Source organism: Tenrec ecaudatus, chromosome 18, assembly GCF_050624435.1.
Source record: "Tenrec ecaudatus isolate mTenEca1 chromosome 18, mTenEca1.hap1, whole genome shotgun sequence".
Taxonomy (NCBI): domain Eukaryota; kingdom Metazoa; phylum Chordata; class Mammalia; order Afrosoricida; family Tenrecidae; genus Tenrec; species Tenrec ecaudatus.
The window spans coordinates 63,151,908-63,223,785 of NC_134547.1; the positions used below are offsets into that span (position 1 = coordinate 63,151,908).

At 46.3% G+C, this 71,878-nt stretch overlaps 2 protein-coding genes across 2 annotated transcripts; one reads left to right on the forward strand and one right to left on the reverse strand.

The window, feature by feature from the left end:
- Positions 1 to 2,757: 2,757 nt before the first annotated feature.
- TAT (tyrosine aminotransferase) lies at positions 2,758 to 11,326 on the forward strand. The gene is made up of 11 exons (XM_075537429.1): positions 2,758 to 2,992; positions 3,148 to 3,252; positions 4,776 to 4,843; positions 6,355 to 6,513; positions 6,651 to 6,789; positions 7,206 to 7,258; positions 7,708 to 7,860; positions 9,038 to 9,166; positions 9,477 to 9,560; positions 10,285 to 10,383; positions 11,189 to 11,326. Exons 1-11 carry the CDS (start codon positions 2,758 to 2,760, stop codon positions 11,324 to 11,326), a joined length of 1,362 nt encoding a protein of 453 aa, XP_075393544.1.
- Positions 11,327 to 33,126: 21,800 nt separating this feature from the next.
- On the reverse strand, positions 33,127 to 34,290 carry CHST4 (carbohydrate sulfotransferase 4). The gene has a single exon (XM_075536734.1). The coding sequence runs from the start codon at positions 34,288 to 34,290 to the stop codon at positions 33,127 to 33,129; it is 1,164 nt and encodes a 387-aa protein (XP_075392849.1).
- Between the last annotated feature and the right edge of the window lie 37,588 nt (positions 34,291 to 71,878).

Genomic DNA, 71,878 nt, shown 5'->3' on the forward strand with positions numbered 1-71,878 from the left:
TTGGTCTTTAGGAGTGCTTTCCAGTCCAGTCTGTTGGGGCACCACGCCCTGGCCCCAAAGTCCACCTTCAGCATTCCCTGGGGACCTTGCCGCTCCACTGCCTTGCTGTTCTGTTCCTCCCCCTTAGTGTTTTGCCTCAGTGTGGCGGGATCAAATCGGGTGCAATTCCCACGCTGTGTCTCCAGTGCTGTCCCCTATAGGGCTATGGGTCAGTGAGGGGCGTCGTGTCTCATAGTGGGGCCGGTCACGTGGTCCTCTCTGTGGACTGGCTGCTCTAATTGGGAACATCGTCCTCAGGGCCTGGTGGGCCAGGATGTGCTTCACTCTCTCCTACTCCCCCTTCATCTACTCCCGTTGTTTCTCTGATCCGATATGTCCCTCTCCCAGAGCTGCAGATTCAATGCCGTCCTTTGAAATAAATTCTTCTGGGGAGAGGGGCAGGTATCCACTTAGTAGTTGGGATTGGGGCCGGCCCCGCAAGGCTTGACTTTCATGTGTGGTTAAACAAAAAAACCCCTCACTGTCATCAAGTCATATACGACAAGATAGAACTGGCCCTGTGAGTTTCCAAGACAATAACTGTTTACTGTAGTTGAAAAGGCCCCCTTCTTTTTTGCATGCCCCTGCTGGTGGTTCTGAACTGCCAATTCTGCTGATCACAGTCCAATGCACAATCACAATAACCACCAGGCTAGGGCCCTTGAAAACCTTGAGTGACAGAAATCAGTCACAGTAGTCAACTAACTTTGAGAAAAATCTCACCCTTGCATGGTTTAGCTCATGGCCAGGTCCCATATCATAGAAGAGGAAAGGTAGATAAGGCAGTTATGTAAGCACTCTTGGTGTCCCAGGGAATCAACCACTAGGATCTGAACCAGGAGGCCATCGAGGGTTCCTCTTAACCCTGAGCGGGTGGGACCTTTCACAGGTTCATGGCAATGTTGAGCTCCCTGTTACGGATGGACCGTGTGCCCTGCATCGCAAAGTTATCATTGTTATTTACATCCTGTCCGACATCCCATGCTTCCAATAACTCCATAGTAGGCCAATGATGTAAAATTCACATTTTAGGGTAAAATCAATCAGACAGGTTCTGTTGTCTTGGAGACCCTTTACCATTAAGATATTTGTTCTGTCAGGAAGGTGGGTGAAGGGAGACGCCGGGCAGTGTAAGATAAGATAAAATAATAATTTATAAATTATTAAGGGTTCATGAGGGAGGGGGGAGTGGGGAGGGAGGAGGAGGGAAAAAAGGAAAATGAGCTGATTCATGGAACCCAAGTGGAAGGCGAATTTTGAGAATGACGAGGGCAACGAATTTATAAGTGTGCTTTACACAATTGGTCTATGTATGGATTGTGATGAGTTGTATGAGCCCCAATAAAATGATTTAAATTAAAAAGAAAATTCATCCACGATTCTCCAGAAATAAATAAAATGATTCTAAATGGTGAAAAAAAAAAAGATATTTGTTCTGTGGGCCCTAACCTTCTTCAACTACTCAGTTTGTACCAACGGGAATTGATCTGAATGTCTAAGGTACATGAAGTAAGAAATCAACCAGCCTAGTTGTAGAGCAAAACTCCATCTGTGTGGGTGTTTTTCTTTAATCGTTAAAATAATCTATCATATACGGTATGTAACCATCTATCATCATCACCTATCCATGCTGTGAGCAGACAGAAAAGGCCAAACCATTAATATTGTTGACTGCTGCAAAGGCGGGGGGTGGGGGGCGAAGGATACAAAGAAAATAAACTAAGGATGGGGCGGTGCAAGGAAGGAGCCTTAATTTTCACTTGATAGATTCCTGCACTGTTTCCATTTTAACGGTTTTGTTTCTCGACTTGAAGTCTATTTCATCAAAATCACCAACTGCAATCATAACTGTCCTCGACCAGGCTTCTCGAACTTTAAAAAATGTGCCCAGAAAGAGTTAACACCGAGAACTCCAGGTGTTTGATGTGAGGACATATTCCTGTTTTGGGGGTGGGGGGAGGCTAGGGATGAGAGACGGCAAAAATTGGGGAGGGAAGTAAAGAGAGCCAGGGGAGGGCTGGTTGTAGCGCTCTCATCTTCAACCAATGGCATTCCCGGTTCAGGCCCAACCCACACTTGTGGAGACTATTTTAGGAGTCAGCACTTGCTTGTCACTGGTAGCCTGTAAGAGAAGAAGTGAACTTCCAAGTTCCGATACACAGAGCCTGTTTCTCCTAAATTTGGAAGGTAAATAGTCAGCTAATTAGAGTGTTCATTTTTCTGTCTGGTGTGTTGTTAAGACTCTTGTTCACTAATGATGTTAACCGTGCATTTGGTTCTGCCTGGTTCTTCTCTACAGAGGGCAAGTCTGGTGGACTTTTAGGGAGACTCTCTTGGGTAGGTTCTACCTGGAAAGGAGGGAATCTGTATGATTTGATTGTGTAATTTGTGTGCCCTTTCTCCCTCAGTTCCATTTGGAACATTGAGACATTTTTACAGGAATTTCAATTGCACTTAGCGAATGTCATTGATGGGAAATCCGTGTTTACTACATTACAATGTTTGCTCCTAATGTTGTAGAACGGGTTCTTCTTGTCTTTTCCATCTCAGTATGACGTCTCATCCCTCTCCTCATTTATGACAAAGCGACTTTAGATGAGAATGCAATCTAATAAGAAAAGGCATTTGGAAAGAGTCATCCCGTGAAATCCAGTGTTTAGCCACAAGTGCTCTGTTCTGAAAATCACTGGACCTCATCTTTTACCCCACAGGGTAGCAATGGATGCTTATGTAATTCAGATGAATGGCAATAGCGCCCTCCCCGCAGTTCGGGATGTGCAAGTCAACATTGGTGGGAGAAGCCCCTTGCAGGGAAAAATGAAAGGCAGGAAAGCCAGGTGGTCTGTGAAGCCCTCGGATATGTCCAACAACACTTTCAACCCTATCCGGGCCATTGTGGACAACATGAAGGTGACGCCAAATCCCAGCAAAGCAGCAATTGCTCTGTCAATTGGTGAGTCGGGACAGTTGACGGGGGAGCAGTCACTATCTCCCCTGCCCCAATCCCCAAGGGCTGATTGAAAAGATGGATGAAGAGGGTGAGTCTGGTCACTGGGCAGAGAAAAATAACCACTTGGTGACTTCTTTGTGTCTTTCTTCCCTGCAAAGGGGACCCAACTGTGTTTGGAAACCTGCCTACAGACCCTGAAGTGACCCAGGCGATGAAAGATGCGCTGGACTCTGGGAAGTACAACGGCTATGCCCCATCCATTGGTAAGCTCCTCCAAGACCCTTTGCCCAGGGCTTCCAAGACTTTTGGTACTCTCCTAAGAACACTCAAGGTTCAGGAGTGCTCCTTGCCTTGCTGATGCATACAGTTCTTAAGGAGGAATTAAGATCAAATGGCCTTTTGGATTTTGGAAAGGAGTCTCAGGGTCCTTAAACATAAGGCTCAAAGGTCTAACTCCTTTCCAGGCATCTTTGATAAATGTACACCTCGCTTCCAGATTCCCATTACATCCTCCCACAGTGTTTCCACCCCATCACCATTCATTAATATGAGGCTTTGGGTCTGGCTAAAGTGACTTGCTAACTGAGTCCTCTGGGTCCTGATTTCAACTTACTTATTGCCCAATGTAAGCAGCCTCTTTTGCTTTTATTTCTTGAAGGCTTATCTCAATTGTGATCCTGAGCATGCAGAAATGTAATTGTGACCATGTAAGAGGTCAAAAACCCTAGAACAACAGAGAATTGGGCTGTCATTTTGAGAGGATACAAGGTTGTTTTTGACTGAAGAACATTTTTTCCTGTTGATGTTTAAATCTTCCCTACTTAAGAAAAATCTCCACCCAGAAGTTTTTGGTAAAATAAGTGATTCCTCAGTTATGTTTCAGGGTCAAACATTCCCCCCCACCCCCACCCCTGTGCATATGTGTACATAAAAACGTATTCTATGTAGAATAATAACCGTTTCAGGCTGAAATAGACTTTAAAAACCCTTCAGAGAAGTGTCAGAGAGACAGGCTTTAGGCTTATTGGCTAAACTTTTAAAATAAACTTTCTTACAAGAATCAAAGTCAAGATCAAGAATTAGGTTATGAAGTTTACCGTGACTTTCATATCCCAAGTCTAGGCAACTGATTTCATCTGAAGAGACACCACCAAGTCTCCCTTTGAAAAAATAAATGTTCAAAGGAGGGAAATTTCATATAAAGGGAAATCTGGATAGCAAACAGAAATGCTCTTCCTTGTTAACAATTAAGTGCTAACTTACATCGCTGTAGGAGACCAGTCCATGGGTGCTTGTTAAATGAGCAAACATGTGAAACATCCCTGGCCTTGCTAAGTGAAGGCAATCCTTTTGAAGAACCATGCTATAACGATGATCATGTGTATCCAATTGCCTATACTTGACACTCGGAAACCAGTATTCCGAAATATTATATGTGAAAATAAAGAAGTAAACAACAAAAAGAACCCATATGTAGCTAAATTATAGAATTAAAAATAACTTTAAATGGATCTAACTCGTTGACTACATTGATAGCAACTTTTCAGAACGGATAGAATCAGAGGATTATTTGGAAGAGACTTAGGAATAATCTAAACCCATGCTTTTATAGAGAAAAGCACACAGTCATTAAGATAGTGTAGAGAATTTCACTGCTGGGGTGCTCTTGTGATTGTCGGCTGTGTTTGGCAGTCGGAGAGAGCTGAACCAAGTGGGCCCCTCCCTCAGGCATCACTTGAGGAAGACGGAAGCACTCAAGCACACTCTGCCTGCTCTTTTCTTTCAGGCTACCTATCCAGTCGAGAGGAGATTGCTTCTTACTACCACTGCCCTGAGGCACCCCTGGAAGCTAAGGTGTGCCTTCCACAAGGGCCCAGCTCTGAACTGCCTTTTTCCTTGTTTCTGGTCCAAAAGGAGTACAAGTTCGGGGTTGGGTGGAAGTGGAAAATAATCGCCCTTTAGTCATCGGAAGACTTCTTATGTAGTGGGAACGAGAAAGGTGGGGCTGCTTACTCTCTCAAGGTTTAATGCTTCGAAACCCACAGGAGCTGGTCTACCCTGTCCCGTAGGGTCGCCATGAATTTCATTAGCTTGGTGGCAGGGAGTTCTGAGTTTTATATAGTGGAGACCACCAGTCCGTGACTGTTGAGTCTGGATTTGACGTATGATAAGAATGTGACATACAACTTAAGTGATGTCGGTCTCCAGGGAACTTGAAGGGCTCAGAGGTTTGATTCTCTGCAGGAGACCATTGGAAAACAATTTATCTGCACTTCGTCATTGAGAAAAACATTTTTCCCCGTGAGATCTTTTAAAATGGGCAGCTTCTTTCACTCCCCTAAAGGTCACTCCGACTGGGGAGATTATGGCACCATGGCACATTGAAGTGATGGCAATGCCACGTTTAAGATGAAATGTTACCCGTCCTTCAATATTGCCTAATGTGGCAGATGCCCTTTGTCTGTATTTCAACGAAGAGCCAGGCTTCATATCTCTGGCTCAGAGTAAATAAATAACCAGGTAAAAAAGTCCAAGGCCATCATGCTGTCCTAAGGCATGTGATGAGTCATCGCCAATCTATCCTTTTAAAGCCACTGAGAGAGGGGCGGGGTGCGGAGGCCAACATTTTCAACAGCATTTAGGTATGGAAATTTGCAAAGGTATCTATTTCTCTTGGTTTGGGTGTAGTACAGCCTGCATTAGAGCTTAGATTCTGAGCACCCCCGTTTGCAAAAGGCTGTGGAGGCCAGTGACTGCTCAAAATCCACTTGCAGGGTCGCCTAAAAGATTCTGATCACTAGCCAGGGGTGTAGATAGTCTTGCCCTCAGACAGGGTGCCTTGGAGAGTGGGATAGTCCACCCCTCTCCAACGTGCCCAGCCAGGGGCAGTCTTTCGCTTAGCACTTGCCTGGGGGAATCCTTGATGGAGGGCATCATACTGGGAGCAGAACAGGGGTCGGATAGCCATGAGTCATGCCTTATCAGTCTCCCCTCACTGCCTTGGACCCATACTGGAAGCCCTTCTGTCTAACAATGTACATCTCCCAATCATGGCCCCATCCTATCTGACTGTGATGTGTTGGTCTGCCACCGAATCATGAATTTGTGGCCGTTTCCTTTGTGCTCCATGACTTGTTTAAGTAGTTGTGTGGCTGTGAATCCTTCGGTGGCATTGTGACCTTGTGCTAATGGCTTCCCACACCCGGAGTCTGTGTCTCTGTTTCTTTAAAGACTTAATCAATTCTATTTGAGATTGGGGGTCTCTTTTGTACCCTTCCCCGCTACTCTACCTAGACCTTGTAAAAGAGCCTCTATGATTGCTCCCCATCACACCCTCACCAAGTTCCACTTTTGTGCTCTCACAGGATGTCATTCTGACAAGCGGCTGCAGCCAGGCTATCGAACTCTGTTTAGCTGTGTTGGCCAATCCAGGACAAAACATCCTAATCCCCAGGCCTGGCTTCTCCCTCTACCGGACTTTGGCAGAGTCTATGGGAATTGAGGTCAAACTCTACAATCTGTTGGTAAATGACTTTGTCATTTCAGACTCAAGTGGCTGCAAGGAACTGGGTGGTCGAGGTCACAGACTGCTTGGTTATGTCCATGACCCTCTAAGTTTCTCAGAGTCATCTTCGTGCCCTCACCCTTTCTTTCTCTCCAGCCTGAAAAGTCTTGGGAGATTGACCTGAAACAGCTGGAATCTCTGATTGATGAGAAGACGGCGTGTCTCATCATTAATAATCCATCAAACCCCTGTGGGTCCGTTTTCAGCAAACAGCACCTTCAGAAAATCCTGGCAGGTAAGCCCAGCTGACGTCATAGAGGAGGATGCAGAGGGGACCCCTTTGCTTGTTTCTGGGGTGAGTAAGAAAGAGTAGTTCAGTACATTCCAAACCTAGGACAGAGGGAAGGGATTCTTGGAGGCCTTTGCTCAGCAGGTCATGGGAATACAGGATGTGGCTGAAAGAAGCAACACAATAAGAAATGTGATCCTCGTGACTACTCCCACGCTGGAAGATGGAGTTTGAAATATCTAGTTAATGACATGACCAATTGAGGCTTTATACCCAAGAAGAATTAGAAAAAAAAATCACAGTTCTTCAAGAGGGAGAAGATGAGACACGCGGATAGTGAACCGCAACGTGCACATAGACGACGTGGCTGTGAAGGGTTGAGGCAAATCCACGAAAACTCACTGCCTTGTGTTTCTTTTCAGTGGCTGCAAGACAATGTGTCCCCATCTTAGCTGACGAGATCTATGGAGACATGGTGAGTCCCGGCAGGATACGTCACCCACAGCTGTCTCCATCTCAGATATTTTGTGGGGAGCTTTGAAGGTAGTTATTGAAATGATCAGAAGCAACGCCTCCTTATTTCAGTCCTGAAAACCAGCCTCCCTGTATTCTGAACAGCACATGGGTGGGCAGGAAGGAGGCCTGGTGGCTAAGGAGTTAAGCACGAGTTTGCCAATTGGAAGGTTGGCCTTTGGAAGCCCACTCCGTGGCTCCGTGGGAGAGAGAATTGGTGACCTGCTTCTGTCAAGATGACAGCTAAGAAAAGCTTAGGGGACAGTTCTACTCTGTCACATGGGGGTCACTGTGTGTCTACAATCTGTAGGAAGAGTGAAAATACGTGTGAGATGGCAAAGATGGGGAGGCCTGGTTCACTGAGAAGATTCTGGAAAGAAGACAACGCTAATGAGCATCTCTTGTCCTCAGGTCTTTTCAGATGGCAAATATGAGCCCCTGGCCACCCTCAGCACCAAGGTTCCCATCCTGTCCTGTGGCGGACTGGCCAAACGCTGGCTGGTTCCTGGCTGGAGGCTGGGCTGGATCCTCATCCATGACCGAAAAGATATTTTTGGCAACGAGGTGAGGACGAGTTGGTAAAACCCGTGTGCCGGTCTGCCTACGGTTCCTTTTTGTGGATTTTTTCCCTTCTGCTTCTTGGCCCCACATGCCTAGGAAGTCACTAGAGGAGCCTACGTATAGAGCAGCGGTTCTCATCCTGTGGGTCACAACCCCTTTTGAGGGTCAAATGACCCTTTCACAGGGGTTACCCGATTCATAGCAGTAGCAAAATTACAGTGATGAAGTAGCAACAAAAATACTTTTATGGTTGGGGGGGGGGTCACCACAATATGAGGAACTGTATTAAAGGGTCATGGCATTAGGAAGGTTGAGAACCACTGGTCTAGAGGGTTACATTTTGGGCCACTAACTGCAAGATCAGCAGTTCAAACCCACCAACCACTCTGTAGGAACAAACTGAGGCTTTCTGCTCCCAGAGAGATTTCCAGTCTCAGAAACGTGAAGGGACGACACCTGCTCTGTTCTATAGGATCTCTATAAGTCAGAATTGACTCCATGGCAGAGAAGCTTGTTTGGCTTTGCTTTGAGCTCGAGAAACCAGTGGATAAAGAGGGTATCAATTATTTCTGCTCCAAGACCAGTTTCTCTGTATCTTGTTCTGGGAGGAAGTTGCCTCCATTTCTGAATTTAGGATTTCCCCCAAATGGAAAAAAGATAAGACATGCCTTCTAATGTTTGAGGATTTATTATGTGCTGTTCTTTATAGAGAAGCACATTGTTCATTCTGTTGTTGAGAATAGACACAGAAAAACATACACCAGTTCAGCAGCCTGTGCCTGAATCATTCTGGAACACCGGGCACATTTTCCAAGTGGTGCAACCATTCTGGTTCTCATCCTCCCCCATTGCCATAAACCCATTGCCCCGTGAGGTCTCTATCTAATCTTTGGAGTCGCTGTTGTGTCATTGCTCATACATCATTTAATCATTACCATCCCCTAGTGTTAACTCCATTTCACTGTTGAGAAAAGGGAGGCACAGAGGAATGATTTAAATTGTCAGGAGTCATACAGCAGGTGTGTGACAGAGCTGGGTTACAAACCCAGGCGGCTTGAGGTCAGACTGTCACCAGGCACCATCACTTCCCCCCTCCCAAGATTAAAAATATGATAAAAACAACGGCCAGAACAAGAACCCAGAATCAGGGCTGCTTAATTAAGGCTTTGTTTCCTTTTAGATCCGAGATGGGCTGGTGAAGCTGAGCCAGCGGATCCTGGGACCCTGCACCATTGTCCAGGGAGCCCTAAAAAGCATCCTGCATCGCACGCCTCAGGAGTTCTATGACAAGACGCTAAGCTTCCTCAAGGTAAACGAGACGAAGCCCTTCCACTTCAGGGTCAGGGAATGGCACCGGGAACCCCTGCTCTTCATTTCTGGAGCAATATGCTATTGTGGGTCCCCTATCTGTCCAGAAGATGGGATCCATATATGTCCCCCTCTCACGTTTATCCCCACCCACCACTGATAGCAGTGCCTGAAGACGACCAGGCTTTTTCAGGTGGACTCCTGCTAGGAGAGCAAACCTGGGTTCCTGATGCTCAGCGCTGGCTCTCTTCCTGGCTTGCTTTTCTCTTACCTAAACACCGATTCTTGATGTCTCTCAACTCATCTTGTAGTCTAATGCTGATCTCTGCTATGGGGCATTGGCTGCTATCCCTGGACTCCGGCCAGTCCGCCCTTCCGGGGCCATGTACCTCATGGTGAGTATATGAGTGGCAGGTACTAGATCTGTGTATGTTGTAAAGCAGAGGGCAACCACTCCACCCGGCTGCCAGAGGTGGTCCTGCAAGGCGTGTGCACCATTCATAAGGAGAGTGACTCCCAAGTCCAGCTGTCTTGTTCTGAATTGTTCCACTGTTGGGATCTCACCTGTGTTCAGAAAGCTCTACAAATGACTTCATTCCACAGTTTGGGCAAACACTTGATGTCCAGAGACAAGGAAGACATACGACACAGATAACAGATTTTTCCCACAACTATCGTTGTGACCGTGGGTGGGGTGTGTGTGTGTGCCACTGAGATTCTGTGGGACTCATTGCCACTGAGTCTGTTCTGACCCGGAGCAGTGCAGGATGCTAAATCTCCTGTAATGGGTGGAACAGAATTGCCTAGCCCACTATCATGTTAATCGTGCCTCTTTTGAGATACGCTAGCATTCTATCTCCAGCTGTCATGTACCAGCATCCTGAAAGGATGCTGTGACTATGAATATATAGTCACTATAAATATATCGTGACTATAAATAGATCTTCTCTTCCTGGTGTACAAGGTCACGAGCCCCCAGTGCTTGCGAGAGCCTGAGTTGTCTACAGAGAAGTTTCGAGAGGACTTCCAGGCAGTCCCTACCTTAACTTCTGTTATTGGGAGTTGGCCCGTCTCCCCTCCTCCTGAGAAGTTTGCCCCTTCCTTCCATGGTTGATACAGGTTGGAATCCAGATGGAACACTTCCCAGAATTTGAGAATGACGTGGAGTTCACAGAGCGGTTATTTGCCGAGCAATCTGTCCACTGCCTCCCGGCTACGGTGAGTGCTTGTGTCTCGGAGGCCTCCTCCACAATTTCTAGAGCCCCAGGAGCCGCCCTGAATGGCCTTTGGCTCCTTGTTTCTTGCCCGGGAGTTTATTCTGACTTGCGGCCACAGTTCCAGGGGAGAACTGCCCCACCGGGCTCTCTTGGCTATTTTCTTACTGAAGCAGATGGACAGGTTTTCTCTGAGGTACCACTGGGCGGGTTCCAACCACCAACCTTTAGGCTGGAGGTTGGGTGCAGCCCATTTCCACCACCCCAGGACTTCAGCCTTCCCTATCCCCTGCCCCACCTGGCTTAACCAAGACTATTCTCATTTGATCAGATTTACTTATTTAAAGTGGCTATATCTGATGGCCGCTATTTAAAATTTGCTTCTCCCCCCTCCCTATCCCACCTGTACCTGAAAGACAAGTTGTGACGCTCCCTAAGTTCAAAGAGACCCAGCTTGCCCCAAGGTTTCCTTTAAAAGATGAATGAACTCAGTTACCAAGTTGGGCCCTTGGGACAGGGATGGGCTGGACCCATGCTGTTTGGGGCTGCTCAGTCAATGCTTCCTCACAGGGTCCCTGTGCACAGCAGAGTGAGGAGGCCCTGCCCCATCCTGCCCCATCCTCTCCATCCTGCCCCATCCTCTGCATAGGGCTGGGCTCGAGCCCCTTGTGGCCTCCGTGTCTACCCATGACTGATACCCCTGAGTAAATAGCACCACTGCCTCCTGCTGATGGGGGTCCTGGCCATTTATAGGGGGTCTGGGACCAGAGCCAGCTCTCCTGGAGATGACAGGCTCTTCTTTTTTGCAGTGCTTCGAGTACCCGAATTTCTTCCGAGTGGTCATCACCGTGCCCGAGGTGATGATGCTGGAGGCCTGCAGCCGCATCCAGGAGTTCTGTGAGCGGCACTACCAGGCTGAGGGAAGCCAGGAGGAGTGTGACAAATAGGCCCTCGTCCATCCTCCTAAAGATGTGTCTCATTTGGAGGGGGCTCGGCTGGCCTGCTGCTCCCCTTGGAATGGGTGCCCCCACGGGGAGAGGGGCCTCAAAAAACACAGCACCACATCAAGAGCACAGCACCACTTCTGCTTTCCTCCAGCTAGATCTGCATATACACCGAGGCTCAGGTCTCCTCACCTCTTCTCTTGGGGAGGGACTCCCTAGCTCATTAGCAAGTCCCCCTGCCACAGGGCTTCTCCTTTTCCCTGAGAACCCCTGGAGAGCAGTGTACCAGGGAGCAGCAGAGACGAGGAAGGGAAGAAGGAAGAAAGGAGAGAGGGAGAGAGAACTTGAGCGCTTCCTCATTTCCTTGCCCTAAGAGTAAGGACGCACTTTCCCCAGTCAGGTCAGAAGCCCCACTCTGCCATCCTCGCTTCCAGAATACCTCACTGTATGCAAAGGAACCAACGCTGAAAACAAGAGGGCACACCTGTATTTAGTAACCACATCCTAAATGCATCAGGAAATTTTCCTCCTTGAAGGATTCCTGGCTGAAATCTTTTCTTTGATTTTTTTTTTTGGGGGTGGGGAAGCATTTTGTGATACAAAGAAACATCTTCTGAATTGATCAACTTTGCAAATTCACATCAGTCTGTCTCAGGCTTTCCTAAAGAGGGCACAGCAGTGCCAAGGAAAGGAGGAATCAGAGGCTCCCTCCCCAAAATGCTGCCGAGTAAGAGCCAGGAATGCCCTCCCTTGTGATGGAATCCTTCTTCCTTTTGCTGTAACATTGATGTTGATTTATTGACATGTATTATGTTATCTTTTCATATGTTTTGTAAAAAGCATTTATATTGTCAAGATTCTTTATTTTGGCAAGGGCATAAATTATTATTTTTCTTTCTTTTTTTTTTTTAAATAAAATGTACCAACGATGCTCCTCTGTGATGTGTGTGGGGTTTTTTTCCCCCCTTTAGGGGAATTTCTATCACGCAGTCTGATGGATTACCACCTGGGTCTCACTTGTTTCTTTGTAGATGTACTGATTTCTGGAGTTACTTATGACTTATTGTCCCTAAAATATTTTATCTGGGAACTCAACTTCTGCTTCTTACCTACAATGAAGACAACAAATTCTAGCCCTCTGGGCATTGCCTTCATACTTACAACTTTTTCGATTCCTTACCTCGAAAGTGCTCAACTGCTAACCAGAAGGTTGGTGTTCAAACCACCAAGTGTCTCCTCACGAGAAAGCCCTGGTTACCTGCTCCCATAGAGAGCATCGATTTGTATGCAGGCTACTCTGACTCTCTCTGAGACTCTATGGGACTGAGGAATTGCCCCCATAAGGTTTCCCAGCCTGTATATCTTTCCAGAAGCCAACTGCCACATCTTGCTCCTGCAGAGCAGCTGGTAGGTGCGAACCACTGACCTCTAGGGCTGGTAGCTGAGGCCTTTAACCACTGTCTTGCTCTAAGAAACCCCATGGGGCAGTTCTACTGGGTTACATGGGGTCACTGGGTCGAAAATCAATTTGATGGCCCCTATCAACAGCATCAGCATGTCAGGCCCCAAGTTCTTACCCTTGGCCAGATCCACTAACCGTTCACTGGGCCATGAAGTTGAACTAGTTTATCTTGACCCAGGAGATGCTTGTTATCTACATGATGTGACCTTTGGGTCTGTAAAACCTCTTAGCTATAGATGCTTGTCTAAAAATAACCTCAGCATTTCCCTTAGAGGAGGGAGCTTGAAGTTATCTTGAAAGGTCGAAGGCAGGGATGGCCCATAACCAGTCTGGAGTCCTCACTGTGAGAAGTCTTCCTTTATCTAGAAGTACACCAGATTTCAACCCTACCAGTTACACCCAATTTATTTCCATCATAAAAATTAGCATGCAATACCTTCTTTTCAGCCTACATTTGATGTCTGTGAACCTAAAAGTTCCCTTGTCATTTCTTTAGCAAACCCAAGAGAAACGATTGAGATGGTAAAGGTTCAATCCTATGTTTCCTGCATGTCTTCCCTCCCTGTTATTTTCCAAAATTGCCCGACCCTTCTCTCCCTATGCAGCCCACCCCGTAGGGATTTTTGACCAGAAATAAACAGGTATACTCAGGTTTCTCCAGGATGACTGGATTGTACACCAATGTCTAACACTTTCAAACTCCCTTGTTGTCAAGGGTTCATGAGGGAGGGGGGAGGGGAGAGGGAAGGGAAATGAGCTGATGCCAGGGGCTTAGGTGGAGAGCAAATGTTTTGAGAATGACGAGGGCAATGAATGTACAAATGTACTTTACACAATTGATGTATGTATGGATTGTGATAAGAGTTGTATGAGCCCCTAAAATACGATAAAATCACACAAAAAAACAAACCAAAAAAAGAAAGTAATGATAGCAATATATGTACAAATATGCTTGATACAATTGATGTATGGGTTGTTAAAAGAGCTGTAAGAGCCACCCATAAAATGATCTTTTAATAGTAAAAAAAGAATGAATAAAATTATTTTTAAAAATTCCCTTGTCTACCTGCTCATAAAGGATTCAAGTGGATATGAAAACATGAAAAATAATACACTAACATTGAACAAATGCCAAATGATGACCCCCCACCCCCACCCCACACCCTGCCAAGAACCAAGACTTCTCCTTCCCACCCTTAAGTTACCCAGTGTCTTCTATGTGGTAATTAAAGTTAAATTAAAAAACAAAACACTGTTGTCCAGTGAATTCCAACTCATAGAGACCCATCTGTATAGGGTTTCCAAGACTGTTTAACTCTTTACAGAGCACACAGCCTCTTCTTTCTCTGGAGGAGCTGCTGGGGGTTTAACCGATGACCTTGAGATTAGCAGCCTAATGCCTAACCCACAGCGTCCTCAGTTGCTTATTTACATTGTAGTTCCATTATTCCGAGATGTGTAAATGTATGTGTGTGGGGGGGGGGGGAAGAAGGGAATTTTCCTTTTTGCCTATCTTCAAGTACTCAAATTTGTCATTTTACTTCAAACAAGAAGGCATTTCCGAGGCCCTCAAGACCTCAGTATTTCTAAGTGAAAAAGAACTCTCCCAAGCGGGTGCACCACCAAAGAAAAGCAAAATTAACGAAAAATCAAATTCATGAGTGCAACTTGTGCTTTGCAGTTGGTGGCGGCAGGGGTGACAGTGGAACAGAAATGGGAGTCCGGATACCAGGAGGGTAGGGGGAAAGTGGGTAGAGGAGGGGAGGAATAGGCAATGATGGACATTTAACCACCTCCACCCCCACCCTGGGGGGGGGGGACGAACAGAAACCATGGGGGAAGGGAGACAGCGGTCAGTGTAAGATATGAAAATAATAACATAATTTATCAAGGGGTGATGGGGTTGGGGGATGAGGGTGGGAAAAAAGAGGAGCTGATAAGGGTTCAATAGAAAGTAAATGTTTGGAAAATAATGTTGGCACCATGTACAAAATATGCTTGATACAACCGATGTATGGATTGCTCTAAGAGCTGAAAGAGCCCTCAATAAAATGATCTTCTAATAAAAAGTAATTTTATGAACGACTTGACCTTATAAACTAGCTAATATTCAACAATAATAAATATAACCGTTTATTAATGTCATTGCTTCAGTTAGCCTTAGAGACTATATCAGCTAAAAGTATTGACTACTTGTACCCAAATAAAGAGTACTAAAAAAATTAAATTAAATGGAGAGCAAATGCTTTGAGAATGATTGGGGCAGGGAATGTGCGGATGTGCTTTATACAATTGATGTATGTATAGGTATGGATTGTGGTAAGAGTTGTATGAGCCCCTAATAAAATGTAAAAAAAGAAAAGAAGGGGAAAAAAAAGAAAATGATTAGGGAAAAGAATGTACAGATGTGCTTTATACAATTGATGTATGTGTATGTATGGACTGTGATGAGTTGTATGAGCCCCTAATAAAATGTTTAAAAAATAAAATAAAATAAAAAGAGTACTCTTGATTGAAAAAGAAAAGAAAAGAATTGAACTGTGAATTCTCTTCTTATTCCCGAGTCACTGGCTAGGAACCGCCTTATTCCCCCGCACTTCTTCCCATCGTTCTGGGAGCTCCCACTCCATGCTAAAGCGCCCACAGGGTGGGCGCATGCGCAGACGGGAAATAGCCGCGCAGCGCAAGCGCAGGCGCAGACGCGGGAAATAGCTGCGCCGCACAGCGCATGCGCAAACGCGCAGCCCGGCCCTCTTAGCACGCGGCGGCGCAGAACATGAGACCTGTCTGCCAGATTCCTTGCTCCTGAGGGAAAAGTATTCCATTTTTTTGCTCCAGCTGTCGTTCTCCCCCAAGGTAACTACTTGCTTTAGGAGTCTCTTCTCTTTCCCCCTCTGCCTCCTATTTGTGTCCTATTTCACACACACCTCCTTCCCACCCAGAGACTTCCAGAGAAGTTCACAAGTCACCTCCTCCCCAGGAGGCCTGGTGGCAGGGGTCCAATGCAGGGGGAAGCGCGAGGCTTTGTGCCCCAGAAAGGATTACCGTCCTAGGACCCCACAAGGACAGTTCTACCCTGCCCTAGAATAGCTTCACCGGGAGTCAGAATCTATTCGCTGGCAGGGAGCTTGGTTTGGGAGGATGGCTACGGTTTAAAAAGACAGCAGTGAATATTAGCAAGATGTGGCAAAATTAGAATTCTTAAACACCGCTGGTGGGATCGTGAAGTTTTGCAACCACTTTGGAAAAATGGTAGTTCTGTAAGATCGCTCTCTCCGGGCTAGAGTTACACCTTGGTCCTTGGCAAATCGTGATCCAAGTGAATTTAATGAGAGTTAAAAGAAGCTTCAGGTTTTATGCGGCACCCATAGGATTCCTTTCGACCATGCGGCCTGGCAGAGACTGCTCGGGGTCACGCAAAGATCTCTCTCCCAAGTTTTCCTCCAAAAAAGACCTGTCTCAAGTTCTTTCTCAAGCCCTCTCCCCAGTTCCTTTCCTTTCTCTCTTCTCTCCCCCTGGCTCCTGCCTTTTCAAGGATTGCAGGGGGGAGGCATGGTGGATGACCCCAGATCGACCCCATTGGCTGAATTGCAATCACCTGGCCCAGGTGGGGTGATCCAGGTTTAACGCCCATCCATGCCCACCGGCAGGAAAACCTAGGCCTTTGTTCTATGCTTGGCTCTCCTGGGCATGCGTCAATGGACATCCCATCCCTGCCTATCTGCCTAACAGTTCCTAAGAAGTTTAAATACACAGCATATACCCAGCAATTCCACTTCTCGGATTACCCATGATAGAGGAAAACATAACTTGTACATAAACATTCAAAGCATTAGTAGCACCAAAGTAGAAATAACCCAAATGTCTTATCAAGTGACATATAGATAAATAAAAGTCAATGGAATATTATCTGGCCATAAAAATGGAGTATTAGTACAAACAAATCAGGGATGGGTGTTGAAAAAAATTGTACTGAATGAAGAATACCATCACAAAGACCACAGAGTGAACAAATGGTTAGAGAAACGAAGAGATTAGTGGTTGCCTCCCAACTAAATGGGCATGGGGTTTCTTTGCGAGTTGATGAAAATATTCAAAAAGTGATTTTTGGCAATGGCACAATTCTGTGAATATATTTAAAGCCTCTGATGGGTAAATTATAATGCCTCTTGCTCTTGAGTTGATTCTGATTGATAGCATTCCTACAGGACAGAATAGGACTACCCTGTAGAATTTCCAAGTATAGTCAGAATGCCCTTGGGCATGCTGTCAGCGGCCACCAGTCCCTGGAGAAGGACACGATGCTTGATAAAGTGGAGGGGCAGCAGAAGGATGGAAGTCTTAGTGAGGATGGACACTGGCTGTGACCCTGGGCTCAGACATGGAACAATAGTGAGGACGGTGCAGGACTGAGCGGTGTTTCATTCTGTTGTGCAGAAGGTCACTATGAGTCGGAGCTGACTCGACAGCACCTAGCAGCAACATAGACTGCAAGCCTAGAGTCTTCCTGAGGCCGACTGCTGCCTCTTTCTCCTGGAGTGGCTGGTGCATTTGAACCTCTGACCTCACTAGGCAGCAACTCTGGGTGAATTACGTGCTATGTGAAGTCCATCTGAAAGGGAGCTTTTTTGAAAGGGAGTCAGACTTCTTAAGGACCCACTCATATATTTATTGATATTTAAATGATTTTTTAGATTAAATACTTTTATTGGGGGCTCTTACATCTCTTATCACAATCCATACATTCATCCATCGTGTCGAGCACATTTGTACATATGCTGCAATCATCGTTTTCAAAGCATTTTCTTTCTACTTGAGCCCTTGATAAAAGCTCATTTTCCCCCTTTTGTCCCCTCCCTCCTCCACCCGCCTTCCCTCATGAACCCTTGATAAGTTATTGATTATTATTTTCACATCTTACATTGTCCTCTGTTGCCCTTCACCCACTTTTCTGTTGTTCATCCCCCTGGGAGAGGTTAAATGAATTGTTAGAGAAACAAAAACCGGATTGCATTCATCTGTTCATGGTGGAAAAACAGTGACTTTTTCTCAAGTTCAACATATCCACAAGTATTGTAGTCTTTTTTTTCTTCAGATGTCACTATTAAAAGACAATGATACTCCTGGCTATCAAACGATAGAGCATCTGGAGTTTTAAAGCCTTGAAGGTAAACAAATGGCCACCTAGCTCAGAAGCAACAAAGCCCACATGGAAGAAGCACTCTAGCCTGGGTGATCACGAGATGTTGAAGAGATCAGGTATCAGGCATCAAAGCACAAAAAATATCAAATCATCGTGAATGAGGGGGAGTGCAGATTGGGGACCCAAGACCCATCTATAGGCAACTGGACATCTCCTTACAGAAGGGTCTCGGGGAGGAGATGAGCCAGTGAGGGTGCAGAGCAGCAAAGATGCAACATACAACTTTCCTCTAGTTCTTAAATGTTCCCCCACCCCCACTATCATGATCCCAACTCTACTTCACAAATCTGCCTAAACCAGAGGATGTGCACTGGTACAGATAGGAAGTGGAAACACAGGGAATCCAGGACAGATGATCCCTTCAGGATCAGTGGTGAGAGTGGTGATACTAGGAGGGTGAAGGGTGGGGTGGAAATGATTACAAGGATCTACATATAATCTCCTCCCTGGGGGACAACAGAAAAGTGGGTGAAGGGAGACATCGGACAGTCTAAGATATGACAAAATAATAATTTATGAATTATGGAGGGTTCATGAGAGAGGGGGTAGTGGGGAAGGAAGGGGATAGCCTGCATGTTAAAGGGCAGTTTTTGTGTGAGTCGGAGGGAGCAGAGATCTGACAAGGACAATGTATTGGAGCCTGGAGGATGGACAAGGAGCCTGGTGGCGTCCGTAGTGGTGATGCTAGTTGCAAGGTTGGCAGTTTGAAATCATCCGTGGCTCCTTGGAGGAAGATGGGGTTTTCTACTCAGAGTTATAGTCTTGGGAACTCACTAGGGCAGTTCTGCTCTGTCCTGTAGGTCATTGCGATCTCATGAGGTTGATGTGGAAAAAGCCCTCTCAGACGGGCCGTCTAACATGTGTGAAGACGGGCATGCTTCCGGTGGGGGCGTGATGCTTCTAGAAGCAGCGAGTAGGGTGCCGAGCCGCTCCTCCAGCCCACCTCTTCTCCCACAGGCTCTTCGCCCTCTTTCCACAGTTCCCTCCCAGTCCTGCGGGACCCACTGCTGCCCTCAGAGCCGGTGCATCCCAGAGGTTCCCGGGAGCTCAGCTGTCCTGGCGATTCTTCACTAGCCATCCACAAGTTGAGGATTCCGAAATGCATCTCCCTAGTCTGTATCCCTTTAAACTCATCTCTCAGCTGCTCTCAACAGCATCTAGTCCGCACCCTCCGGCTTCCCAGTTTCTGGAAAAGGACTACCCCTTACTTCCAGAGGGTTTCTTCTTCCTTCTTCTTTAAAAATCACGCCCTTAAAACATTAACGCTTTATTAAAAAAATCGTTAAATAGTCTATTTAAATTTTTTAATTGGCCTCACGATGACCTTAAAAATTCAAAGTTCACATATTACACTTTTCTTTCATTATTATTATTTTTTAATTAATCATTTTGATTGGACTGAGCTGAAGCAGGTCAGGGTCCCACTTCCCTGCAGGTCCCTGGAGGTCAGCAGCTGCTGCCCTGGAATGAGGAGATGGGAGAACAATGCCTGACTCCCAGAGAACCAGCCTGCCTGCCTGCCAGAGCTAATGCATCACAGCCTGGGCCATAAATCTTGCTGCTCCACCACAGACACACACACACCCCTCCCTGCTTTCCTGTAAAACCCCAGACCCCAGAAAAAGCCCGTGATTCCCCTGGGCTACTTGTTAGACATGGGACTTCACTCGGGAGCTCCCCCTAATAAAGCTATTTCTGTCTCTGCTCTCCCTTTGCCCTCTCAGTTAACTTTGTCCGTCTCCCAGTGCCTCAGTTTACCCCTCACTCATCGTGTGCCTCAGTTCACCTCTCACTCGTCCTGTGCTTCAGTTTACCTCTCAGTTTTATTGGGGGGGGGCTCTTACAAATCTTATGACAATCTGTCATTCAGTTGTATCCAGCACATTTGTACATATGTTGCCATCAACATATCCAAACTATTTTCTTTTTACTTGAGCCCTTGGGATCAGCTCGGCTTTTTTCCCCTCCCACCCTCGTGAATCCTCGGTCAATTATGTATTCTTGTTATTTCGTGTCTTGCGCTGTCCGTTGTCTGCCTTCCCCCAAGTTTCTGTGATTCACCCCCCACCCCGGGAGGGGGGGGGCTATATATCCAACCGTGTGATGGGTCACGTGCTGCATTTAGATGGCCTAACTGCGGGTCTGAATTGACAAGATGACTGTGGGTTTGGGGGGGGGGGTGAGGAGTTTTTTTATCTCATTGAAGACAGTTCACCTGCATTAAAAAAAAAAAAGGTTTTTGTTTTCCAAGACCCTGATGATTTTGAAGGCCAGCGTCCCGGGAGAATGGCACGCCTACGAGATTGGGTGCTGTTTGTTAGTGCGTGGTTGAAAAAGCGGTTGCGGGGAAGTCTGTTTCAATTCCCAGAGAACAGTGCGTGTGAGGGTCGAACTGTGCACCATAGGGGTTTCCAGCTGATTGTTTGGTTTTGCTTTTGAAGATCGCCAGGCCTCCCTTTCCTCCGAGAGACCTCTGGGGAGACTCAATTAGCAGCCAGACATCCCTGCCTCAGGAGTACATTCAGGTTACATGGAAGCCTTACTGAGGTGCACTTCCCAGTGCGCTCCACCAGGAGGCACACGGTACCAGTTTGTCCCATGCTTGCTGCTGCTAAATGCAGCCCTGACCTTGGTTGTCACGGGTGGATTTTGTCTCCTGGTGAGCATGTGAGTGAGTGAGTGAGTGAGTGAGTGAGTGAGTGAGTGAGTGAGTGAGTGAGTGAGTGAGTGAGTGTGTGTGTGTGTGTGTGTGTGGCGTAGAGCAGCCCCCAGGAGTTCCAAGACTGTGACCTTTCAGAAGCAGGTCACCAAGCCAGTGTTCCCAGGCACCTGGGGGCGGGAGGGGGGTGGGGGTTCGGGGGTGTTAGGGAAGGGGCTTGAACTGCGTTAGGAAAGGCAAGACCTTGGCATTTTGGACACCCATCTGATAGCTAGAAAATGTTGTAAGCCCTTTCCAGCGCTTAACATTTCTCTGCTGCTGAAGTTATGAAACCGAATGGCTGCCTCCTTGTATCTGGAAAAAGACAGCCTTGAACCAACCTGGAAAGTCAGGGTAGATTTGTCCCGCTTTCTATTGAGCCATCGGGCATCTTCAGTCTCGTTCTGTGGAGTGGAAGCCCCAGTCAGACTGCCCTCAGCCCGTGATCATTGTTTCTGCTGGCAGGTAGATGCACGGTTAAACGCACAAACAGACCAGACTGGGGAGGTGCTGTCCAGGAATCTGACAGGGGATTTTAACAAGTCCGTGTGTGCGATGGGAACCCAAGTGCCCGACGTTTAAGACTATCTACCTCAGAAGTTAGCCGTAGTCCATGGAAATGGGGAGAGTGGTTGGGGAGTCTCAAACTCACACTTTCATCTTAGATTTACCAAGTCGGTGTGGAATTTGATCAGTTGTTGAATGTGTACTGAGTGTGGTGAGGGAAAACCGAAAATAAACATGCAGACAAGACCATGTCAAGTCCTGAGAAACGCTACAAAGAACTGTCAAGAGAATTAAAACAGATCCCAGTTTTCCTAGCTCTCTGATTTTTCCTCTCCCTTTTCTCACTCACCCCCTCCCTTGAACCTTACCTGCGGCAGACATTAACAGCCCTGCAAGATTTGTGAAGATGGCTCTCAACAGTTTAAACAGCTGTTGAAATAAGATTGTGGCAGTGATCCTGGGAAAGAGGCATGAGAAACCAAACACATCCCAAACTTTTCACATGCCTTTTTTTTGCGGTCGTTAAAGATTAAAAACAGTGACAGGCTGAGCCCAAACCACCTTCGCCTGCCTTCCCCTTCAACATTCTTGTTGGTTCAGCAGGTTACCTAATCTGCGGAGCCATCTGCCGCATTTCAGCTGAATAAAGCTTTGATTTCTACCGACTTTCACTGTTTGTATTCTTTGACAGAATCTGAAAGCCCATTACAGGAGAAGGGGCTGCTGTAGCTGCAGGAATGGGGGGAAACATGCCTCTCGGGCCCAATTTGAATTGTGACCAAATTATGAGCCGAAAACTGCCTGGAGATAATTAGGGACAGTGTGTCCTAAGTAGAAACTGCACGTGCAAACCTTGGGAATTGGTAGAAAGGTGAGAGCGTGGCTGAGGCGAATGACTGAGGAGAGAAGTGCCTGGGAGGTGGAAAGCCCCTGAAGGTTCGTGCTGTGCTGTGTTTGACCAGCCTATGGAGATACACTTTCCTCACTATACATTCCACACATCTAGGCTGTACGATCAAAAACCAGAGCACTAACCTCACTGACATGGAGTTGATGTGGATGCATAGTGGGCCTACAGGACAGGGTAGCACTGCCCCTGTGGATTTCCGAGACCATCCCTCCTTGTTGACGTGAGGTGCCTTTGAGTCAGGTCCAACGCCTCGGGACCCTGCATACAAGGGAATGAAACACCACCAGGGCCAGCCCCACTTTTGTAACTGTTCTTATGTTCAAGCACATTGTTGCAATATTCGCCTGTTTTATTCTGTGGTTATTTTTTGTTGAGAACATAAAGCAGAACAAACACGAGTTCGACAGTGTCCACATGTACAATTCAATGATATTGATGACAGTCTTTGATCTGTCCAACTAGTCTCACCCTCTATTCACATAAACTCAGTGCCCCCTTAAGTTTCCTGTCTTTGGAATTGTTCTCTCTCTCTCTCTTTTTTTTCCTTCAAACGTAGGTCTTAAAACAATGCTCAGGGTATGCAGTCTTTACTAGCTAGGCCAAACAAACTATTACTCGGTTCAAAGAACACAAAAAGGGATTTTTTTTAGCTTTATGTTTTTATGTTAAAAAATCATCTCAGGACAATAGTATCATGGATTTATCCATCCTCCAGAAAGTCTGAAATCCATGAGCATTTAAAATTCTACTCCACATATTCCCCCTTTTGATCATGACTTTTCTATCTTTGATCAACATGCGTCCTAAGGGCACAATGGCACCCTCCAGCTGTCCTTGTCTCCTGGCAGAGGAGGCAGTAGTTCACTCAGGCAATTTAGCCACACATCAGTTTCCACCTGCTATTTCTCCCTCACCTTTTTCCTTGGTCGCTCCAGGCAAATAGAGACCCATTTTTGTGTGGGTGCCATCTATAAGACCCACTACGAGCTACCTATGTAGTAAGGAAGTAGAACAGAGTGCAGGGTAGTGTACTCTTGTGATAGGGGTGGAACCCTGTAAAACTCTATATAGAGTCTTGTCAATGGGAATTAAATCACGGGTGTGGGGGGGGTACCAGGTCTTAATATGCATGTGAACACCGAGCCAGTCAGGGTGCAGGGTAGCAATGATGAAACATATAACTTTCCTTTAGTTCCTAAATGCTTCCTCCCCCCCACTATCATGATCCTAATTCTACCTTACAAAGCCGGCTAGACCAGAGGATGTACACTGGTACAGATAGGAAGTGGAAACACAGGGAATCCAGGGCGGATGATCCCTTCAGGACCAGTGCTGAGAGTGGTGATACCAGGAGGGTCGGGTGGAAAGGGGGAACTGATTCCAAGTATCTACATATAATCTCCTCCCTTGTGGATGGACAACAGAAAAGTGGGTGAAAGGAGACATCACACAGTGTAAGATATGACAAAATAATAATTTATCAATTATCAAGGATTCATGATGGAGGGGGGACGGGGAGGGAGTGGGGGAAAGGAGCTGATACCAAGGACTCAAGTAGAAAGCAAATGTTTTGAGAATGATGTTGGCAGCAAATGTGAAAATGTGCTGGACACGATGGATGGATGTATGGATTGTGATAAGAGTTGTATGAGCTCCTAATAAAATGATTTTTAAAAATACGCATGTGAACAACAGTGGATTTTAAAAAATAATAATTACGTGTAATTAAGTTCAGGATGCATATGCTTGTGTTAGGGTTTCAACTGGTAAGGCCTCAACATTTGGCTGTGATACATCAGATAATCTGGGGTTCCCTCCATTCCCCTTTCCCTGCATAGAAGGACAAAAACAGCCCAAACTCACTGCCATCAAGTCAGTGTGGACGCATAGTCACGCCTTTTGTGGGTTTCTCAGGCTGTAACGGTTTAAGGGATTTTTTTTTTAATCATTGGGGGCTCGTACAACTCTTATCACAATCCATTCATCCATCCACTGTGTCAAGCACATTTCTACATTTGTTGCCATCATCCTTTTCAAAACATTTGCTTTCTACTTGAGCCTGAGGGAAATTTTTTAAAAGCCCAGTTTTTCCACTACTGCCGACCATGCGGATCACAGCCACTTGACCACCAGGACGTGGGCCTTTGTTCCTTCCCGCATGTTTACATGACCTGTAGTTAGCCATTTAAATCCACATCAGTAAGGTGGAGCAGTAGCGCACACCTTTTGACATACCCTATTCTTTATGAATGGTTTCTGTAATGTTTTATTGCTCCTGTTATGGATTACTCTGTAAACCTTTTTTTAAAATCCAATAAATCAACTTCCCTATTCTTCCATAATCGTATAGTGCCAACTTGAAAACTGTCACGAAACAAAGGGCCATCAGACAGAGAACACTGTGAAGTCCATTTAGGTTAGAGGAGCCCTGGTGGCGTGGTGGTTACAAGTTGGGCTGCAGCAAGGTCAGCAGTTCAAAACCACCAGCCGCTCCTCGGGAGAAAGAAGGGGCTTTCTACTCCTCTAGACCTTCTCAGAAACCCACAGGGGCAGTTCTGCTCTGCCCTACAGGGTCACCGTGAGTCAGCCTTGCCGCGATGGCAGTGAGTGTTGAGTTAGGTTAAATGTAACACCCTCTCACTTGATCTCTTTTGATCCATTAAAAATGGTTTCAGTTCTTAATCGTGTCCACTTTATCTTTGCTGTTTTTCTATGGTCTTTTTAGTTGTTTTATTTTGCTTTGTATGATTTTATATGACTATGTTGTGTATGATTTCCTGTATAAGAAATCCAGGATTGGACGATCTAGAGCGACAGTGACTGGAGAGGGCCTGGCAGGAGAGAATGGGGGAAATGAGGAGCGAAGGACAGTGGGTCGGAGAAGAATATGTTCTGAAATTGATTGTGGTGATGATTGCACAAAGCTTCTTAATGTGGATTGAATGATTAAATTGTATGATATGTGAAAAAAGTAGTGTGAGCTATCACTTCATAACCACTTTATTTTGTTTTAAATCCCATTATTCTTTTTTAAATCATTTTATTGGGAGCTCTGACAGATATCATAACATTCCATAGTTCAATCACTTCAAGCAGTATTGTACAATTGCTACCACAATCTGTGTCAAAACATTTTCTTTCTTCTTGAACTCCTTGATGTCAGCTCTTTTTATCACCCCCTCTTCCCCCCCTCCGACCCCCCAGGAGCCCTTTTTGCTGTATCTTACACCATCCAATATATCCATTCACATGTACTTCTATTGGCCCTCTCCAGTGGGGTTATATAATCATCCATACCATCAGCCCCCACCCCCCTTTCCCATACCTGGAGGGGACCATTACTCCTGTTACTGTGTCTGACTTCATAACCACTTTAAAGAACATAGACAATAACACGTGTTGGCAAAAACCTGGAGAAGTTGGAACCCCTTTTCACTGGGGTGTGTGTGTAAGTTTATGTAAAACTGCTTCTTGGAAACAGTTGGCAGACAACTCTTCAGAAAGTGATACTTTTCTACCGAGGTGTTTGTTTTGTTTTGTTGCTGTAAGTTTGTCTCTATATGAAATCCAGGATAGCTAGATCTATGGAGACTGTAACTGGATTAATAGTTTCTTGGAGTTGGGGTTGAATGGGACTCTAGTAACAATGAGGACAAGAGGGAAAGAAAATGTTCTCAAGTTGATTGTTGGGATGATTGCACAACTCCCTGCAGTATGCTCAAACTGCTGTGTGATATGTGAATTATACGTCAGTAAAAAGAAGAAAGAAAGAAAAGCAGGGCCAATGACTACTACAAATGGGCAGGGGTCAGTCAGAATGGCTTATATTGTTTTGATTCTAACACTTTTATGGGATGTTAAGTGTAAACAGTGCTTTCATTTTCATTGTTTTCATTATATTTTATTAAAATTATAGCTATCATTAGTGAAAACAGGAGCATGGTTTGGGGTGGGAGAGCATGACACATGTTGGGGAAAATGGAGAGCGCTGAGAAAGGAGTTAAGCATCTACTCAAATCTTCCCTCAGTGCAAGAACACTGTGTTCTAATAACCTGGCATTCTGTGACACTAACCTTCCTGGACCGCTGTAGACAAAGCGGGTGCATAAGCAAATGTGAAAAAAGCTGACGGTGCCCAGCTATCAAAAGCTATAGCGTCTGGGATCTTAAAGACTTGAAGTTAAACAAGCACCCATCTTGCACAGAAGCCACAAAGCTCACATGGAAAAGCACACCAGCCTGTGTGTTCATGAGGTGTCAATGGGATCAGGTATCAGGCATCAGAAGACACAAAACAACCATACCAATGCAAATGTGGGGGGTTGGAGTAGACATCCAAAACCCATCTGTAGACAATTGGACATCTCCTCACAGAAGGGTCTCAAGGAAGAGAAGAGTCAGCCAGGATACAATATAGCACTAACGAAACACACAACATTCCTCTAGTTCTTTAATGCTACCCCCCCCACTATAATGACCCCAGGTCTAACTTACAAATCCACCTAGATCAGAGCATGTATACTAGTACAGATAAGAGCTCTCATAACACAGAATCCAGGAGAGATACCGCCCCCCCCCAAGAATAGTAATGAGAATAGCAATACCATGAGGGTAGGGGGAAGGCAGGTTGGGGGAGAGGAGAGAGAGGAGAAACTGATCATAGGATTGACGTATAACAACTCTCCCCTCCCACCAAGGGGGGATAACAACAGAAACTTGGGTGCAGGGAGACAGTGGACAAAGTAAGATATGAAAATAATTTATCAGGGACTCATGAGGGTGGGAGGGAGGGGAAAAGAGCTGATACCAAGGTCTCAAGTAGAAAGGAAATATTTTGAAAATGAGGGCAACATATGTACAAATGTGCTTGATACAATTGATGTATGGATTGTTTTAAGAGCTGTCAGAGCCCAATAAAATGATTTATTAAAAAAGAATATTAAGGGCTCTAGTCTAAGTCATTCATTCTCAATATCAAATATCCCTAGAAGGGTAAAATTTAGTTCTACTCTTATTAAAATTTCAAGGGCCCTTAAAAGTTTGTGACAAGCCACCTAAGATACAACGATCGGTTTCTCCTTGTCCAGATAGAAGAAGGGTGATGGAAATTGAAAGGCACATGGAAACAAGTAGTCTAATGCACTAACAGCCCATACCCAAATATTAGTCGCCATAACCCCGAGACCAGAAGAACTAACCCTTCTGAACAGGACCAGCTACAAGGCCCTAGATAGAGTAGGAGAAAAATGTGGAACAGAATTAAAAATCATGAGACTAGGCCTACTGGTTGCATAGAGAGTGGTGTGACCCCGAAGACGATGACCCGTGGCCACCCTTCAGGTCTGGATCTATACAAACCTTTGTGGTAGAATAATCCACCATTTAAAGTCACAGGGGCAGTATTGATCCAAGGATGAAAGATGCTGGGAAAGGAGGAAGAATGGCAACAGCAAACACAGAGGGGAAATTAGATAAACAATGACACATCGAGGGGATTGTAATGAATGAAACAAAATGTGTATGAGCTGATGATCTGCTTTGTAAACCTTCACTTAATTCACAATAAAACATTGAAAAATAAAAAGGAATGTCAGAGGCCACTTTGGAACAATGTCTAATAAAGCTCCTTGGGGGTGGGAGAATAATGGAAAAAGCCGGAGTGGTGGTGAGAAATGCTGGTCCAAGTGCTGTAAGCAGCCTCAGAACCTTTTGCCTTTCATGAATACTTCCTCTCTTCCCAGAAATTAGGCAACCCAGTGATCTTGCACAACTGCTTCAGGCTTAGTTTGTCCTGCCCAGGAGAATGACCATATTTTGCCTTTCAACCCTTTCCTCTTTTGGCCACAGCTGACGAAATTAAGATGCACACAGAGTGGCTAATGAGTAACCAGTCCTAAGATGCACACAGAATGGCTAATGAGTAACCAGTCCACAAAGTCTTGCTTACTTTTACTTCCTTTCCGCAAGTCCCTTTTGAGTTGTAACTCTTAGTTGTACAGTATTGAGTACGGTAAGACCCCTCCAGTTAAGACACCAGGAAGCACGTTCAAGGCTCAAGGCAGAATTTTTGTGTTTCATTCACAAGAGAAGTCTCTGGGCACCATCAGCTCTTTTATCCTGAACCCTGATTTGCATATGTCAGGGATTCTCAACTGCTGCCCTGTGGACATTTGGGGCCAATTCGACCCTGTTCGATAGAGTTATGAATCAGCTTGGTGGCACACAGTGTCATTGCTTTATTGGACAGGCTTCTCCTGTGCATTTGTACATTGTGGGATGTCGAGTCGCTCCTTCTACCCATTAAATGTCGGCGCCCCACTTTCCAGTTGTAACAACAGAAAATGTCTCCAGATATTGTCAGATGACCCCTGAGGAGCAGAACCACAGATAAAGAGAATCTAGAAGGTCAGAAGTCCCAATTTCTTAATCATATCATTATGATCACAAACTGCCGTTCAGGGCATCACTGAAACAAGGAAGTTACAGGAAATGCTCTGAGGCTTGCCTTGAGGGCCAAGATTAGCATCTTTACCATGACACTCACACTTAGCTGAGTGTTTAAGTGCTCTGCACTTGCTAAACACCAGAAACATTTCCATGGAGTTTATTCTGCCTCCTGGTGACCCCAGTGCCTCCTTTCGGAGAACCATGCCCCAGAAACAGTTCAGTGGCTTTTTATTTTTCGCATGTGACTTGTCAGACCTTTCTTCCATGGTACCTCTGGGTGGCCTTGACCTTCCACACTTTTGGTTCTCAACAAGGCATGTTAACCATTTGGCTTTATAGATGACTATGAAATATATTGAATAAACAAAGAAACACTTTAGCTGAGGGCGGTATTCAAAACTCAGTATTCTGTTTTCTCCTCAATACTGTATTTAAAAGTAAGCTTCCTCTGCATGGCCAGGAAGATTTATGGATAAGAGAGAACTCGCTCTTGATAGAAGTGCTAGGGAGCTTGGGAATCCTCAACTAGCCTCACCTGTTATACTTGTTTTAAACTTTGTTTTGCCAGCTCTACAAAAGTAATCCTTTTGAGTCATGTTAACGTGTGTATGCGTGCATATATAACTTATATTTGCTTGGGCTTAAATCCCATAGGCGCCCTGGTGGCATAGTGAGATATAGGCTGCTAACCATAGTGACATTGTGAAATGGCCTGTGAGCCCGACGTCAGCAGTTTGAAACCTCTCGCTGCTCCACAGGAGAAAGACAAGACTTTCTCCTTCTGCAAAGAGCTAGTCTCAGAAGTCCACAGTGACAGTTCTATCCCTTCCTATAGGGTCGCTATCAGTCGGAGTCAATTAGATGGTTGGGGTTTGGTTAAGTCACACAATAAATTATAAACTACCTCCTGAAACACACCACAGGCAATACCATGGCAGCTTTGGGCACAAAATCGTGATAAGTTGATTCTACCTTTCCACCTCTCTATATAACCGATCCATGATCAAGAAAAATAATATGTCTTTTAATTATTAAAAACTCAGAAATTATTTTTATTACGTAGAAAACAAAACCACACGGTTGCTATAGAAAGTAACATAGCTCAACTCTCTAAAATTGTTTGTGAAATTTCGGGAGCTGCCACCGTGCAGGACTTACAGCAGTTGCCCTGTTTGACAGTTAGATCCCTGTATTCAGATGCCTGGAAAGACACGAGGTTCATGTTCTGCTGTCGCATTTTGGCACTTCAGACCGTTGTTTACTCTGGACCAGTGTGTCCCAAAGCGGGTGATATGGCCCGATGGCCTAGAGCAGGGCTAAGCAACCTTTTCCCTTCCAAAGGTCATTTGGTGATGTATAGCGTCATTTGCAGGCCATACAAAATTATCTTAAAAATTAGCCTGTTATATTTGGTCAAACAGTAAATTAACTCACCCCTAATGGGTGACAGGGGATGTTAGCTGATATTAATGCTTTTGCATGATGTATAAAGCCTGCAGGGGCAATGTTCTCCACCCTTGACCTAGAGCAGGAGTTCCTAAACTTGGTTGGCTTACTTTAAAAAAAATTACTCAGTGCTTCCCTGTCATTTAAAACCTTTTGGACGATAGCCCACAATGTAAGATAAAGTGGAGGCAGCCCCCCTGCATCGTTCCAGCCTCCTCCAAATCCCCCTGAAGGTGGGATCACTCACTTCGGGCAAGACTGTTGCCCAAGCCCTAGGCTTAGTCTAGATCATATGCTCATTACCCAAATACTAGCCCTGAGGAATATAGGTCACATTCTCCCGCCACCCTTCAACCCCATGGAACTCAGTAGAATGAGCAGGAGTTTGGGTACGGAACAGATGTGTTTACATAGAAAGCATGCCAAGTAGGATGCCATCCTATATACTCCACACCACTTCCCAGTTCCCCAAACTCCACATCCCATAGGTGAGGGTCCTACCATACTTATCCCAGAATCCAGTGCCGGGCACCTGATGTTTTATTCCACCCTAGATCAGATTGTTTAAGCGGTTATTTTGCATTTTACAGTATGTGTATTAAAGTATCATATCTTTGTATGATTGAGTCAGACACTGTTATAAAATAGCTGTTGCTTCTCGACACACCCTCCGTCTAGGTCTACATGCTTCAGGAGGCGATGTTTCCATCTCTCTAACCCTTGCTCAAAGAATCCTGCGCTCTTCCATTTAGACCACATCATAACGGCAGTGTGGGCATCCTCGTGAGACACAAACTGCATTCCTTGGAAATGCACTTTGAATCTGAGAAACAAGAAGAAGTCCGAAGGGGCAAGATTAGGGTTGGAGAGTAGATGGGGGAAGGTTTCCCAATGAGATCCTTATAGTGTAGGTCCTTGCTACCCTGAAATGATGAGCAGATACACTGTTGTTGTGGGGGTGGGGTAGGGTGGGGGGAAGCCCCCCGGCACAGCTTGGTGCTCTTTTTTTCTCACTAACACAGCTTTTAATTTTCCTGAACCTTCATAATAAGTTCTCCCAGTTTTGTGTCCTTCGAGAAAAATCAAAATTCCCCCTTTGGCTTTCCATGCAATGTTGTTTGAGCATCACGTAGAGAAGCTTCCTGAAGGAGGATGCCCGCTTTGAGACAAGGGAGGCAGGGGCTGGCATCTCTCGGAGACTCCATCACTGTCTCCTCTAGCTGGCCCCCTTGGTTTGCAGCCTATCTCGCTGTCCTGATCTTATTTTCAGTTTGTGGGAAGTCTCCCGCCTTAAGATCCTGCCATTCTATACCCTTGTTGAATTCCTAGAGTGACTTGGGTTTGGATATTATAATAACTCCTTAAAGCCACCTGTAAAGTAAATCCAGCCGACCCTGCTGGTGGAGGTAGCTGCTCTTGCTTCTCAGATGGCTTTGTTACTCAGGAGAATCAAGTGGGAGGATTCTGACCCAACACCGCTCTGCTTTCTGAACTGAGAAGCATGTTGAAAGTGGAAACGAAACAAAAGGAACCCGAAGTGACAGCAGCCCTCAGGCACGGACAGAGTGAGAGACTAAACAAATCAGGAGGGAGCGGTCCATGGAGATCTGAAGGTCCACGGAGTTCTGGAGGTCCATTTTGTCCCGGTGGTCTAGTTGTGGACTTCCTTCCTATTCCTTCAGAGCTGGGGCAGCACTAGTGACATACATACTCCAAATGCTTTGAAAAGCCATGTGTCTTGGAGCAAGAAGACACGGTGTTACTGCCCAAATGCGATACAGCATGTGCGAATGCCAGGCTGCCTGTGGAAGAATCACCAGGGTGACATGAAAAATAATTGTAGCATCCCAGGGTGAAATCTCACCCTGGACGATTTCAATTCCAGCATTACCTGGCAACATGCATTTTTGACAGCTCCACCCACCCAAGGTGATTCTGCTGCCCTACCAGACCTAGGGACTGCTGCAAAGACTGGGAGAAACCTCGTTCTTTGTTGAGAAAAAGTGATCAGGAAAAGCTAATTAGCCCCATATGAGAACTTAGGTCCTTTGGGCAAAGAATCCGAAATAAAGTAACTCTTTCCAGGCCCCCAAACCCACTGCCATCAAGTCAATTCTGACTCATAGTGACCCTATAGGACAGAATCGAACTGCTCACTAGGGTTTCTGAGACCGCCTCATCTTTCGCCTGAGGAGTGGCTGGTGGGTTTGTACTGCCAATCGTACGGTTAGTAGTCCAACACTTAACCCACTACACTACCAGGGCGCCTTTCCTAGCTCCTAGGGTGATACAGCATTACAATGTAGGCATCACACATGACAGGACCTTGGTTGCTGATGGTCTGTTTTCTGCAAGTTCTTAAGAGGACGATGTGTTCAATCAAATTTAGTTCATCACCTGATACCAAACATTGTCTTAGTAATTTTTTTATATATGAGTGACAGATGATAGCAACCCCACCCCTACAAAGAAAATTCAGAAAGATGATTATGTTCTTAGATGATGACCACGTGCGAATGAGCGTTCATTGCTAGTAAATAGAAAGCTTGAAAGAGGAGGTTCCAGACAGACTCGCAACTTTTTGCATTTGGGTGCTAAGGGACGGCAGCTGCACAGGTCAAAGACCTAGAGAACACTGAGGGGAAATGACTTCCGCAGTGGGCTCAGCCGGTTTGGCAGAGTTTTTCTTACTTCTTTGCGATGGCCAGGCTTACAGGTATGTGTCCCACCCTCTTCCTGCTCCTGCCTCACGTCCACTGGGAGCCTCTGGGGCTCAGAGTTCACAGACTGCCTCGCTGGTCGGGGGGTTGGGGTGGTGGTGAGGGGGGCTGTTTTCCTGGTTCTTAGTTTCTCCCCTGCCCCAAGACAGAGGTGATGGGTTTAGTCCACTGCTGCTACTTGGTGCCTACAAGGCCCAGGTCAGGAAGTCTTTGAGGCACACACTTTTAGGAAGGAGCTCGGGGCGACATCATTGTTTCTCTGGTTTCTGAGTTATTGTCTACATTCGAGTCCAGACACAAAGGTTTCTCTGCGTGAGCCAATGTGGGCATAGCGCCTACAAAGATGCCAGTCAGGGCTCGGAAGCAGCCTGCCTGTGTGTCAGGGTGGTCTTGGGTGGGACACTTCCCCCTTAACCCTCTTGGTCGTCTTGCTCGGAGACCCCCAAGGCAGACACAAGAGTCAGTGACAGGTTTCTCTGCTGTTGCTCAGACATGATGTGGTGGTAGCCCATCAAAGTCATGGTCTCAGAACAGATTTCCTGTAGCCTAGTGACCTTTTCGAAAGGCAGGGTCCAGCGCCAGGCCTGGGAGACATTGAGGGCGTTCCTAGCATCCGTGTGGAAGGGATGTTTGCCCATGCCCTTGCCTTGGGTGATGTTTTGCACCCAGGTCTGGAGCCAGGGAAAGAATTTCAGCCCCACAAAATCATACATTCGGGCAGTCTGGGCCGTCGGCGCCCGGACCAGGTCCTCGTAGCGCACTAATAGGTAGCGCTGCCGCAGGGCTTTGGGCAAGAGCTGGACGGCCTCCAGGATGTCCCGCTGGCTTTCACAGATGGCCTCCATCACGTGGTAGGGCCAGTCCTCCTTCTTGAGTTGTCTCCACTTCTCCCCCAAGACGATGCGGCTGTCGGCCATGAGCTCCGCCACGGTGTGCTGGCGGGAGCAGAACACGGCCCGGGGATCCCGCACCAGGTGCACGATGCGCAGGTTGAGGGACGGGTCGCTGAGCAGCGGGTAGAGCACCTGCAGGTTGAAGAAGCGCACCTCCTTGAGCACCACGTGGCTGTAGGAGCGGCAGGCCGCCTCCACCACCTCGAAGGGCTGCCCCTTGCACAGCGTCTTGCAGTGAGCCTGGGAGATGACCTGTCCCGGGGGTAACATGTGGCAGGCCGGTGGGGAGCACAGGGCTCGGCTGGTCTCCCACTGAAACAGGCTGGACTGGGTCCGGGGACCCGGCGGCATGTAGGCATCGAAGACGCTCATGTCACACTGGAAGACGGAGCGGACCAGGTCGCGCACGGCCATGTGCAGCTGCCAGGCCGTGCTCTGCGTGAAGCTCATCCAGACGTGCCAGGCGGGCTCCATGAGGTAGAAGACGTCCGGGTGCTGCCCAAACACCTGCCCCACAAACGACGAGCCGGAGCGCCACGAAGACAGGATGAGCACGTGCACGGGCCTGGGCGCCTCCTTCTGAGGCGGAGCGCGGAAGTTGTAGCTGGACAGGTGGAAGAACAGAGCGATGATCGCCGTCTGGGAAACCAGCAGAAGTACCAGCCTCCTTTTATTGGGCATCTTGGCGCCGACTTTGAAGACCTTTAAGAGACAAGGAGTTAGGTGGGTGAGTCTGCTGGTTTGGTGTGTCTTCCATCTCTTTTTCCAGCGAACCCCACCTTCTTCCTGGTCCCCATCAAGGACTGGCTTAGAACACCTAAACCCTCCTGCCACCAGTTGTACCAATCTCCTCCCACATCAATTCCTGTCCTTTGAAGTTACTGTGCCATTACGTGCTATTTATTTTAGGCTCCGCAGCTCTTCCTTCCTGGTCTTTCTGTCCCTTGAGCTACCAAGAATGCCTTTTGCCAATTCCCATCAAGGCCATTCCAAGTCGTGGTGACCCATGGGAGTCAGAGTAGAACTGGCCTCCATAGCGTTTTTAATGCTGAGACTTTGGGAAATAGACTGCCAGGACTTTGTTTGGAGGTGCCTTTGAGTGTACTTGAACCTCCTAGTCCAACAGTTAGTAGTCAAGCATATTAACTGCTTGCACCACCCAGCAATCCCACTGAGAATGCCTAAACCCGCCATACTGAATCAGCTTGTAGAGGACCAGATCTGCCTGTCTCCAATATGTTACTTGTCAATGATAATATAACCCAACTCTTGCCTGGCTAATTTCTCCTGAAACTAAGGGAGTCAAGAAGAGCTGCCTTGGGCCCATGGCCCCACCCTCCCTATCTTGAAGAATGAACACTATTCTGAAGGTCATCTGCCACCTCCTTTGTTTCCATAAAGCACAGGACTTTGCACATCCACCCATGAAGGCTATAAAAATGGCCTTTTGCATTGTCTCCTCAGCAACAGAGCCAAGTGTCCCTAGAACCTGTCATTCTGTGAGACCAGGGATTTGAAGAGCTGGCCCAATGTTGGGCTTGCTTCTGTGTAAGTAATTATCTATAAGTCAATCTCTGGTTACAGACAATTCGTACTTGCCCTTCAGCGTTATGTCAATTTGTTCTCACTTTGAAATACAACAGATTTCACTCATTACAATAACCCTCTTCATTTGCTGCATTTGCAGCTTTCCAATGACAGGAGAAATCAGTTGGTCATTCAACCAGGATGTGGGGCATATTATATTAACTAACCCCACCCCACCTCCATCGAGTGGGTTCAAAGCCACAGCCACCCCATATGACAGAGTAGAACTGCTCTTTAGGGTTTCTGAGACTGTCAATCTTGCTGAGAGCAGAGAGCCTCATCTTGCTCCCATGGAGCAACTCATGGGTTTGAACCACCGATGTTGTGGTTAGCAGTTATTTTAGCCATTGCGTCCCAAGGGCTTCTTTCTTGCACTGAAACAACCACCAGTTTTACTGCCTTTGAGTCAACGTCAACACTTAGCAACCCTATAGAACAGAGCAAAACTGTGGAAAACAGATTTCTCCCAAGCTATCTCCCCCAAATATATCCCATACTTAGCTGCTTGCTACATGTAGCAAATGACTATACACTTGTAGGTCAACAGAAGTAGGCCAGGGGTTATTCTCCCTAGGGGTTATCAGCCAACCAGAGCAAGCAGACACCACTGTTTATCCCACAAGTAGGGCCCACTCCCTTCTGATGAGGATCGTAGTAAATTGTTTCCCTGAAGGAGAGCACAGGGAGGTGAAGCCCACTCAAGGGTGACCAAGGTTAGGCTGCCATCTTGAGTCTAGGGCCTGCCCGTCTTGTCAGACCCAAAATGCAAATTGTCATACATTCCTCACCACCCCTTTCAAAACTTCCTCACCCCCAGCTGCTGAGCATTACTTCCCTGATCTGTTGGCCTAGGTCACGGAACCAAGTCCGGGGAGCTCCCCCTAATAAAGCTATTTCTGTTTCTGCTCTCCCTTGTCCTGTCTGTCTGTCTTCCTGTACTTCAGTTTCACCTTCACATTTGGAGCTGAAGCCTGGGAGAGGTAGGGACACTCCCTGCTGTTTGGTTCCTGCTTCTGCTGGGAAGTAGCCCACCCCTCCTCTCCTCTTGAACCTCTGGAAACTGGCCTGGATGGGTGATTTATGGTCAGTATCTCTTTGTGTAGGTTTTTTTCTGTCTCATTTGTCTTGTTTGTCGCTCTGGACATTGAGGACCAGCAAACTCATATGGGAACTTAGTGTCTCTGTTTTCCGGGACGCTGATGGAGGGGTTTGTTCTGCAACCCTAGTACTAGGAGGAATGGAAATAACTGCCTTTCCCTGAAAGGGGTGCCACAATAAGGTCAGTTTCTTGTGTCCCTCTTTTCTCTGTGTCAGTCTTCTCTCATGTGGCCTCCAGCCTTTTATCTCTGTGTTTACCTTCTGGGATTCCTGCTCATAACAGGACTCTTAGTACTAGGCCGAGCGTGTGTCTAAGCCTTTTCTACCTGTTTGTGTTTGCAGCTCTGCGGTGCTGTCTCTAAAATTTTCTGCTTCTCCTTCCTCTCACCCTGAACAAAGGCCTCTGACCAACCTCTATTTTGCCTGCCATAAAAGCCAGGCTCCCTTCCCCCTCCTTGGTTTCCATTGTGTCTCTGATCTGAGGTCCCTGTCTGCTAGAGGAACCTTCCTGTTCTAGAGAGTCCAGGACCCTCCCCTGGGTCCCTAACTCTGATCAGGATGCCCTCAGGGTTACTGGATCGCTTTCTGACTGATGGGTGCAAATGGAGACCAGGAACCAGTGGATGCCCTTCTCCTCTGTCATACCCCTGGCAGTTTGAGACACAATGGGAAGTCTTCCATCCCAACCCCCTAAGGGCAGTCTTTTGGGGTGCCTGCTGCCAACCTTATTGAATTTGGTTTGGCTCCTGATCTCTGCCCTAAGCACCTGGCCAACTTTATTGAATTTGGTTTGGCTCCTGATCTCTGCTCTAAGCACCTGGTCTTTTTCTGTAACCAAGTTTGGCTTCAATACCAATTGGACAATGAGTCGAGCTAGTCATAAAATAGCACTTTTGATTTTAACATTTTCTGCAAATTCAACAGTTTTTGTCAACAGACTCACAAATAATCAGAAGTCCTATATGTTCAGGTATTTTTCTTTCTTTGCTCCCTTCCCTCTCTACTACCTGTCACCCTGCTCAAGTTCTCTTAGCCAAACAATCTCTTAATCAGGCCCCTTAAGTACTCCCCATCCGTCTTTCTCTGGACCCCTGACTCCTTGTCTGCATCCCCAGTAAGGCCTCCTCCATATTCTGGGTACTCCTCACCATCACCTCCTCCCGCTACCTCCTCAACTCCCAAAGGCTGAGGCCACTGTGCCTCCCACACCTGTCCCCTCCCCAGAGCCAGACCCTTCAGACTCCCTGGAGCCTCTCTCCCCTTCCTGGCTCCCTCCGTGGGCAGCCTCCTCTGAGCCAGCACCCTCAGCCTCTGACAGACCTCTCCCAGATAGGGAAACAGCTCACAAATCTGTGGTCAACCCGGCAGGAGGGAGGGGTCCGAGAGGGAAGTAATAACTTCAATTGCCTGCCGCACTTTTGATTCCAACATCCTCTGACATCTCGACAATTTCTGCCAGTAAATTCATAAATAGTCAGGTTCTGTATGTCCAGGCCACCTTTTCTCTGCACTCCTGTCCCTTTCCCTGTATTTCCTGCTCCCCTTCCCAAGTCCTTTTGACTAAAGAAAATTCCTCCTCACCTGCTTCTGCACCCCCTCTGGTGTCTACCTTTTCAGACCTGCCTGAACACCTTGTCTCCCCTCCTACTCACCCCACTCCCTATTCTGGCCCCCCAGAACCCCCCCCCACATCCTCTTCTCCTGATCTCCCCACCTTGCTGGAGGAGCCCGAGTCTGCACTCCCCTCACCGGTTAGCAAGCACACGAGGTGGCTGAACCCCCTTCTCCTCTGTCAGCTCCAGAAGGTGGCTGGGACTGAGAGTGGTCCAGTTCATGTTCCCTTCTCTCTCTCACTAATTTATTTCAGATTGAGAAGCATTTAGGCTCCTTTTTAATGATTTCACTACCTATAGTAAGCAGTTTCGATATTTAACTCAAGCTTATGCTTTGTCCTGACATGATATTTTTGTCATCCTTTCCTCCACCCTAACCGCAGATAAGAGGGAACACATTTTTCTCGCTGTTCAGCAGCACCCTGACCAGGTTCATTTAACTGACCCTGATCTAAGTGGCTCCCAGACAAAGACCTGGCTAGAGTTATCAAATTGACAATCAAGCAGGTAGGGACAGATGTGCCCGCCGTGATAAAATGCTTCAGTGTGTCCTGGCTGGGCTTCAGGCCATTTCTCATATAAAAGTCCATTTTAATAAACTGAAGAAGATCACCCAAAAGCCTGATGGGAACCCAGCTGCCTTTTCAGCCGCTCAACTAATGCTTTAAACCAACAAACCTTCAACCCCGGGTTGAGAGTTAGTGACTGTGGCACCAAGGTTTGGAACAGCCTTGAGGGGCAGGCAGAGTCAGCCCATGACGCCTGTTTCTGGCAGAAGGTAAATTTTCAAACCCAAGCCTTAGTAGCAGCCCTGTGGCTGGCGGTCCTCAGAGACCCCAAAGGGGCAGTGCGGGGTGGGGTAAGGGTTTAAGGGAACAATGACAGCCACCTGGCGACTGCTTCAAGTGCAGAGAAGGGCACAGGAGTGCCCCAAGCCTAGAGCTCCAACCAAACCCTGCCTGGTGGGCAGTCAAAGCAGACACTGGAAGTCCGACTGTCCTTGGAAAAGCAGCAGGCCCTTTACAGCTCCACGCGGGGGGACTCTCCTTCCAATTCCTGACCCACTGTTGGCCCTGCTGGGATTGGCCAAAGTCTGCGGAGACCCTGATTTCCCTCCCTCCCACCCCCATCACCCTCACCAAACCTAGGGTATTGCTGACCTGCCCTCATTTTCTGGACTAAGCAGTCCTTCCTCAATCTCAGTCATGGATATTGATGGCAAGCCTACCTGCGCCAGGTGTACTAGTCCTTTACTCATTCCTTCCTTAGAATCCTTTCATGCTCCATCCCTCTGTTGGGAAGAGACATTTTAAATAACTTAGGAGCCTCCTTACCTTATAACTTACTTTTGGTCTCACAGCACCTCTGCTCCTTCCTCTTCTTTCACCTGACCTGAAAGAACTGGCCCTACTGGCCTCATTGCTTCTAGTAAAGAGAACAAACAGTGCTTAGTGCCTGGTTCAGGACCTACGCCTCATTAAGGAAGCTGTCTTCCCCAAACACCCATTAATCCCAAACTCCTTAACGTCTCTCTCCCTCTGAAGCACAATTCTCTCGAAAATGCGCGGAGGGCTTTGACAGCACCAAAGTGGCACATAGAACATGGCATGGATGGCAGCTACACCGACAAGCTAACAAACAAAAAAGCAACTGACATACTAAATTTATTTCGACCTGTGCCTCACCTCCACCACTCAGGGTTTAACTTCATAAAAGACCTCCCACCACCACCTTCAGCTGAACAAGCATAGTTACTCCCCAACACAACGCCTAGAAGAGCAGCATTCCTAGCCATCCAGTCGCTCTAGCCTCCCTGCAGCGACAGGTCAAGAGTGCCATTTTCAAGGTAATACATCAGAGCTAGTAAGGCAAAGCATACCTGTATTCCTACCTGTCCTGGTAAACCTTAGTTTTGCCTTCTCCCTGGCAGAGCGTTAGAGCACAGCATGCTCCAAACACACAACTTCACCAAACAATTCCACCTCATCGTAGACTCCACCTCGGAGTCTCTCACCAATTTACAGGGACAGCTTACATCCCTGGCACAGGCAGCCCTTCAGAACCGTCATGCATTAGACCTGTTAACAGCTGACCAAGAAGGTATGTGCGTGTTTCTAGGAGAAAAGTGCTATTACCATATTTAATGAGTTGGGAGTGGGTAAGCAAAATGTAAAACCCATGACCGAAGAAATCAGAAGTCACCGTTGGGGCAACCCAGCAACCACCTCCTGGCTCCAAAACCCCATTATGTCCTGGGTCATTCCCCTGGTAGGACCCCCGGTAGTAATTTACTTCCTGTTACTTTTAACCCCTTGTCCTTTTAAATTCCTTCAAGAATGTAGGAAAGACTAGCTGCTAACCAACTCTTGTTACATCCTTATAGCCCCTAACTGCCAATGCTGGTCCAGACCATTCCAGCCCACAGCCCTGCCCCCATTACCCCCTATCATCAGGAAGTAGTCAGATCAGATATCAATACCCATTTATCACTAAAAAGGATGGAATGTTTGGACTAAGCTGAAGCAGGTCAGGGTCCTGCACATGCTTCCCTGCACACCCACAAAGTTCAGCAGCAGAGGGTGCCAGATACGATAACCGGTGACATCAGATGTTCGGTTTGAAGAAAGCCACAAGGAGTCCACAAGCAAGTCTCGGAGTTTCCAGACCCCATATGCTAATTGCTATACATTCCTCACCACCCCTTTAAAAATGTGTTCCCAAGAACACCTGGGCCCACCAAGCTCAGAGGACAATAGCCTGGCTGAAAGGGCCCAATGTACAGAGAGGACCATATCGGCCCCACGGCGAGATGTGACATCCTGCCCTGACCCATGGCCCTACACAGGACAGCACCGGAGACACTGTGGGATGTGTGACTGAGCTGACCCCACAACACTGAGACAAAACACTGGGGGTATGCAATGGAGTGGCAGGGGAAGCAGAGCAAGGAGGTCCCAAGGGAGTATAAAGGATGGACTTTGGGGCCAGGAAGTGGCACCCTATCAGACTCAGCTGGAAAACACTCCTAAAGGTCAACAAACAGACCTCGAACTAGTAACAGGTTGTTTTTTTGCTGTCTTTTTTTTTCTCCTTTTAAATTTTGTATGTCAGTTGCTTTTTTGTTTGTTAGCTTGTCGGTGTTGCTGCCATCCATGCCATGTTCTATGTGCCACTTTGGTGCTGTCAAAGCCCTCCACATTTTAATGCACATATTAATAGATCTGCAGGTTCACCTAGATAAAATAGACTGGACAAACAATGTGAGAAGAAAATAACAGGACCAATGGTCCCGGAGGGAGATGAGAGTGTGGGAAGTAGGGGAAGGGAGGAGATGTTGGCCAACCCAGGGCAAGGGAACAACGAGTGGTTCAAAGCCAGTGGAGGGAGGGGATGAGAGGACTGGTAAGGAGTGACCAAGGGCAAGGTAACTGAGAGGAATTAGTGAAACCAGAATGAAGGCTGAACATAGTAGTGGGACAGGAGGAAAATGTAAGGAAATAGAGGAAAGGAGTAGGAGGCAAAGGGCATACCTAGAAGCCTAAATACAAACATGTACATATGTAAATATGTTTATGATTATGGGGCAAATAGATCTATGTGCATATATTTATAGGTTCAGTAGTAGGGTAGCAGGTGGACATTGGACTTCCTCGCGTGCATTCCCTCAATACAAGAGCACCTTGCTCAGCTAAATGGTCATTTCATGATACCCACCTTCCTGATATGATCTCTGAAGACAGATGTGTGCATAAGCAAACGTGGTGAAGAAAGCTGATGGTGTCCAGCTATCAAAAGATTTAGCGTCTGGGGTCTTAAAGGCTTGAAAGCAAACAAGCGGCCATCTAGCTTGGAAGCAACAAAGCCCACAGAGAAGAAGCACACAAGCCTAAGTGAACACGAGGTGTTGAAGGGATCAGATAGCAGACACCAAAGAACAAAAGCCATCATTGTGTGATCACCTTCCCCACATAAATACTGAAGATGAAAGTGTGCATAAGTAACTGTGGTGAAGAAGGCTGATGGTGCCCGGCTATCGAGAAATATAGCATCTGGGGACTTAAAGGCTTGAAAGTAAACAAGCGACCATCTAGCCCAGAAGCAAGGAAGCCCACATGGAAGCAACACACCAACATATGTGATCATGAAGGACTGAGGGGACCAGGTTTCAAGCACCAAAGGTGAGGGGGAGGGGAAATCATATTGTGAATGAGGGGAGCGCATGATGGAGACCCAATGCCTATCTGTAGACAACTGGATATCCCTTGCAGAGGGGTAGTGGAGAGGAGATGAGTCACTCAGGGTTCAGTGTAGCAATAATGAAACTCACAACCTTCCTCTAGTTCTTAAACATTTCCTCCCCTCCCAATTATCATGATCCCAATTCTACCTTGCAAAACTGGTTAGACCAGAGGATGCACAGCGGTACAGATGGGATCTGGAAACACAGGGATCTAGGACAAATGAACCCCTCAGGGCCAACGGTGAGAGTGGTGATGCCGGGAGGAAAGGGAGGATAGAAAGGCGGAACCGATCACGGGGATCTACATATAACCTCCTCTCTGGGGGGTGGGCAACAGAAAAGTGGGTGAAGGGAGACACCAGGCAGTGTAAGATAAGCTAAAATAATAATTTATAAATTATTAAGGGTTTAGGAGGGAGGGGGGAGCCAGGAGGGAGGGGGAGGGAAAAAAGGAACATGAGCCGATTCCAGGAACCCAAGCGGAAGGCTAATTTTGAGACTGACCAGGACAACGAATGTGTAAGTGGATGGATTGTGAGACGAGTTGTATGAGCCCCAATCAAATGATTATAAACAAACAAACCTGTTCCCCAAGCTGCTGAGCACGACTTCCCTGACTTGTTAGCTTGGTTCATGGAACCTCGTCCGGGAGCTCCCCCTAATAAAGCTACTTCTGTTTCTGCTCTTCCTTGTCCTGTCAGTTATGTCTGTTTGTCTCCCAGTACCTCAGTTCCACCTTTACAGAAACCACCCAATCTTAACCATAATTCTGTCACCCGGTTGATGACACCCCGAAAGGAGGGACTATTTGCTTATGTTTTCATGGGCAAAGGAGATAGGTGGATTTCTCTTTAGCCAGTAAGGTCCAAAAGAAAGGAGGGAAGCTGATGTGTGACCTGACCCTGTCCTGCTACTAAAGTTATTTAAAATGTCAAGGAGACCTTGCAGATTCCTGATAATGGTGATTGCTGACTGCTGAGATATTTCTTCCATTGCTGACGCTGTCAAAGGGACACTCTGGGACTCTATCATAACTGAACATTTTATACAATAGCGACTTGACTATTACAACAGACTGTTCTTTTGCTGAAAGATCAAGACTTTGGACTTTTTAATGTTAAAATGTGATTGGAATGTAACTGATTTTTGTATAACTCCTTACCCATATAATAAGACATTGCATGATTGGGATTTGATTAGAAAATATTTGCAAGGGTTTAAGGGAAACATTTCATTAGATGTGATTCAGCTAAAATGATATTTTCTATACATTCCAGGGTGGATGTAAGGCATTCCACTAGGTGAGGGGATTAAACAAACGGTGGATGGCATAGAACAAGGCTGGATCCCACGTGCTTGGGTTAAAAGTATTTCAGTTAGCTAAAGTTCCGGTCTGACTGTGTTGCTAATCAGCATAATTTTGGTGCTCACAATGTCATGCCACTTCAATAGGAAGCTCAGAGATATGAAGAGAGACCAGGTTGCCTCTGTGACACTATTGAGTCTTAGACATAATACAGAAAGGGGAAATGTGAGATGCTAACACTGAGGGAAATAGAACTGGGACTTATTCCCTGACTGGTACGGAGAGAATCTGGAAATCCAGTGTTCCACGGTAGGAAAGCTGCCACTTGGGTAGTTCGAGATATAGTCCATTTTCCTGCAGTGATCTATCATTTCCAGTTTCTCCCTTTATAGCTGTGTTCCCTTCAAGTGAGCACATGGTTGATTCTGTCTCCCTACAGAAGCGGGCATTCCTATTGGCTCTATTTCTTCCTGCCATAGCATCCAACTCCCCTCATACCTTCCCCAAATAGTAGATGGGCATGGGAAGACTTTATCCCCCATTGCCTGGATTCAAAATATTTGCTATAAGCCTGACTTTGGGGCTACATTAATTTGGTCATTAAATTTGCCTTTGTAAGACAAGAAAGAAAAAAAATGAATTACTCTAAGGTAGGCTATACCTCATAAGGCAGGCCTAAGTTTTGTTTCTCTAACAAAGTCACCCTCTTCCCCAAGATGACACTGACCACACCTGGAGAGTCCCAAGTGACCGCACCTGGAGAGTTTCATGTCACCGCACCTGGAAAGTCCCAAGTCCCAAGAATGGAGCCAGTCAACCTAAGCCCTACATGACCAATTGTCTCCAGATGAAGTCATTGAACAAAGGGAGGGTGAGGGGGATGGTTTTTCCTAGTTAAGAGTATAAAAGCTTGGCTTGTGCCCCAGGCTGGGGTCCTTGTCTTTGGTGGCCACTGCGTTAGTACCTTAGAACTTGGACCCTAGCTCCAGCTAGTCAGTAAACTTTGTTGTTTGCAGCCTTGGTGATTCTGCCTCTCTGTTCCTGGGACCAAGGGATACCTGGCAGTAACACCTTGAAAACTTTCAATGTACAGAAAATAACCACTTTGCCCCTGTGGCTCTTTTGAATTTATATATAAAACAAAAGGGGGAATTGTGGGAAACAGAAAGATTTCTCCCAAGTTGTTACCCCCAAATATATCCCAAACTTAGCTGCTTGCTACACGTGGCAAATGCCTATACACTTGGAGGTCAACAGAGGTAGGACCCACTCCCGTCTGATAAGAATAATAATAAATTGTTTCCCTGAAGGAGAGCACAGGGAGGTGAAGCCCACTCTAGGGTGACCAAGGTTAGGCTGCCATATGGAGTCTAGGGGCTGCCCTTCTTGTCACATGTGTACCCTTAGTCCCTCCCCTTTCTATCATGTGCACACCCCGAGCTCATCCCCTTCCTGTTACACTTATGCCCATTGTATATCCCCCTCCTATTGCTTGTATTGCCAATTGTGCAGCCCCTTCCTGTAATGAGTGTGGTTACCTGTAAAGAGATAGACAAGCCTTGGTTAGCAATCAATGTCCCTCTCTCTGACTCTCTCCATGTGGACCATCAAGCAGGGCTGAGGTGAGCACGCTACCATGAGATGTGTCTGACTCCATTATTTCAGTCTCTCTTCTATCCCTCACGTTCTCCATGGCTTTACTATAATCTTTATATATCTCAACCATACAATTGCGCTTACTGAACCCATGGTTAGTTGTGGGGGGCTGGCCATTCCCCCTGCCCCCCACCACTAAACTGCTTCTTTGCATTTCTGAGCCTGTAACTCCTCACGGGTATAGCAAACTTCTTTCTCCCACGCATGAGCTGGTTGTATTGAACTGCTGACCTTGCAGTTAGCAGCCCAGTGCCTAACCACTACACGCTCAGAGATTGCTCTTTTGCACTAAAGCAAGGCGAAATAAGAACTGAATGCACCTGTTCTGTTTTCTCTATTAAATTCTTAAAGACACAGTAAAGATCTCCTTTGCAACCTTAGGGCTGCCTATATATAGATTCATTTGCTCTCATAGTCTCTTAGTGGATATCAGTAGAGCTGCAGGATCGGTTCAGGTCACTTAGCAGCTGCTGTCCTGCTGCCTGGGGGAATGCTGTGTGCTTGGCACAGCCTACTCAGACTTGCTAAGTACAGTTGGGCAGGGTGTGTACTGCACAACCCTAGGAAATATGATCACACCAATTTTCTAGACATTTGATATTAAAGAATTCTAGTGGTTGACAGTAATGTGTTTTGGTTCAACAAACTAGATTAGGTCAGTTTCCCCAGCTGTTGGAAGTTAAACAACCAGGACAGTTAGTTTCCTTTTGTAATCCACACAAGTTCGTACAGACTGGTAGGGACTCAACTTAATTCCCTTCACAGTGAGGGGTCACCGCATGTGAAAACACCACAATTCTCAGTGCATGCCAGAATATCATACCGAGGCAGAACATCGCATCTGCCAGATAATTTTGTGTGCCTTCCTGTCATTGTGAAATAATGAACTATTAAGAGACAGAGGGGGCCATTTCACATAGTGTAAAACACTAATTGTAGCAAGGTACACATTTCCATATGCTCTGGTGGCAGAGTGGGTTATGTGATGAGCAACTCACCTCAAGGTCATCAGTTGGAACTCACCACCTGCTCTGTGAGAGAAGGAGGAGGCTTTTTGCTCCTATAAAGATGTTACACCTCAGAAATCTTCGGGGGGCAGAACTAGTTTGGTTTGCGAATATATGCCCACGACATTCTCCCATTCAGCTCTTGTAAAGGAGAGAATGTATCTTCAGATATTAATTTGAGCAGGATTAGAGTTGGATATTTTCTGTTTCACTGGGTTTTTTAACTGAAAGTTTTAGTAGCTAATAGCATGGCTTAGTTGGTTTTGCTTCTTTTAATTACATATGTTCTCCTGGACGTCATTCATCAACTCTGAATTGTAAGTCAGTATTTCCTAAGATTCTGCACAGTTTTATCCCAATGGACAAATTGTTACGTTAAAACAAGAAAAAGTGCTGGGAGTAATTAAGTTAAAAAAAATGCACTAAAGCAGAGGAGGAAGATTCCACATGCAGAAAGCAACCAAGGAGCTGTACCTGCCTCCAGTAGCCGACACCGCATTCCCCAGGCCTTCAACTTACGGAATGCCAGGCGAGGGGAAGTCTTAAGGCAAGCTGTGCCTATGAAGGGGGTCTGTAGTCACAAACGGACTTCGAGAGTAGGAGGGGGTACATCCCCCCTAAAACAGAATAGTTTTTCAAACCTGTGTATTTTTTACATTTTTTTAACACACAACCTCATCACCTTCAAACCACTCTCCATTCCACTGAATCCATTTGTCAAATCTGTGATTCCATTCTTAGAAACATTTTTCAAACTCATCTGTTTGGATGGCTGACAGCACCCCTTTGTATCTTGTTCACCTCTTCGATGTGGTCAAATCGCTGTCCTTTCATGTCCCTCTTCATTTGTGGGAACAAAAAGAAGTCACACAGAGTGAGGTCAGGTGAGTAAGGTGCAGAGGCCAAGAGAGGCATGTGTTTGCCAAAAACTGGCCCACTGAGATGGCTGTGTGAGCAGGTGCATTGTCTTGTTGGCAAAACCAGTCTCCCATCTGCCACAAATCAGGCCTTTTTTTCATCACACACTGTCACACAACTTTTTCAGAATCTCTAAATAGAAAGCTTGATTAACAGTCTGACCTGGTGGAACCAGCTCCAAATGCACTATGAGTTGAGTTTTCTGTGCTTTTAGGAAGTTGATGGATATTTCTTTTTTTTTTTTTTGAAACAAGCAAACCACTTTGAGTTTTTCCCATAGCTCTGTCCTTGTAAACTGTGTTCCACATCACAACAGTTTCTGCAGCATTTTTCCTGAGCAGGAAACAAAGCTTCACAGCCGCATGCTGTTTTCTTAAGCCAGTCATCACAAAATAACGAGGTTTGAGTGAAATTGCTTTTATGAAAAAATTCTCCTTGATCAAAGAGAACCTACCCAGGTGACGCATCTGGGTGCACTAACAGAGCAAACTGCTTGGTGCTTGCCTAGCAGGAAAAATGGGTGCTATGAAAGCTCCTCCCAGTGCGCTTTTTTCCATTTGGGGGCAGGTCCCCCCTTGTATTTGTAAAGTTGTTGTTAGATGCTGTTGAGTCAGTTCTGACTCATAGTGACACCAGAACACAACAGTGCCTGGTACTGCCCCCTCCTCCCAATTGCTGACCTGTTTGAGGCAATGAAATTCAAGGAGGCTTTAGAAAGTCTATTTTTCAGAGAAATTTCCTTATCTTTTAGTATCCACAGACTGTCTGAAGCTCCTTCATACTTTTTAAAGGGGCTGGGATGAGGGGTGGGGGACAGGTATCACGATATTTTTCCCCAGGGAAAGAAAACCTAAGTATCTCACTAGGGTGCTGAATCTGCAATCTCTTCTCTGTATACTTAACAGCTAGTGTCTTGTCCTCATTGTATACTGAAAAGCCAACTTTCTAACACCTGCGTTCGGCATCTTAGATCTAGGCAACATAAGGAGGTTGGGTCAGCGGTGTCTTGGGCAAACCCCGGAGCTGCCAAGATTGTAAGCAGCAGCAGCAGCAGCAGCAGCAGCAGCAGCAGCAGCAGCAGCAGCAGCAGCAGCAGCAGCAGCAGCAAGGGGATGCTGTGGATGCCCTGGGAGAAGTGAGACATTGAAGGTCTCCAGTGAACTAAGAGGCTGAGTGAGGAAAAGGACACCTGGCAGTCACTCCTGGCTGCATGAGGCTCTCGATGACAATCCCATTGGGTGTAGCCATCTTCTCTGCCATAGGGTGCTTCCTGGAGTGGCCCTCTCTGCGGTCTTCGGGGAAGATCAGAACTTGAGGGGTCTGTGACATGACTCATAGCCAAGGCCCTTAGTCCCACCTTCTTGGTTGAATATACTTTATTAGCTATTCAATTCTATCTATAACTGCCTACACACCCCATTGCCTAGTCTGCTCATGTCTTGATTAACCATGAATAGAAGCCTCTTTCTCCTGCCCCCTCATTCTCCCCATCATCCTTTGCTTCCAAAGCTATCTGATTTTTATTGTGGGACGTGTATTTCTGACAAATTGTTGGCTATTGCAGTATTCCTCATACATACGATTAATTCTGTGATCAGACACCATTATCATGTTGTTAACCATGGGCCTATCAACTTCCCAATTTTCCATCACCTTTGACAGAAGCTTAATCCTCCCGAAGTAGTAAGTCTTTTTCCCTCCTGCCCTCCCAGCCTTGGTAACCACCAATAAACGTGGGTTTCTATACACTGGCCTGTCCGAGATGTTTTGGAGAAATGGAATCATACTATATTTGCCCTTGGGACTGACTGATTTCACTCAGCATAATGCAAAACTTTTTTGTGTGTATTTAAAAACCACAAGTGTATCACTCCCTTGATTAAATCCTTCCATAACTTTCCAACACAAACAAGATTCAATCAAAATCCCAAGCCTTACACCCAGGGTCCTTTATGGTCTAATCTCTGATCTCCTGCCACGCCCTGACCTTTTCAGTATCTTAGGCTTCAGACTTTAATTCCCTTTAATTCTCTCCAACTTTGTAGTGTGTGGCAGCCCTGAGCCATTTGCAAGGCTGCAAGTCTTCTATCAAGATGCTGCCCACCTGCTCGTCACAATTCATCATCTTTCCTTTCAAGAGCTAGTGGTTCCAACAACTATTCACTAGCCTCTACTCCACTAGAGGAAGTAGCTGTGTGTAACTGTCTCTCCCACAAAGCTCGCTAGTTTTATTTTTATCTACAGGGTTGGGAAACTGGGATCTCACAAATAGCCCTCTTAATCCCAGGAAACTGGTAGAGATAAGCACCTTGGCACAGGGTGGCTATCTACTAACTAACTAGACCCAAAGGGCCACAAGGCCTGGCCCTGGGTCCTCTCCATTGTCATTTCCCTGGAACAATGGCTGGCACATAGTAGGTGCTCAAGAAACGGCTATCGAATGAATAACCGAATGAATGTTTTTTGTTTCTTTTTACTATCCGCATCCTGTCCCCTCCCCTACTCCTCCAAACCTCTCATTGATCCAGGTAAAGAAGGCTGAGCAAGGTGCTATTTTATTTTACACAAAAGAAGTTCCTCCAGTTCCATCTAGAAGTTCCTGGCTACACCAAGGGTCATGTAAGACAGAGGCCTCATCTGCCGGAGCTGCTGCACTAACACCAGCACCTCATCCCGTTATATGTTTGACAATTTCCCAAATGCTTTCCGCCACCAAAGTCAAACCCATCATGAACCTGGCTCCTAGCCATGCGATAGGAGAAAGTAGGACACACTGCTCCTTAGGGCTTCCCTGGCTGTGTATTTTTATAGGAACAGGCAGCCTCATCTTTTCCCTCCGGAGCAGATAGTCGGTTTGAACTGACAACCTCAAGGTCAGTGCCATCGGTGCTCTTCTTTAATATCAGTCACGGTCAAAGTCCAGGCAGGTTATATAGAACAGGAGGGAGCCTCCGTCACACCCCACCCCACTACGTCTTAAATAAAGCCCAAACCAAACTCACTGCCCTCCCGTCCACTCATAGACACACACACAGGTCAGGGTAGAACTGCCTCTGGGCTTCTGAGACTGTAGCTCTTTGAGAGGAGAAAGCCCCAGCTTGTTCTTTCATAGAGAACCCCTTTATTGAGTCGTAAACAGGACAAAGACCAACCCCCCTCCATCCCCACCCAAACTCAACCCCCTTCACAAACACAAAAATCAAGTAGAAAGCAAATGTTTTGAGAATGATGATGCCAACAAATCTACAAATATGCTTGACACAATGGATGGATGGATTGTGATAAGAGGTGTATGAGCCCCCAATAAAACGGGTTAAATAAATAAATAAAAGACACACCTACGAAGGACACAGGCCGTCCAGGAGAGCCCCAGGCTGAGGAGAGAGTGTCCACAGCTGTTTGGGGCAGGTGCTTTTCTTTCTCTCTTGGTTAATCATAAATAAATAAATAAGAAGAACCCACTGACCTCAAGTGCATTCTGATTCATAGGGAACCTATAGGGCTTCCGAGGCTGTAGGTCTTGATGGGAGACAGACTGCCGCACCCTTGTGCTGTGGAGAGACTAGTGCTCTTGGACTGCCACCTTGAGATTAACTTTCCCAACTGGGCCTCCGGAGCAACTTACGCAAAAACCAAAGACAAATCATGCAGGTGAGGGAGCCCATCAGCCTGAGTCTGGAGTGAGTCCACCTTGCTAACTTACAGAACATAGAAACCAAGGGAAATTCATCACAAGCTTATGATGGCGGCAGATCACTTTTTCACTGTTGCAGGCAGAGCTAAGGAAGGCGGAAAGGGACCAAAATCGGGATGCACACCATCGCAGATTAGATGTGTGCAGGATTGGTTCTGGTTCTCGGAACACCTGGGTCTGGGAATGACTGGAGAGCTTCCCTTGTGGCCCTAGTCCCACAATTCCCTGAGGACGAGACTGCGCCTCCCAGCACAGCCCCATTTTTCAGGGTCAGTCACTTGCATGTCAATGGCGGATGGAGGTCATGGTCCTTAGCTGGATGAAAACCTGAGTGTTTTTTTCTTCTGGCCCAGGTTAGTGCATGCTCTGTTATCACACTGCATCTCACATGAGCTAGAGAAAACCTTTAGTTTGTCTTCTCTCAGCCTTTCACTACCAGCGCCCAGACAAAGAAGTTGCAGGAAGCACACACATCTGAGCTTGGATGGCACGATCTTAAATGAGTCAGATAGATGAAGAGAGAGACTTTTGCAAAATGTACAGCAGACGAGGCATTCTACCAGCTTTCTTTTCAGGCCCATTTTTTCAGAATCTTGGGGGGCGGAGGGGGGGATGGAACAGGGGAGTAGGCTGTGGAGAGTTGCTAGTGGGCAGGCTGGTGCTTCTTGGAAAGATCCCCAGGTGATTCTGATTCAGCCTTCACTGTCTCACCCTCCTGCCCCATTCCCCACCTCCCCCAGTGACCCAATAAACTGGGTCCTTGTCACCCCCAGTTTAGCTGATAACAAAATAATGGCCCTGGGTTGGAAGGATACGGAGAAAGTCTCTTCTTACCTGGTGGAGGGCTTAGACTTCCCTGGGCGTTGGAGAAGGGCTCACTGCTGGCCAGGAGGCTTGGTTCTCTCTTCTGACTCACCATCTCCTGCTGACTTCCTCCTCCTCCTGGCATTTTGCTGAACCTTCCCTTCTCAGAGCAAATTCCACTGCCCTCCCCCTTCTGCCAGAAACAAAGACCCACCTTCCCAGACTGAGTCGAGAAAATACCTGCTCTGGGCAACAACCATGACACCTGTGCCCCTCCAGGGCCCACGGCTGGCTCCAGCGACTGGAAGAAGCAAAGGGAGATGCTTTGCTTTTTCTCTCTCAACTGGGAAACATTTTGGAATGTTGATTTTTAGAAGGCAGATGTGAAGATCAACCTCCTAAGGGTGGGGCCGAAAAGGGAGAAAACAGGCCCCAGAGAATGAAGAGATAAAGTGAGCCAGAGGGATTGGAGGACATTTACAGCCAGCATGCCCCCAAGAGGGCACATCTCACTCTAACACGGAATGGAGAGCAGAAGGTCAACGGGCTATTTTTGTCTTGCACTTGACAGCCAGTTCCACTCCAGGATTCCGGAAGATGGCTTTCTTGACCTCTGTACTAAAGTCCCCCTCTTCACCCTTCCTGTGGGAATTAATGCGTTTGGGAAAGATGTAGATGTATTGGCAGCTGTCTAGGGTAGAGGAAAGAAAATCCTTTGTTATCACCCCCTTAGGAAGACAAAGAAGGAGTCCTGGTGGAAGACAAAGAAGGAGTCCAGAGCGAGGTACAAATTGAGCTGCTAACTACAAGTCCATTGGATCAAACCCACGGGTGCTTCCGAGGGAGAAAGTTGAGGCTGTCTACTCCTGTAAAGATTTAAAATCTTGGATACCCAAAAGGGCAGTTTGACCCTGCCTTACAGGGTTGCTATGAGTCAGAATCAACTAGATGGCAGTGAGTTTTGTTTTGTTTTGTTTTGTTTTGTAGTAGCTCTAAACAGCCTTGACAAGAGTGAAGCCATTTTGAGCTGACAGAAGCCATTATGAACTACACATGAACTACTGATATCAGGGAGGCAGGCTGTGCAGACAAGTGCAGTGGGCCGAACCGAAGGACATGTATGTTCCAAAGGCTTGGAAGAACAACTGGAGCGATCATTGTCCCACTAAGAGCAGTGATTGTTCAACTAAGAAGGGCTAACCGCGATATCCTGCTTCTGCCCTCTGCTTGCTTGCACACCTACACATTGCAAAAGTATGAAAACCTTTGGAAAATTAGACAGACCACTGCTCAGTCTCCTCTCCAGAGGGCTGACAGTCCCTGCGCAGGTAATAAGACTTTTTCTTTTGAACTTGTTGGCAGTCTGGGTAGTTTTCTTTCTGGGAACGGACAGTAGGCTACAGCATTTTAAAGGGAGGAAAAAAAGTCCTGGTGGTATGGTCATGAGTCAGAATTGACTCCCTGGAAATTGTTTGTTTTAAGGACAAAAAGTTGTGAGGTAGGGCGGGGTCTCGCAGTGTTTTGCGCTGTTACATATAAGGTGGCCTTGAATGTGACAGAGCCTAACAAGAACCTAAGAAAAGATGAACGGGTGTAGCTTTTCACTAGTCCTGCCCCCTGGGACAAATCAGGTAATTTCTCTGAACTACACTGCTGTCTGCTACTTTACCAGGTGATGACTAGTGGAAAACACCTTACTATATTCACCCAAATCGTTGAAAGTTATGGTAGGGGATAGAAATCTGAACCCCAAAATATCAGCATGTAACAAGACTGATGAAATTCCCCTTACAGAATAGTTGCGTTAGGATCAATGCCTATAATGCCCTTAACACAATATGATCGCAATCATAAGAGTTGAAGAGCAGTCATTTTTATTGAAAATAATAATACTACCTCGCTTTATGAACTCAGCTGCCTTTTCCTTTTCTAGGCCCCAGGCACGGGGGAGCAGCAGGGGTGGGGGCTGGGGACGGGAGGTGTCTAAGCTCTGGAGTCATCTAGGAAGTATCTTGGCTGGTTTCTGTCAGCTGAGCCCCATGAAGGCTTAAATGGTAAACCCTGTGGAAGTTAGTCTAACTATTGATTTCCAATGTATGGCCTGTCATTCCTTCGTTTTTCTCTGAGCGCCTAGATGCACAAGAATGGAGGGGCTTTGAAACATTCATGGGAAAATTGCAGTATCTTTTTCATAGCATTTTCCCATGAGTTTTTTGAAGCCCCCCTCACTTAAGCTGAAGACCCCAGAACTGGGCAGTTGATAGTTTCATTTGTATGCTTGTTCTAAGAGTAATACTTGGCAATAGAAAAGTTTGGAACTGGTCGGGGTGATGGTTGAACAACACAATGAATATAATCACTGTCACTAAACTGTACGTGTGAAGATTGTGGAATGGCCAATGTTTGGTCACCGATCTATTTAGCACAATTTTAAAAAGCGAGATGGCTTAAGGGAAAATGGGAAACCCCACAGTGTCAAAGGAAGAAGATTTACACCCCTTTACGTGGGATGGCCCCAGAGGGAGTCCTGGTGATCATTCTGTTGGGCACGAAGACATCTGCATTATTGGGGTCATACTGAAAATATTGCTACACTCGCTCCCCCCTTTTTTGGCCCCCCTTTTACTTTAAAACATTTTGCATTCTGAAACACAATTGTAACAGTAAATCTGAGCAGATACTATAAGGGAACTGCTTCTTTGGTCAACAAGAAGATGGTCATGCACTGTGCCGCAGCCTCTCCTGTGCCCCCGCCCTTTCACACACCTCCATTATTCTTGGCAGGCAATTCCTTGCTTTACCTTGCCTTATCACCTTGAACAATACAGTTCCGATTTCCCCTGTTTAACCTTCGTACAAATGGGTTCACACTAATGTGTTCTTTTGGCTTTGTCTGTGTCACTCATCATTCTCCTTGTAGGAGTTCTTATCTTGCTATAGACATAGTTTCTTCATTTGGAAGGTTGCGTAATGTGCCATGTGTAAATAGGCCCTAACCAGTTCATCACCTTGTAAATCGACATTGAGTTGCTTACCTTCTGGAGCCATGACGGAACATTCTTGCCATTTATCCTGGCTGACAGGTATCTCTGGAGACACTAGGACATACGGCTGTGCTGTACCCAGATTTTTTTGACTTCACACTCTCTGATCAGCATTTCCCCGTGTCAGTAAATATTTTTGGAAACTATTTTTAAAGGATTCATAATATCCCAGTGCTGTATGATTCGACACTGAGATTGCTTGCAACTTTCCCGTATGATATACAACCCTGTGCTGCAGATGTTCTGTGTTCGGTTCCAGTTGCATTTAAGGTAAAATGTTCTACGATAAAAGAAAAAGAAAGCGATGAGTATAGCAATACTTTGGATGTGATTTCAACGATGTGCATTTCTTCATGACTCTCTCTGGGATTCATCTCTTCTTTCTTGGACATTGCGGATTTTCAGCTTTTCCATAACAGAGTCGTATGGCCTGTGTTTTCACGCGCACCATTCAGCAGCCCAGTGACTTCGCAAGTGCCAGGTTCCTAGTCCACAATGTCAAGAAGGTATAGGTCCTGCTGATGTGTTTTAGTTTTCGCATGCTAAACTTACCCACAATGTCTCCTTTTAGGAAACACAAAACTGCCCAAATTCCCTGTGCCACCCCCGTCATGCCCAGACGCTGCAGACCATGTATCATTCCAAGCTCCAGGGAAAAGGAAAAAGACAGCACCGTGTCTTCACCAGTTGTCTGACGAGTACTGGGGAGGTGTTTGCCTTCCCAAAGATCATGAGATCACTCAAATACACCAGAGGCAAGAAGTATCTCTTTCTGGTTATACCTCCCGTTCTGGCCACCTGCACACGGTGTCAACAGAGATAAGTGTCCAAACATTGCTCCTGGCCACGGGGACAACAGTCACTGTGACTCCTTTGCCTACGAACCCAGCCTCCCTCGCTTTACTCTGCATGCATCAGCCTGCCCTGTGGATGTCATGTGTAGAGCCTGTTGAGTGGCATCACCACTCATTGGTCACCAGTCTTCATAAATGCCAGGCTTCGACACTGCCCTGAGTGGGGCACAGGCCACGTGGCAGAGTGGAGGGACTAGGTTCCGGGTGACTAGAACTTTGCGGTTTGCTAAGCTTCTGCAGGCTCTAGAGATTGCATCTTGGCATCACAGGGAGACAGCAGCTTCTGAGTGACTGTCTGAAAACCAGAAAGGGAAGCTTAGTGGCAATCGATCATTGACTCCAAAGGACTGCTGCAGTCGGGCAGAACTTCCTTGCAGGGGAATACTTGGGCAGATATTCCCGAGCAGTGGAATGGCCCTTATCTTCGTGTTAGTATTATGTGTTTACATAGTGGGAGTACTCCTTGGATTCAGATAGGTCAATATTAGGGGAAAAGATGAACACGGTTATTAAGTCTTTGTTTTTCTTGCTTCCTTGAGGCCCCTTCTCACAGGGCTACTGTTAACGGCCATAAATCCCAATTCATAGGACCCCGTGAGTGAAGGAAACAGTGCTCAGGCCTATACCATACTCCCAAGTGCTGTTAGGTGGAAGCCCGCTGGGACAGCCATCGCGTCAATCCACCACATTGAGGGTCCCATTCCTTTCACGAACCCTCTATTGTACCAAACATGATGTCTTTCTCCGGGGACTTATCCATGGAAGAAAAGGTTCAAAACCAGGGAGGAGGGCAGAGTTGTTCATAAAGCCTCGGCACCATTGGATGTGTCTGGTGGTCCAAGGGGGCTTGGCATTGCTAGACAGTGGCTACCTGAGGACACAGCCTGGGGATTCTCCCTCCAGGGTTTCACAAGTGACCAGAGACTGCCACAGGTGATCCATGAGAGCTAGTCATTGAGTTCATGAAGTGGAAATCAGGGAGAGAATATCAAGATGTCTTCTGATAGGCTGTAAGCCCATGCCACAAGTTGACCAGCAAAGCCTGTCTTTTCTATCCCTAACTCATCATTCCATTTTCCCTCTTCTCTTTATCCATCACCACTGCCATTGTTCATGCTCTTAATGTTTCCTGATTGAAAGTCTGGTAGCAGTAGCCTGTAAGCCTTCCCTCTGCCTCCAACCCCACTGCTAGAGCGATCTTTCATGGGATGACTACAATCCCAATCACTTTTCTGATTCAAACACTTTTTTAGATCTCATTGTAAATACGGTTCAAACTCCTTGACATGCCATGAAGTGTATTCTAAGAGCTGTGTCTCTCTACTGTCCATCATACTTACCTTTGTGTTACACATTCCAAAAATACTTGTTGAGGATTTGCTATCTGCCAGGCTCTGTTTGAGGCACTGAAAGAAGCAGTTATCAAAACAAAGTTCTCTGTCATGTGGTGCTTACATGTTATTGGGTAATGGGACAAAACCATAAATAAAATGTATACTGTATCAGATTGTGAAGGAGCCCTGCTGGTGTAGTGGGTTATGAGTTGAACTGCTAACAGCAAGGTCAGCTGTTCAAAACTACCAGCCATTCCACAGGAGAAAGATGAGGCTTTCTGCTCTCTTAGAGATTTTCAGCCTTGGAAACTCACAGGAATTCTACCCTGCACTGTAGGGTCACTGAATTGGAATGGACTCCGCAGCAGTGAGTGTTGGTGATATCAGATGTGATAAGTGCAATGGGAAAAAAAGAAGGGATAGTGCTTGTAGCTGGAGATTGTTGCAATTTTAGATAGAGGGATTGGGAAAATAACATTTGTGCAACAACCTGAAGGAGATGATAACTGGGGGGGGGGGGGTGTCTATTCCAGGCCATGGGAATAGCAAGTACTGAGGCTCAGAGCCAGCGATTGCAAGGAAAGCAGTATTACTGGGGCAGGTGGAACAAATGGGGAGAACCTCAGAAGGGGAGTTGCAAGGCAACAATGGCCAGAGTGGAAGATTGTGTAGGTCTGAATTAGCCCTTGTTAGTAGATGTTTGGATCCTATTTGGATTGAGATGGGAAGCCACTGGAGGGTATGAGTCTAGGAATGACTTATGTTCTGCGGGGAGTAACCCTCGAGAGAGGTGGAAACAGAAGGTGGCTTGGATCATAGTAGTGGCAATAGAAGGCTTCGAGTCTAAATACATCTTAAAGGTGGTGGTTGTGAGCTGCTGTCTAATTAGCCTCTGACTCATATGATCCCATGAAAAAAGGGAGTCGATGTGTCTGCTGATGGGTCACCTGTGGATGAGAGAGAGAGGAATCAAAGCCAATTCAAGGTTGCAGTTGCCATTTTCTGAAGTAGGTTTTGGACATGCTAAATTCAAGATGCCTGTTGGATATCCAAATCAGAAGGTTGAGCAGGTGGTAAGATGTGTAAATCTAGAATTCAAGTCAGAGATCCAGACTGAAGATCTGAATGGGAAAGTCATGAATGAGCCATGAGATGGCTCAGAGTTCTCCGGAAGGCATTGCTAGAAAGTTAGGAGGGAAACAATACATAGGATTCAAGTCAGGAGACCAAAGAGTGTCAGGGACAGCGGTTCTCAACCTGTGGGTTGCGACCCCTTTGGGTGGGGTGTCGAACGACCATTTCACAGGGGTCACCCAATTCATAACAGTAGCAAAATGACTGTGATGAAGTAGCAAGGAAAATAAGTTTATGGTTGGGAGTTCACCACAACATGGGGAACTGTGTGAAAGGGTCGTGGCATTGGGAAGGTGGAGAGCCACTGGTCAGGGAGAAAGAAATTGGCTGTGTCAGAGCTTTAGAAAGATTAAGAAGGATGGAGACTGCACATCGACCATGTCTAAATATGGAGTTCATGAATGGCCTTAAAGAGGAGACCTGGAGGGCCACGAGTGTGCAAACATCCGACTGGGAGGGCCTGAGAACGAGGAGTTGAATGTCGTCAGTTGAGGCTGATGAAGTGGGTCAGTAATGAATCTGGGTGCCTTCTTTCTGTAGCCTTTCAACTTCATGCTTATTGCCTTATGGTCACAGAAGTGCTACTGCTCATGGAGGTTTCACAACTGTTTCCAGAGAAGAAGGCATAGAGAGGAATAAATTCACGTGAAGGTCATGGACATTCTATTAGGTCAAGATTTCCAAAGACAAAATGTACTTCTTAGTTCACTCGGCTTAAAGCATCTTCCTTCCTTTTTGGTCTGATTAGCTTTTATCTTCTCTTTCAAATTTCAGCTAAAGTCAGGGACAGTTTCTCTGGGAAACCTCCCCCCCCTCCCCAACCAACAGTTTCATTGGCATATAATTCATGTCATACAGTAGTTAAATCACATCAAGAAGAGTTGAACAATCCTTATCACAATCAGTTTGAGACCGTGTTCTTTGGTCTTGTACTCATCATTATTAGCTCCCATTCCACCCTCACCCCCCCATCCCATCCTCCCTGCTGTGTTCCCAGGAACCATTCATGCGCACACTTTTCCTTCACGCTCTAGGCTGAGTTAAGTGTTCTCGGTCTGTGACCAGACCTTTCATGGATTTCAAGGAAGATCTCAATGCGCTGTCTGTCTTTGTAGTTTTCTCTTTTGCTGTGTAACTTATTCTAACCTTGGCCCTGGAACTTACTTCGGCCAATGAGATGGTTTTAAGCTTAGGCTTAACACTCATTTATACAGTTGGACATGCTATTGCTCTTATGTATAAGCTACTGACATGAGAACATGCATGTTGGAGGATGAGAGGTACTGGAAGCAGACCTAAATCACCACGGTCAGGAAACCTTCCTAGATCAGTCAATATCAGCCAACATCCACACATTTCTAGATCAGCAGAACCACCTAACCAAATACCCTAGACATTGTGTCCCACTGAATGTGCGTGGCTGTTTGTCAGTATTATTGTGACTCGGGGTGATTGCTTACAGAGTCCCCTGAGGATAGCTTTGTCACAGGTCTTACCCATCTTCCCAAAGAATGTTGAAGAGCCATCTTTTATCAATGGATGTCAGCACTTAGCACAATGTTTGGCACATAGAAGGTGCTCATTGAAAACCTGTCAGAGGAATGAATGAATGGACCTTTGTTCGGCCTTTAAAAAGGAACTTACTGTTTTGTGCACCACAAATACAGAATTCCCCATAACTAAACAATGTAATCATTTGAACTCACCCACAGAAAACCTGGTTCAATAAGATACATTGAAGCTACAACATAAAATAAACTCTCATCACAGATTAAATCATTTTCCTACCCCAGGTGCAGCGGTCATTTCTTAAACACTGGGCACGCCAGCCACTGTATCTTTTATTACATATTATGTAGATCAGTGTGAAGGTAATCTAAATCCCATAAACATACTTTAAACAGTAGAGTGTAAATAGGTTGATATGACTCAGTCTAGATATACTTACTATTATCGTCAGCACACAATTCCAAGCCATTTTAACTACAGACACTTCCTAAATAATGTCAGGATACTCACACCAAGGGGAAAGCCAGCATGGCTTGTGTTCACGTGGAACTAGAGGTCTTCCATGAAAGATCTGAGTAGCCAAGCAGGTAGGTAGGAGGGTGGGGATATCACCTTCATGAAAGGCCATGTGGTATGGCATGACTTGGGGACACTGGGCAAACGAATTTTTGCAAACGAGGGTTTCTGTAGAGCCACAGGATAAAAGGGTTATGGACAGGATGGAGCCTGAACATGAAGTGGGAACATTTTAACACTATCCGTGTCTGGCAGGGAATTGCTTAAAACATGTGAGCAAAGGTGTGTTATAATGAATGTCGGGTTGAGTCAACCTGTCACAAAACTGTCCTCACCCTGGGGCAGACCCTGGCAATATCATGGTATGGCAATATTGTTATGATTGCATTTGTCAGGATTCGCTAGAGAAAAAAGAACCAATAGGGTGTGTGTGTGTGTGTGTGTGTGATATTTTTATGACTTGGTTTACACAATTGTGAGGGCTGACAAATTCTAAATTTGTAGGGTAGACTGGAAATTCAAGAAGCCTTTCCCCAGGAAATCTGTGTTTACTTTAAAGGCCTTCAAGGGATTGGATGAAGCCCACCTACATGGTCAAGGCTAATCCCTTTACTTCAAGGGGATATTGTAGATGTTATTAAATCTACCATACCTAAAATACCTTCATAGCAACAGCCAGACTAGTGGTTGACTAAGTAGTTGGGCACAATAGCCTTGCGAAGTTAACACATAAGCTAACCATCACTAACTAAATACTACAATGCAGAAGATGTACCTATTTAAAAATCATGTCTTTTGGAAGCCTATGTCTGTGCTAGGGGGCAATGACCTTGGAATTCTTTTGAGGTCGTGGGGTTGACCATTCTCTTCCTGACCATCCTCTAGCCTGCTACCCCTTGTGAGACCATACACTCTTTGTGTCTGGACATTGGACTCTTCTCCTTTTCTGTTTTTGGTGTTCTCCTTGGCTCCTGCTGGTCCAGGTCTGTGGTAAAGGAATGATAGCCAGAGGTGGAGGTCAGAAGTAAGAACAGAGACTGGTATGGCCCAAACCAGAATCAACATCCGGGTCAACAGCTCTCAGCTCATTTTCCAAGAGCACATCTCACCCCAAGTTTCAGGAGCGTTTGCCTTTGGGGTGTGAGATGGTCATTTGCCCTCGACATATATTGCGTAATCCACTAATTGGACTCGCTGCGTTGGTGTCACTATTTCTTTCCACTCAAGAGGAGCCTAGAATCCGGAAGGATAAGCAGCTTATATAAAATCTCACCCCGTATCTGGAAGAGAGCACACACCTGCTGGAAGAGAGCACACACCTGCTGTTTCTTTTGCACAGTGTTCTCCCCTCCCCACCCCACGCCTGAAAACCTACTCTATGCGAGCTTCACACATGCTTCTGCTATGCAACTGTCTCTCTGTCCTTTTTCTCTTTTGAATCATTGTATTGGGGGCTCTTCCCACTCTTACAATATTCCATATATCAATTGTATCAAGCATACTCGTATATATGTTGCCATCATCATTTTCTAAACATTTACATTCTATTGAGCCCTTGGTATCAGCTGCTCCTTTCCCCCTCCTGCTCCCCCTCCCATCTCGTGACTGCAACTGTCTCTTATCCCCATGCTAAATCCTGTCCTAACCCTCACCTCTCTTTACCCACCCCCTACCCCCTGCCCCATCAACTTCCTGCTACTGAGTGGATTCCTCCTCATCGCGACCCTATATATGGTTTCTGAGGCTGTAAATCTTTACAGGAGCAGACAACTTCCCTTGGAACTCCAGCTGGTGGGTTTGAACCACCAACCTTGCATTATCAGCCCAATGCTTACCCAACAACACACCAGGGCTCCTTCACCTTCCATAAAAGGACTCAGTCTCCAGCTTAAGTGCAAACGCCTGTCATCATGTGTGTTTGTTCCTGTGTCTGTCTCTCCTATTGGAGTCCTGAGGGCCTGCCCTTTTGTATTCTAAGCACAGAGTCGTGTCTGAGCAGGTGGTGATGCCGTGAATTATGGTTGCACTACTAACCCCAAGGTCAGCCAGTCAAGACCACCTGCTGTTCCGAGGGAGAAAGACAAGGTTTTCTACTCCGGTAAAATTTTAGAGTTTCTGGAACCCACAGGGGCAGTTCTGTTCTGCCCTGTGGGTTGGCTATGAGGCAGAATCAACTCAACATCAGTGAGTTAGGTGTTTTTGAGAACCCAGTCCCCCCCCCCCCCCAAACCTCTGCTGTCCTGTTGTGGTAGTTACATAATCTAGTGTCAACTTGAGAAGGGGTGGAGCCCAGCCTGTCAATCAGGTCGCAGCTTGATGACCTCACTTGGAGGTGCCATGGAGAGAAATAGCTGATTGCAGGCCAAATATACACAGACTCTCTGCTTTGCATTACTGTTTACAAGCCACACGGCGCTATGCTAGAGCCCTGGAGCTGGAGGAGCCACATGGAGACCCCTGCCAGCACTGAGATGCTTACACCACCACTCAATCCACAAGACTTTCCACCCACTGGCCTGTGATCTTCCTGCATGTAGCATCATGCATTTGTTTTATGAGTCTGAAAAGGAATCTATAGATTGGCATTGGACATATAGGCTACTATAGAACTTAAGAACTTGATCAAGACTGGACTGGGATGCTTTCCTAATATACAATTACCCTTTATATAAAGCTCTTTCTCTTTTTAAAAAATAATTTTATTGGGCGCTCATACAACTTTTATCACAATCCATACATACATCCATTGTGTCAAGCACATTTGTACATTCATTGCCCTCATCATTCTCAAAACAGCCGCTCTCCATCCAAGCCCCTGGCCTTAGCTCCTCATTTCCCCCCTCCCGTCCCGCTCCCCCCTCCCTCATGACCCCTTGATAATTTACAAATTATTATTTTGTCATATCTTGCACTGTCCGACGTCTCCCTTCACCCATTTTTCTGTTGTCCACCCCCCAGGTAGGCGGTTATATGTAGATCCATGTAATCGGTTCCCTCTTTCCAACCTACTCTCCCTCTCCCTTCCCAGTATTGCCACTTACACCACTGGTCCTGAAGGGATTATCCGCCCTGGATTCCCTGTGTTCCCAGTTCCTATCCGTACCAGTGTACATCCTCTGGTCTAGCCAGATTTGTAAGGTAGAATTGGGATCATGCTAGTGGTGGTGGGGGAGGAAGCATTTGGGAACTAGAGGAAAGTTGTATGTTTCATCATTGCTACATCGCACCCTGACTGGCTCGTCTCCTCACTAAGACCCTTCTGTAAGGGGGTGTCCAGTGGCCTACAGATGGGCTTTGGGTCTTCACTCTGTATTCTCCCTCATTCACTATGATATGATTTTTTGTTCTGATGATGCCTGATACCTGATCCCTTTGACACCTCGTGATCGCACAGGCTGGTGTGTTTCTTCCATGTGGGCTTTGTTGTTTCTCAGCTAGATGGCCGCTTGTTTATCTTCAAGCCTTTAAGACCCCAGACCATAAAGCTCTTTCTTATACACATATGAGACCACCTGAATTTGGTTCTCTAGTCTACCCGGACTAACACACCTGTTGATTCCAATTCATAACGACCTTCCAGGACAGGAGAACAGCTCCATAGGGTTTCTCAGGCTGGGCACCTTTATGGAAGCCAACTGTCACCTCTTCTTCCCAGGGAGCCGCTGCTGGGTTCAAACAGGCAACCTGTTGGTTAGCTTAATGCACTGCACCACAACCCTAGGAGAGAGAACCTAGAGGTAAGGTGGGGAATTCTCAATGTGAATGTCGGATGCCATCCCCTCTGAAATTCATGTCATTCGTTAAAATGGATGGTCTATGTCATTCCGTCCCTTTAAGTCCTCAGCTTGAGAGGCTGCTGGGGGACTCCCTGTGGGGCCTGCAGAGAAGCTGCTGACCCAAGACAGAGACTGTGTTCAGGCCTTTCTGAATTTCCAACGTGGATGCCCACCCTTAAGCTTCTCCTTGTCCCTCTTGCCCATGTTTGCTTCTGCCTCCTGAAAGCGCTGTTTTGTCACCTGCAGAGCTCTGCCTTCTCCACTTCCTCCCCCCACCCCCACTCCCAAAGCAGGGCGGTGTAGGATGATGGCAGGGTGTGGCTTCCACCCAGGATCTCCAGAGTGTTTGTCTTCACACCAAGAATGTGCTTTGCAGTTTCCCTGCATTTTGATCCCCCAGCAGAAGAATTGAGCAACGTGAGCACAATTGAGTGAGGATTAAGCTGTTCCAGCCACAGGCCGGAACTGCTAAAAAAACAAATGAAAACAATTACTCAGCACACACACACACACACACACACACACACACACACACACACACACCGGCAATGGAAAACGTTTGTACTCTAGCCTGCCATCCAGAAGAAAGTGGAGGTGTCTGCTTTTGCAGCCCCCCTGGATTCTGGACTGCTCCAGCCTCTGCAGAGCATAATGAACGTGAACCAATAAGCAGTTAGTTGTTTGATGAAAACAAAAGGATATTGCACGGTTTAAAATCAGGAAAGGCATGCCTGAGGATTGTATCCTTCCACCATCCCTTCGCCAAGCTGAGCAAACGAGCTGAGAAACTAGACGATATGAGACGACCATGGGACCAAGACCGGAGGAAGCCTTGTTAATGACCCGCGATGTTCAGATGACATAACTGAGCTTGCCGAAACAAGGAAGACTTGAAGCCCTCGCTGATGAAAATCGAGGACTGCAGCCTTTGGTACGTTGCAACTCAGCATAACGCAATCAGAAATCTCACAAATGAACCAATAGACAACATCCTGATGAACAGCGTGAAGACTGACATTGTCAAGGAATTCCTTCTGCTTGCACCCAGTCAATGCACATGAAGGAAGCACTGGAGAAATCAAATGAACTTGCCGCACTGAGTACATCTGCTCAAAACCGCTTTCAAGTGTTGAAGAGCAAGCATACCACTCTGAGGACTAAGGTCCAGGCATTTTCCATTGCCTGATATGCATGGGAGTTGGACATTTTAATGAGGCCCAAGAAAGGGTAAGCACAGCCCACCTCATATGCCTCAACAAAGAGAAGCCGTTCCAACCATCACACGAGGAGTGAATTAATGACATGTTGGAGCAGTGTGGCCTATGAATGATGTACACATATCCAAATGGTCACTGGCAGAAAAGGGATTCCCCACCCTCGAATCATCCCGGGGTTCGAAGAGGATGTAGAACAAGGGCTATCCTTGCTAATGTCAGATGGAGCTTGGCACAAAGCAGAGAATTCCAGAAAGATGTTTATTGGCTGTGCCAAGGCATTTGACTGTGTGGATCATAACAAATTATGGATGACCTTGAGAAGAATGGGAATTCCGGCACACTTGATTGTGCTCATGTGGCAACTGTACATGGATCAAGAGGCCGTTGTGAGAACAGGAAAGGTGTGCTACAGGGTTGCATCCTCTCACCATACTTATTCAATCGATACGCTCAGCAAATAATCCTAGAAGCTGGCTTAAAGGAAGCAGAAAGTGGAATCAGGATTGGAGGCAGGCTTCTTAATAACCTGCAACATGCAGATGACACGTTTCTTACAGAAAGTGAGGGAGACTTGAAGCACTTGCTGATGGAGATTGAGGATTGTAACCTTCAGAGTGCATTGCAAGTCAATGTCAACAGGACCAAGCTCCTCACAACTGCATCAGTAGACAGCGTCCCGATAAATGGAGACAAGGTTCAAGTTGTTGAGGATCTGCCTTTCTTGGATCCACAACGGATGCTCATGGAAGCAGCAGTCAAGAGAGCAGGTGAGTTGCATTACGTAAATCTACACAAGACCCCTGTAGAGTGTTGGGAAGCAAAGCTGTTACTTTGAGGACTAAGGTACATCTGACCCAAGCCATGGTACTTTCAAATGCGTTATGTGAAACTTAAACATTGATGGAGAAGACTGAAGAACTGATGCATTTGAATTGTGATGCCGGAGAATATTGCAAGTACCCTGAACTGCTGAAAGGACTGTCTGGAAAGACGTGCAGCCAGTGTGCTCCTTAGAGGCGAGGATGGCAAGACTTCACTTACATACTTTGGACATGTTGTTAGGCGAGGCCAATCATGTTTGGTACAGGAAAGGGGCTGAGAAGAAGCGGAGACGGGTGGACACAGTGGCTGCAACAATGGGCTCCCGCACAGGAACAATTGTGAGGATGGCGCAGGACCGGAGGGTTTCACTCTGCGACTTGATGGCAACTGACAACAAAAATCCCTGATTTATTGGAAGGAGCCTTGGTGGCCCACTGACTAAGCACTCGGCTGCTAATGGGAAGGTCAGCAATTTGAACCCACCTTCTACTTGCATAAAGACTACAGCCCAGGAAGACTTAGGGGGCGGGGCAGTTTTACTCTGTCACACGCGGGATCTCTGTAAGCTGGAAGAGATGGAGCGAAACCCCACGACCGCATTTATAGGTAGCCACACGAGCACAGCAACTGTTACCCTTCTGATCTGACTCAGAGGATGGGGTAGAACTGCCCCCATAACATTCCCAAAGTTAGACATCTTTATTGAAGCAAACTTCCACATCTTCCTCCCTCGGAGCCGCTGGTGGGTTTGAACCATGGACCTTTTGGCTGGTAGCAGCTGAGTGCTTTCACCATGGTCCCACCAGGCTGCCTTTACAGTCGTGAATAACATGTATTCATTCTACTTGACAGGTAAGGAAGCAGAGGGTGAGAGAAGTTGTCATAATAACTTGTCCAAGATCCCATTGTGTCTACCTGGCATGACAGGAAGTGCAACCCTAAATCACACCAGGTCTGTAGTTCTCAAGGGCTGCTCCAGGAACCACGAGGGCCCTGAGCCCCTTTTAAGGCGTCTGCACAATGCAAACTGTGTTCATAGTGATTCTAAGCTGTCGCCGGGTCACGTTTTCACTCTTGTTCCTTCCTGCATGTGCTGTGGGTTTTCTGAGGCCTGAGAGGCGCTGCCAGAATAGCTGGAGGCGGAGGCAGAGGTGGTGCTCCGGACAGGAAAGACATGTCACACCTGTAAAATGATGCCCCTCTTTTCACTTGATCTCTTTCTGTGTTGGAAAATAGAGTTCTTCTGCATTAAAAAAAAAAAAGAAAAGGAAAGAAAGTGATTTATCTTCACATGTCGTGTATTCATTATTGATTGATTGATTTTAAAATCATTTTATTGGGCGCTCATATAGCTCTTATCACAGTCCATCCATCCATCCATCCATCCATCCATCCATCCATCCATCCATTGAGACAAGCACATTTGTGTTTATGTTGCCATCATCATTTTCAAAACATTTTTTTTCTACTTGATCCCTTGGTATCAGCTCATTTCCCCCTCCCTTCCCCTCCCTCACTCGTGAACCCTTGATAATTTATAAATGTGTTCATTATTTTAAAATTAATCCATATTTTAAAATTATTTGCATCAGTGTTGATATACAATGTGATAAATATCGACAGATATCACACATATAAACTGAGAACCCTTGGGGGTAGGGGCAGCTTTAATGTCTGTAAGAGTGTTACACGATCCGGAGATGAAAATACTTGAGCACAGCAGGATTAGGTAAGCTTTGTTTCCTCTAAGCTCCCGATACGTGAAGGTTCTCTGATCTGAGCCCTTTTCCATCCCATGTGACTTTTGGAGGATGTGGCTGCGGGTCACCAATCCACCTGAAAATCAGCCGAGCAAAGAGCAGCCGCTCTGGGGCCTGCCTTCAGTTCTGAGTGCCACATCATTTGCCTGTCTTTGTCCCTAGATTTCTTCTGAGCTGAACTATTAGATGGACTTTGGAAATGTCACATTCCTGCCTTGGGCTCGCTCGCCGTCACCACTCAATCCCAGCCCTGACGCAGTATTCTGTTCCTTTTTCAGCTTAACTGTTGCATTGACCTTGCTCTGAGATTTCTAGACTAAGTTTTCTGTAGCCAAGGTCCTAGCAGTACCCAAACACTTCCTGGGTAGGGATTAGCCCCAAATGCTTTCATCCATGTTGCCCAAGACACGCACAGGATTACAACATACCTCATATCTAAAATTCCTTCTTATCCACACTGCTCTGGGGAGGGCAGCTGGGTGGCACCAGAAAGGAGACAGACAGGACAGAATACTTTTTGTACTACAAGTCCAAAACTAAATGAAATGAAAGCTGTGCTTCAAGTGAGTTAAAACAAAAAACTTCTGAGATAAAATTATTTGTAAGAACTTCCTCATTTGCTTGGCAGCACCCAGTTCAGAGGAGGATCACCTGGCCAGGTGGGTGCAGATGGAGGAAGGCTGGTGTAGGTAACTGCACAGTGAAGGGCAAACATGCAGCTTAGGATGGAGACTGCTGCTGGGAGTTCAAGGTTTTTGTGGGTTTTTGTTAGAGAGAGAGAGAGAGAGAGTCAGTCCATGTTACTGATCTGAGTAGAATAGCTACTTGGCTTCTGTTACTTTATGGGAACTAGTTTTTAAGTATCTAGATGTACAAGCATACCTTACTTTATTGCATTTTATAGATCCTGTATATATATGTTATATATATATTAACAAATGGAAGGTTATAACCAGGAGTCTGGAAGTGGAAGGTTTGTGGTAACCTGGAGTCTGGTAAGCTTATTGGCACTATTTTTCCATCATCTCTGTGTTACATTTTGGTAATTGGTTTTTTTTGCCAAAAGATAAATCAGTTTATTAAAATAGTTGATTTAAGCATCTGCAATGGTGACTTCAACCTCTACTCCAGGTCAATACTGATGGAAGTGATCTGCTTAACGATCTCAGACGGACTGTGGAACTCAACGAGACGCTTGTGGATCCTCATCTGGATCCCAGGTCTTGGAACCTTCCCCACAGGGAGTTTTCCTGGTCGTGATCCTCAGAGTCTTGGTGGGCATCCTAGCTGGTCCCTTCATGTTCAGGTTTTTCTCCTTAGCCCCTCTGATCAAGTCAGCACACACTTCCTCCAAGGATGTCACGTTGCGGCTGATCAGAGTCATTCTAATCCGGTGAATGCCACCTCTGGCCCCACAGTTGTCTTTCCGGTGTCACTCAATGCCACGGCGGCGGGGAGCTTCCTGACCCACTTGTTCCTCCACGAGAGAGCGAACAGCGGTAAGTCAGGAATGGGAGCAGGGGGACGGAACATGGTGAGACGACGGCCGTGTCTTCCTCAAAGATCACTGTTTGGTAATTCTTATAGTATTTCAAACTTTTTCATAATGCTGCTCACACTCATTAGACGGTGGTATAGGGTGCTTTTGTGTCCTGGGAAGCCAAAATAAAATCACTGTGACTAGCTCTCCTGCAACGTTCACTTTATTGAAATAAGACTATCAATAGTCTCTAACTCAGCCCCCAGTCTCCCCGAGGTCTGTCCCTGCTCGCTGTCTAAATTTAGTTGGTGATTTCTTCAGGTTCTGCTTTGGTGGCTTTCTTAGTCTTTTCCTCTGTCAGCCATCAAACGTGTTCCCCGTCCTAGGAAGTATCCTGAGAGCTAGCGGTCCGTGGTCAGTGTCCTTCGAAGCATGACTAGCGGCCATGGATTGTTCTAATGGAATTCCCGTTCTAGGGAGCACCTGTCTTTCCTTCCCCCAAACCCCTGTCTCTTAATTCAGGAGAAGAACACCCCCGCTGACCCTGCCCTGAATTGCCCCAGAGAGTCAAGATCTCCGGGACCCCCCAACCAAGGGACACATTGAGACCGCAGCTGGTCTAACCATGAATCGGGAGCAAACACTGGCCTGGCATCTGCCTTCCAAGGTCCTGCCCAGTTCTCTGTCGGGAGGAAGTGGCTAGTCTGATTTGAGCTATTGGAGAGTGGGGTAGCAGGAGTGACTTCATGTCTTCCATCACTAGCTTGTTGTCAAAGAAAGGTTGGCGCCTTGCAAGGGAGCAAGCAAACAAAGCACCAAACATAAAAGCCCCTTCCCCTCATGCACAGGTGCAAGGTAAACCCCTCCATTCCGTTGCTCTCAGCACCCCTCCCCTGGTCACACCTGCGTGGAAAGAAAAGCCCCTTTGAAGTGCAGAAGCTAATCATGCCAGATCTTCCCAGGGACCTGCAAGATGTCCAGGGATGGACAATTATTCAAGATGCACCGGCTTGTTTGTTTTTGTACAGCTTTCCTGTGTATTAATTAAGATGGCCGTTAATTAAAGTCATTTTTACCAACCAACACCATGGAGTGTTTATTCCAGTCTGTCGTCTTGTTTGGCTTTATCAAATGCTCCCCGAGTACGCCCTCTGGGTAAGCGCATTTCAACAGATTGTACAGGACAAGCCTGACCCTGCTGCCCAGTATGATTAGCACCTTAATGCTCAGTTTTAGGCATTTTTGTATTGCCTCTTCTCGAAGGCTGCAGTCCCTATTTTGCTGCCTGTATATGCCTCCAAGGGAGAGTCTCCCTCCCTTCCTGCCTCCTGCTTCACAAATAACTGTGTGCCGCACCGCACACTGGAGGACTGCAGTCACATTGTGCTTAAAGGCTGAGAAATTACATAGTCGCTCTGTGGGTTTTTTTTTTACTAAATACTTTTATTGGGGGCTCTTACATCTCTTATCACAATCCATACATTCATGCATTGTGTCAAGCACATTTGTACATAGGTTGCCATCATCATTCTCAAAACATGTTCTTTCTACTTGAGCCCTTGTTATCAACTCCTCATTTCCCCCCTCCCGTCCTCCCTCTCTCATGAACCCTTGCTAAGTTAGAGATTCTTATTTTCAGCCGCTTTGTTTTTAGCAGTTATTCTAAATGTGGGGGACATGGATTCTAGCAACAGTGACGGCATTCTGAGCATGAAATTAATTATATAAGAACTGCATCGCCTGAATCTTGCTTGATTTTAAAAATATATCTTATAAGACGTGTTCCATCATTTCCTTCTCAGAAAGATTTACAATGTTCCAAAAAAAATACCTGTTAACTATTTACTTGAATTTAACTATTCAGACAAATAAACCCTGATTTAGTTTGTTGGTTTAAAAATGGGGATCAGAGTTGGCAACTAGGTGGTACTGTAGATATGCTCTAGACATGGGATGGCTTAGAGATTAGGAGAAGGGCTAAACTGAGGATAATCTCTAGGGCTTTTTAACAAAAATGTATTTAAAATATAGGGTGAGATAAAAAATTATTTTTAAAATATTGAATTGCTAATATTATTTTGATATTATTATTAGAATTGATGCTTGCAGGGGCAGTGCCTAGGGTATATGCCTAGTGGTAACATTGCTCAGTCATACGGTTGTTCGGTTTCTAATTTTGATGGGTATTATGATAGGGTTTTCTAAAACAATTGTACCATTTTACATTCCCACCAACAATAGATGAGAATTGTGATTTCTTTGATTTCGGTCAGCAATATTATTTTATGTTTTTTAATTTTGTTGTCTTAATTCTGTCACTGACCCTTTAGTAGAGTGAAGTGTTACCTCGTGGTGGTTTCGATTTGCATCTCCCTACTGAACATATTTGATGGCTGCTTAAATATCTTCTTTGGTGGTGTATCTGTTTATATCCTATGCTCATGTTTTAATCACACACACACATATATGTGTGATACATGATTTCTAAAGATCCTAGTCTGCCCGTTGTCTTTTTATTCCTCTGATTAAGTCCTTTGATGAACATGGAGGTCCCAATGATCTATTTTGTCTCTTACTGCTTGTGCAATTGTTGTTGTCTATCTATCATCAGAAAAAAACCAACAAAACCTAGGCTCCTGCTGGGTCAGTGAGTCATTTAGTGTGGCTATTCTAGCCAAAATCTCCTAACTCCCTCCGGACGGCCTTTCACGCATAGTCTGGCTAAGAAGGTGGGAAAAGTGATAAGATGCACCCGTGAGTCATTGCGAACAGGATTCATTGGCTCGCCGTCCTGCTGGGTATAAAACGAACTCCGTGAGAAGCAGGAGGGCACAGGTCAGAACTGCAGCACCCCCCCTGGACCTTGAGGTCCCCGCACGGTGAACTTCCCTGACCCAGGA

Coding starts and splice junctions, on each gene's coding strand:
- TAT (XM_075537429.1), top strand. CDS start 2,758: ATGGATGCTTATGTAATTCAGATGAATGGCAATAGCGCCCTCCCCGCA. Junction 6,514..6,650: donor TCAAACTCTACAATCTGTTG/GTAAATGACTTT, acceptor CTTTCTCTCCAG/CCTGAAAAGTCTTGGGAGAT. Junction 9,167..9,476: donor AGACGCTAAGCTTCCTCAAG/GTAAACGAGACG, acceptor CTCATCTTGTAG/TCTAATGCTGATCTCTGCTA.
- CHST4 (XM_075536734.1), bottom strand. CDS start 34,290: ATGCCCAATAAAAGGAGGCTGGTACTTCTGCTGGTTTCCCAGACGGCG.